Source organism: Mesoplodon bidens, assembly GCF_964165515.1.
Source record: "Mesoplodon bidens genome assembly, chromosome: 7".
Lineage (NCBI taxonomy): Eukaryota > Metazoa > Chordata > Mammalia > Artiodactyla > Ziphiidae > Mesoplodon > Mesoplodon bidens.
This window is the reverse complement of record NC_138164.1, coordinates 82,662,565-82,734,653: the sequence shown is the minus strand read 5'-3', so window position 1 is coordinate 82,734,653 and position 72,089 is coordinate 82,662,565.

The window sequence follows — 72,089 nt, the reverse complement described above, 5'->3', positions numbered from 1 at the left end:
AAGAATAAAATGTAGGCCCTACTTTTCCTGGAATCATCCACTTAATAAAAAAGGAGGGGCTATGCTAGGATCTTCCTAGAGTCCAGGAAGAATGTTAAGTATTTTTCTTTTTTTTTTTCAAGTGGACAAACAGATCATGTGAAGCACAAAACACATGAATTCTGCCCCATATAAAGTGATCTCCTCTGAGAATTTTTTCAGTTATTGAGACTTTCAATGAGTTAATATCTTTTGCAAGAATCAGAAGCATATGATTTATTCTTTCCTGTATCACCTAAGAAACTTTTCCCACTCTAGTGCAATTTGTTGCCCCTAACTTCTTCAGTGATGTTCAATTCTCTGCATATTGAACATGAGCTTTTTTCTACCCAACCATGCTTCTGATTAAATTTAACTTTCATGGTTGAAATAGTGTATTAATTTCATATTTAACTACAAATATTTTCCATTAATGGACTCTGTGATAAAGCAAATAATAATTATTGAAAATATATTTGTTATGGCCATATTTATGATTATTAGTCCATAGTTTTGTTTTGCTTCACAACTGGCTACTCCTGCATACAAACTCAATTTTTATTTTCAATATATCTGACCGACATTGTTCTTAAAAGCTTAATTCCTGTTTTACATATTTAATTGCTTTATATAACAACCTTAGATGCAAAACTATGAGATCAGAATAGCAACTAAAAAGATTTGACATATTGATGGCATTAAAAATAGATATAAAGTCCATAAACTAACATTTATTGAATGTCTGCTAGGATCAAGATATTGCTATAAGCACTTTATAGGATCCATTTTATGTACTCCCTAGGTTCCAGTCACTTATTTCTTTTCTATAATATACTCAAGGTGATAGTGATTACTGCAAAACCATTTCAAAAAGTGAACATGTTGATTTTCACTTGTTATTCACTTTTTAGAAACAACCATGGGGCTACTTTTCCATATTATGAAACTAGTACTGTATTTTTGTTAATGTGGCCAAAATTTATTTTATCTACTATGAGAGTCTATGCTTAAATAGCAAACAACACTGAAGTCATAGAGGCTAACATAACCAAAGTTTATGTCTTAAAGTCATTTTGTCTAATATTAATATAGTCACACCCATTTCATTTGGGGAATGGTTTACATGATAAATATCTTTTTCTACAGTTAACTTTCAGCTTATTTGTGTTTTTTAACTAAAATGTATTTCTTATATACAGATCTGAAAGTTGGATTCCCCCACCCCCCATTCTCCCAATCTCTACCTTTGATTTCAGTGTGTAATCTACTTACATACAGTAGAGTTACTGATAAGGTAGGGTTTTCTTCTGTCATTTTGCTATTTCTTTTCTACTGTCATATCTTTTTTGTTCCTTTATTTCTTCATTGCTGCCTTATTTTGTGTTAAACAGAAATTTCCTTTTCCACCATTTTAATTTCCTTAGGGTTTTTTTTGGCTATATTTTTAACATTATTTTCTTTATGGTTGCCCTAGGATTACAGTTTACTTCTTAAAACTATCTAGATTGAATTAATACTAACTTAATCTTAATAGCATACTGACAATTCTCAGATAGCTCCAATTCCTCCCCAATCCTTTGTGCTATTGTTGAGTTAGAAACTGCATGTTTAGACATCATAAACCCATTCAAAATGTTTCATAATTATTGATTTATGCAGTTGTCTTTTAAATCAAATAAGAAAATAGTTTCAAGCAAAAGTATACTTACACTGTTTTTACATTTGCCTGTGTGGTTACCTTTAACCAGTGCTCTTTATTTCTTTATGTGGATTTAAGTTACCATCTACTGTCCTTCCACTTCACCATTTAGTATCTTTTGTAGGGAAGGTATTCTAGTGGCAAATGTCCTCAGATGTTATCTGAAAATGTCTTAATTTCTTCTACTTATTTAAAGATCTTTCTGCTGCATATAAAATTCTTGACTGGCCGTCTTTTTTTCTTTCATGACTTTGAAAATTCCATCCCACTGGCTCCTGGCCCCCATGATTTCTGATGGGAAGTTGGTTATTATTTTAAAGGAGGATCCTTTGTATGTATTGAGTTACCTCTCTCTTACTATATGCAAGAATTTTTATCTTTGTCTTTTGAAAGTTAGACTATGATGTCTTTACATGTGGATCTATTTGAGTTTAACAAACTTGAAATTCATTGAGTTTATTCTATGTGAAGAATGATGTTTTTCATCTAACTTGAGAAGTTTTCAGCCATTATTTATTCATCATTTATTCATATATATGTCTTTTTTGGTGGTGGGGGGGTACATTTCACTCTTCTCCTTCTAGGACTCCCATTATTCTTGAAATTCTTGTTGGTGTTGCACATTTCTCTGAGTCACTAATCATTAATATTTATTCTCTATAAGTTGTGTTCCTCAGACTGCATATCTCAATTCACCTATCTGCAAGTTTGCTGATTCTTCTGCCAGTTTGCATCTGCTGTTAAACCTCACTGGTGAGTTTTTCATTTATGTTACTTTTCAAGTCCAAAATTTCTATTTGATTCTTTTTTAAAAAAATAGTTTCTTTCTCTTTATTGATATGCTCTCTTTGGTGGAACATTACTTTCATATTTTTCTTTAATTCTTTAGGCAGTTTCCTTTAGTTCTTTGAATATATTGATAATAGCAGATTTAAAGTGTATGTATGATAATTCCAACATCTATGCCCTCTAAGGGAGAGCTTCTGTTCACTGTTGTTGTTGTTGTTGTTGTTGTTGTTGTTTTTCTCCTGTGTATGGGCCATAGTGTCCTATTTCTTTGTGTGTCACATTTTTTTGTTTGTTTGTTTTTTGAAAATTGGACACTTTAGATAACGTAATGTGGCAGCTCTAAAAATCAGATCCCCATGATTTGTTGTGTGTGTGTGTGTGTGTGTGTGTGTGTGTTCTGTTTCTTTAAAAACTTTACAGAACTAACTCTGAAAAATCTGTATTCCCTATGGTATGTGGCCACTAAGGTGTCTACTCAGTTTAGTGGTCAGCAAATGATTGGCCAGAGATTTTCTTAAATTTGAACTAGTAAGTTTTCCACCCATTGCTGAGGGAGTCTGTGTGTATGTTGGCACAAGCCTTCAACACTTAGGCAGTTCTTCTATCTTAGCCTTCAGTTTCTCCCTGCACAGGATATAAAAATCAGGCAAAGACAACAGATTAGGGCACTCCCAAATATTCCTTGGATCCTCAGGAATATGTCAGAACTTTTCAAAACCCCCTATGGGCATCTCCTATTCTAGATCTTCCTTTTAATATTTTGTCTGGGGTCTTGTTTGGCCCAACTGATATTTCAGCCTTAAGCAACTGTGCTCTTAAACAACTTTGGCTGATTGCAGCGTGGGGATAAAGATTTTCTTGGGGAAGGAATTTTAAATCAGGTTAAATAACAATAATCTGTGAATAGGGCTTTTTCTGGGAGTTGCAAGACAGGTCAAATAGTAACCATGTTCTTGGAATAGAACTTTCTGAAGAGCTCCAAACCCAGTTTGCCTCCTTTAGTGGCTAAAAGGCTGTTGTTTTTCTCTCTACTATGAGGCTGCTGGTTTTCATGGCTATTGTGGAGCTGGAGAGAGAGTAATGGGATTAGTCCAAGTTAAAACACCACCAATCCTACTCTTTATACTAAGATTCACTCATTTTTTTCCTGAGGAAATTTTCCTTAGACTTTATAAGCCTTTGGTTAATATCCAGAATTCTGAAATGGTTTATCCTATCAATTTTGCCAATATTTCCACTTTTTTATGGGAAAGTGGATTTATGGCACTTATCACTCTGCCGTTTTAGGAGTCCTACTAAAAGTTTACTTCTTGCTCATGCTACATGTGGATTGGCCAAATGTAGGCTGATAGAAGTCCATCTTAATCTGTGCTTCAACAATCACTAAGGAAGGGAGGAAAGAATGCAGCAAATCATGATACAACTCTTAAAGGTTCGATGTAGAACTGACATACATCAATTATGCCAGTATTTCCATATTCATTGACCTAGGTGAATAACATGGCCCCGCCTAACTTCAAAGGTAAAAAAGCATAGGCAATGCCTGTGTGTACCCTGTATGTTGAGAGTTGGAAATATATGATAAATGGCAACATTGGCTACCACATTTATAAGACTTTTTTTATCAATAATTGAACTTTATAACTTAATATTTTCCAGGACCTAAACACATTCAGTTATTTATAACTATCTAAGTTTCCTATCCCAGCTGTAATATATTACTACAAACTTAGTGGCTCAAAAAATACAAAGTTATTACTTTAAAATTCTGGAAATCATAAGTCTAAAATCGCTTTCACTTGGGCTACAATTAAAGTGTCAGCAGATCTGCATTTCTTCTGGAAGTTCAAGGTGAGAATCCATTCCCTTGTCTTTTTTGGCTTATAATTACTTTTGTTCCCACTTGAATAATTAAAGATAAACTCTCCATCTCAAGATCTTTACATTAATCATGACTGCAGAATTTCTTTTGTTATGTAAGATAACATATTCACAAATTTCAAGGATTAGGAGGTGGACATATTTGGGGAACCATTTTTCTGGTTACCAAAACAACCATATCTGAGCTAATACTATCTCCCCAAATGGCTCAAAAGTTTTATATCTAAGTTTGTTTTGCAAATAATTTTATGATAGACGAGAGAAAATATCTCACTGGAAAATTAAGTGATGGACTGAAATCTCAATATTTTCATTAACCATGTCAATATTACTAGGCTTAGATCAATTTCTGTAAAATTGGATAATACTAACTCTTCAAGTCATTCATATGTATCTATCATTGAATTTTATTACTCAAAATATTTTACTAAGTCATAAATATTTTAACAGATGCAAAATCTTTCATATTAGTCCCAACTTCTAATATACTAACATAAGAGCACTGGTTTATATTCTAACTTACCATTGTACAGTCTTCTATCACAAACACGAACATATGTTACAAAGATATAATCTCACAAAAATTAATTTTATATTTATTTCTATATAAATGTTACACTTAAATATTTTATGAGTGACATAAATTTAATGGCTGAATAATGCATCTTCTACATGATTATATAGTAATTTATTGGAACATTCTCTTGAAAGTTTTGTGCATAAATTTGATAAATAGAACTATAATAAATACCCTCTAGTATATGCTTTCTACCTTTATCTGACTAATTCCTTAAGATAAGTCCCTAAGAATGGATCACTGCAAAATTTGAAGATAACCATGGTTCTGAAGCAAAGATTATGTTTTATCCAATTCTATGCATCCTATTTTCATTAATAACTGATTCTTGATATAACTGAATGAATGAATGTACTGGAAAAAGTATATTTATAGCTCTTGAAATTGGTTTTCAAAAGTTATTTTTAAAAATATTGAATGTATTATTATCATTTCTGTTCATTTGATCACATTCAGGACTTTCTAGTAAAATTTTCAGGGGGAATGAGGGAAACTCAATCTTTAAAACAAACAGCTATCCAAAACTTATTATCTCGCTTTTTACAGGCATGAATAATTTTCAGGTTTAACATGATAGTTTAATAATCTTAATGGCCCTTTTCAATAAGCTAAAACATTTCTTAGAAGTGAAAAAGTATAATTTTTCAGTTTTTTCACCCATTCATTCATTTCATAAACATTTTGGGACATTTCCTACATCCCAGATACTATCACAGATATTGGACATACAACAGCAAATGGCTTAGTATGTTATTCTATCATAAAGCTCATATTATTGGAAATGAGATAACAAAGGAGAGCATTTCAATATTTACCATCAAGTCCAGAGTTGGAGGACAGAGGTGGAAAGGCATCTCAGACTGAACGAATAATGAGTGCAGGTGCATGCAATTGTGAAAGTGCAAGTGGCTCCTTGGAGTTTCTTATGATCCATAATGTCTAGAGCATGGGGTGCATGTGAATTGAGAGAGTGGAATTTAGAAAGCTCCAATGACTCTGGCTCTGCCTTCAACTTCCCTATTTAAATTTGGGCACTAAGTTTTTGCCCTCTTTACTTTTTTTTCATAAGTTGTTAGTAGGAATTATTAGTTGACTTCTTAAATGCTCAACTCTCATTATCATAATTAATTGTTAAGGAGGCCCAGGAAGCCCAAGACTTGCCAAGGTGAAAATTGGAGACCTCAAATATCATCCCAGAATTTATGGGTTTCAGATCAGTCAAACCTGGCGTTTTCAGACCTATACTCTGCAGTGCTCATCCTTATTCATTCAATAATTTAATAGGATTTAATGAATGTCTTTTATTCAAATATTGAAGTAGTTGTTGGAAATTCAAAAGACACAATCTCTCCTAACATGTTTGTAGTCAATTAAATTTTTATTTAATTAATATCATAATAAATATTACCAAGGAGAATTTATGAAATGCTCTGAAAGTGAATTTTAAGGAGAAGCTGAATTAATTAGGGAAAATTAATTACTCCTTAACTGAGTAAAGGATGGAGAGCGACAGAAAGTTGTCCACAATAAACACATTTCAACTGAAAACTGAAAGATAACTGTGGGAAAAGAAGAGAGGGAAGATGAGGAAAGTGTTTTCCACACATAAAAGCCCCTCGGGTGAGGCCCTGAAGAAAAGAGTGGGCCTGGGACACAGTAAACTAGAGAAAGCTTCACACTAACCTACCCAGTTACTAAAGCAATGCCGTTCTCTTTCCCAGAAGCAAATTCACATGCTCTCTGAAGGACAGTTCAAATTATCTCTGTCATAATAACGTGTTCTTATTCTTTGTAACCCACATGTTTTAGTTCTTCCTTGAATTTCTATAGCTATTTTTCTATCACTCATTCTGAAATACTCATATACACAGCCTCATATTTTTATTTTTACTTACCTGATTGTCAACTACATCTACTTTCCCACTCAAACTGTCCCCAGAGTGTTTTGAACATGCCTTTAATACACTGCCTTTAGCATCTGGCACACACTGCACTTGTAAACACTGCATTTTCAACTAATGCTGCTGAAATTTGTGACTGGCATAAAGGAATGAGCCTAGGATATACATATGATTCATTTTATTAGTCTTTCAATGAGTATTTATTGAGCACTCTCTCTGTGTTAGGCATTACGATAAGCACTGGGGATGCAGTGATGAATTCTGCACTCATCAAGCAAAAGTTCAGCAGCATAAGTAATCAATAAAAGGAATGGTAAATATATTTACCTGACTTCAAAAAGGAGAGAGCAGACATTGCCCGTGCCCTCCCCGAGCCAGCGATCCTCCATGCACCCTGCATCCAGTGAGATGCACTGCGCACCGACGGAGTGGACATGGGCAGAGCAAGGGCGGCCAGGCTCGGACTGGGGCTGCTCCTACTGGCACTGCTCTTACCTATGCAGATTTATTCAAATCAAACAACTGTTATGGGCTTCCCTGGTGGCGCAGTGGTTGAGAATCTGCCTGCCAATGCAGGGGACATGCGTTCGAGCCCTGGTCTGGGAAGATCCCACATGCCGCGGAGCAACTAGGCCCGTGAGCCACAACTACTGAGCCTGCGCGTCTGGAGCTTGTGCTCTGCAACAAGAGAGGCCGCGACATTGAGAGGCCTGCATACTGTGATGAAGGGTGGCCCCTGCTCGCCGCAACTAGAGAAAGCCCTCGCACAGAAACGAAGACCCAACACAGCCAAAAAAAATACATAAATAAAAACAAAAAACAAAAAAACAACTGTTGTAAAACCTTCAAGTAACTACTCCCAGCATACTTCAGCTGCCCCAATCCAGCGAATGCTTCATTGAATGAATCTGCTAGTTCCACACCTTATTTTATTGATAGAAATTGTTGAGGATCCCAAATTTGATTGGTTTGAAAAGCATGTGAAGGGTTTGACTAGATGATGAATACCAATATTAAGTCTGCTGGAGTTTTGCTTAAGAAGTATGGACACATAAACTCTACCCTGAGAGTGAGAATAGATTTTATCTTACTTAGAGATAAAGAATGGGATGTGGAACAGAGATTCAGGTTTCATTCGGTTCATTAAATTTACAAGGCTATAAAACAATGAGGTAAAACAGAAAGTTTCTGTGATTCTATTTATATGTACATTAGAAGGAACTTCCCGGTGTTACTGTAAATCCTCAATGTGTTGTCTCAGCAGTACTAATTTAATGCTGATGTACTCTAGAGAATATTTTATGTTAAGCTATCACTCTTCTCCTGGGAACGGGGATCACCTAAAACCTGCAAATTAAACACAAACATTCTATCCAATTTTTCTCCTGATAATCCTATTTAAAACCTTATATATTTGTTCCAAATCTCTGTATTTTATGAAGCCTTAAGATGCAAGAAGTATTTTTCCCTCAGATTCTCCACAAATAAGGTTCTCAAAGATGAGGCCCAATACCCATCTAAAACAGGTGAGGTTGCCTAGCAACCATCTCCCTCCACCACCCAGGAACTGCTGATTGCATCAGTTCCAAGAGCAACTAACTCACAGATCAATAATTAAGATAGGAAATGAAGACAAAAGGAGGAAATGTTAGTGCAGCACTCCAAGAGGTAAAATAGAATCCGGATATTAAAAGGCAAAATTATCACAAAAGCCCTCTCCTCATTTCCTTTTCTTTGCTGAAACACACAAATACAGAGACCTTAAAAGAGAAAACTTCATCATTAGCAACCTCACAAATGTTTTTGGGCTAACAATGAGGACTCATGACCCAGGAGAGGCCATGTGTTGATACAGAACTGAAGAGAGCAGTCTAGCCCTCCCCACTCCCATTTTGCATGGAATGTAAAATAGGAATGTAGAATAAATAATGCAACACAGGAAACAAAGTATTTTAGAAAACAGAAAGTTAGAGATAGTGACTTATCTAATGCGACAGAGTTAGGAGCCTAGTTGTATTAGAACCTTCACCTCTGGATGAGAACATTACACTCAAGTGGTATCCTACAGTAGAAAGAACACACCGTTTGAAGGAGGGTAAACTGAGTGGGTTTTCTAGTCCTGCCACTTCCTACGTGATCTTGGACAATATGCTTGTTGATTTTGAGGTTTTATTTCCTCATCAATTAAATGTGGATAATTCCTTAAGCAGTTGTAGTTAACATGAACTAATCTGTGTAAATAAAATTATCTAACTCCTCCTGGCACATGCTAAATACAGATATTTGTCTTTTTTAACATTAAGAATTGAGATCTCCATTAGATAATTGTTGCTTTTTTTGCAGCCATTAAAATCCCTTGAGAGGATTCTAGGTAAATACTCCCTAGGGCAATACAAAATAGTCAGTGTATCATGTATTAGGCACCAGTTACAATTTTGGGAATTCCAGCTCAATGCATAGAATAATTTGAGCATGATACAATATAATATGTAATGAAATGTCAAATTCCATGAGATTGAATATATTTCTCATGGAAATTAAGGAACAAAGATACCTTGTTAAAAATAATATTACAGCTTTCATTTATTACTTAATTAAAATGCACATCAAATACATTTAAAGAACATATTTAACCTGGTAATGACACATTAGAAAGATATCTTTAGGGACATAATTAGCAATATGATTTTAATGAGAAAACTGCATAAAATATCTTACAAATTTACATTGAGTAAACCAAAAAGTTTCATTTGCATATATTCTGTAAACATACTTTAACTTCGACTCATATTTGCATACTGTTTGCAAAAGAAACAATTTGGACAGATTCAAACCCAAAATCTATTTAAAATCCAGCCATTCATATTTTTCATTCCTTATGAGAGTCAAACTCCTTCCAAAGTAACAAAGATAAGCAGGGCTTAAGATTCTGCACATTTGCAATAGCTAAATACAAATTTAAGTATGAAACTTCTTAATTGCAAATCAAAATAAAAAACATGGGAGAAACCATATAGGGTCTTTAGAGAAAGCAAACAAGGTTATGTTCCAGCACTTAGAGGTAAAAGGAATGTTTAATCTTGAGCTTCACCTGGAGTAATGATTTTTAGAAACTTTCTTTTTGTCAGGCATTTTTGAGATTAGCTTATCCCTTGAGTATAGTAATAATAATCATAATTGCAAACATTTAATAGGGCCTTACTATAATCAGGTCCTGTGTTAAGAATGTTACTAACTTCTTTAACCCTCATGACTGATCTATGAGGTAGATAATATTATTATTGCCATTTAATGATGATTGAACAGAGGCACAGAGGTAAAGTAAATTGACTATAGTCACTTAGCTTAATGAGTAGGGTTGACCTGATTTTCAACTGACCTATTCGTGAATTTGAAAAATGATCACTAATAGTAAAAGTAAAATATAATACTTAAAAAATATATTCACAGGTAATCTCTAACTTGTTTGCTTGCTACTTCCAATCTTCTCAGGGCAAAAACTTTTTCCCCTTAATCATATAATAAAGCAGCTAAGAAACTGTTTCAGTTACCTAGGGCTGAATAATAAAACATCTCTAAATGTAGTGGGTTAAAACAACTACAATTTAATATTTTTCAGAACTCTGTGTGCTGGTTAAGCTTTGCCAAGAGGTTCTTTGGCTTCACATGTCACTGCCTGGAGGTACTCACTCATGGCAGGAGTGGCCTGGAAATTCTAAGAAGGTATCACTGACCATGTTCATGTATGTGATCTCTCCACATTAGATGCTAGGCATCTTTACAACATGGTGGCCAGTCATTCATTTTCTTATATAGTGACTGGCTGGCTTTAAGAGGAAGGAAGCGAAAGCTGCCAGTCATCTTCAGACCTGGACTCAGGAGGTCTGAGACCAGTCATCATTCAGACCAGTCATCTTCTGATCTGTCCACTCCCACCATATTCTGTTAGTCAAAGCAAGTTACAAAGCCAGTCCAGATTTAAGGAAAAGGAAAATAAATTCACTCTTTGAATAAGTTGGAACAACCAGTACATACAGGGAGGGAAAACACTGTTGATAATCATTTTCTGAGACCCTATGTCACAGACACTAGTCTATATATTTTTTTCATTTCCCTTTATCTGACTACTATCTTTAAAGTAATGTTTAAAATAATTAAAACAGACATCAGAGGAAAGAATGGAGAAATAAAGGACTAAGGGAGTCTAAATAACACAGACATTAATATTTTAATGAAGAATTTAAATGAAATTTGTAAAACCCATTTTTTTATGCTTATATGGGAGGGAGCAAGGGAATATTCTATGTAATGGAAGAGTTTGGGCAAAGTCCTGCAGGAAAGAAATGACAATGGAGTTTGGAGGACTGCTTGCAAGTCAGTAAGACTGAAAAACAAGATGCAAAGAAGAGTCTATTCAGAATAAGAATGAAAAGATATGAAGAGGACAAAATATGGATGTCTTTGAATGACAGCTTGAGCAGTTAAAGTTGACATTTTTGCCTGGAGTCATCCTGGTCTCACTTTTTTAAGCACAATAGAATAGCATAACCAAGGGAGAATTGGGAAGAAGGTGCTTTTGACTCAGTCGGAGATGCCCAGTTCTTGTCAAATGTTTGATCTGTTTTTGAACATACATTTCCATGGTCTTGAAATGTGATGACAGAGTTTTGGACAAGCACGTCTGTGATACTGCCAAACTTGAATTCCTCTAGTGCAAGATGCCTTAGAAAAGTGTCACGCATAGAGAAAGGTTTTAAAACCTTCTTCAGAGAATAAAAATGTGCAATGTAATTCTAAAAAGAATCCTACTCCCAGTTTTATAACATAAAAGTCTACCCAAGCAAAATTAAATGTGGATGCCAATTATCTAACAAATGTTGTTAGGTCAATCAACTAATATAAATAATGAATGGCCTACTTCTTTACTGAAGTGATGACAAGATGCACCACTGTACCCCACTCCCGCCCGGTACATCACATGCTCTCCACAACTGCATGAATTAATGGTAGCTGTGCACGTATCACCAAACACAGAAACTTTGATAGAAAATAGATTGATTCTATGGTTTGACCCAATTCTATAGTTCTTACTGCTTGAAGAATGAAGTCAGTGATCTGAAACAATGGAAAATAAAGAAAAAAACCTGAAGCTCTTGAAATATAACTTAGATTGCGGTTTATTTATATAACATATATATATGTATTGCTTGTTCTGTGTCTGATACAATTCTAAATTATGTTTATAAATATAAAGAGCAACCCTCTGAGGAAGGTACTATTATTATCACCATTATTCCCGTTATACAAGTGAGGAAACTGAGGAACAGAGAGTTTGAGGAATTTGTGCCAAGTCACACATAGTTAATAGCAGGAACAGGTTTCAAACCCACAAATCTGGGCTCCCAAGCCCACGCTCCTATCTGCTACACTACTCATTTTTCAAAGTTTCTTCTTAGTTTCCTTTCAAAAAAAGCATCAAATATGATATCTTTCACTTATCCAACAAAATGTATTGAGTGCTTACATTATGCCAGGCACTTTTCTGAGTGGCAGAGACACAGTGGCAAGCAAACTAAAGGCAGTCAAAAATCACTGCTCTCGGGCTTCCCTGGTGGCGCAGTGGTTGAGAGTCCACCTGCCGATGCAGGGGACATGGTCCGGGAAGATCCCACATGCCGCGGAGCAGCTAGGCCCGTGAGCCATGGCCACTGAGCCTGCGCGTCCGGAGCCTGTGCTCCGCAACGGGAAAGGCCACAACAGTGAGAGGTCCGCGTACCGCAAAACAAACAAACAAAAATCACTGCTCTCTTAGAACATGTGTTCTAGTTGGATAAGACAAGGAATAAATAAATAATCCTGTCATATGCAGACATATGGATGAATCTTGTGGACATCTGCTAAGTGAAATAAGCCAGTCAAAGAAGGACAAATACAGCATGGTACCACTTAGATGAGGTATATAAAATAGTCAAATACACTGAAGCAGAGAGTTGAATGGTGGTTTCCAGGGACCAGGGCAAGAGGAAATGGGGGGTGGGTAGCAATTAACTAGGTATAAAGTTTCAGAAATGCTGATTAAGCTCTAGAGTTCTGTTTTACAACATTGTACCTATAGTTAATAATACTGCCCTGTACACCTAAAAATTTAAGGGGGTAGATCTCATGTTAAGTGTTCCTAACACACACACACACACAGTGTCATCAATACAAAGAAAAAGTAAATAATTAATTAATTAATTAATAAGCCAGATCATTTAACAGCAGCATGAGCTCCGTGAAGGACTTAAAACAAGGTCATGTATTATGGGGGTGGACCCTTCATATTAATTGGCCAGGAAAAGTCTTTCTGAAGAGATGACAGTTTAGTTGAGACCTAAGTAATGAGGAAAAGCCAAACAGTTGAAAAGTCAGGGAGGAAGGTTCCAGGCAGAGGGAATAGCAGGTGCAAAGAGCCTTAGATGGAATGGACCTGGTCTGTTCAGGAAAAAAAAAGAAGTGTAGTTAGAATGTAGAAGGTGAAGGGGATGGAGACAGAAGCAGGCAATAGACCATGTTAAACACTATAAGCAATGTTAAGGGAGATTGGATCTTATTCTAAGAACACGGGCAAACCATGAGGAGGGTTTTAAGTAGGTGAACCATTTGAGGAAATTTGTTATTATTTTTACCTGCCTGGTGATTAGTGTTAAAAGTCAAGAAGTCAGAAAGTTTATCAAAGTTAAGGGCATGCCATTCAACTCTCTCCACTGTTAACTTTTAAGATATTATTTAAAGTATTTTATATATATGTATATACATATATATATGTGTGTATATATAGATACATATATACATATATATGATATATATATATATGTATATATATGTATATATGTATATATATATATACCTCCATCCTGGCAATGCCTTAAGGACTATTTTGTTTTTCAAAAACATGGCTATCTGTTATTCAAAAACTACGAGCCACTTTCCACACGGGATAGATGAGGTGCTGCTACACTGAATTTTTTTTCTCAGTTTTACAACCTCTTTATTTAATTGTTGTTTTTGGAATATAATACTATAGCTTCAATATTTTGCTAAATCAGGTTTCAACTATGTTTGCCATGTTTTTCTAGAGCAAATGGGCAACTCACAAGATATGCTAATTCAGAATTTTTTTAAAATTTTTTGAGGTTACTTACTATACTTTATTCAAGACAAACATACTCCAAAATCCTCAACTCTAAATATAAAATAGGTAACATATTCATCAACTAATTTAATCAAGAATATGTTAAAAATAACATAACTCCAGATGCATGTAAATGAAGTAATTAAAATGCAAAATAAAAATGAAGAAGCAATTCTGAAATTATGCTACCGTTCACATGTTTATACATTGCTTTCTGAAATCTATGTATGTTTTTGCTTCCTCCTCTCCTATTTATACCTTTTTTAAAAGAAGCTTTAGTAGTATTTTTCAAACAACTTACAAAAATGCATTACCTAACCAGTGAACACACAAAAAATATATTAGGAAAGAAACAGACAGCATGATTTTCTCTTTCAATAGACTTGGTTTCTCTGTGTCTGAAAAGTATCTGCAATTGTATCATTGCAATTTAAGAAAGATGCAGTTGAGATTGGAATGGTGAATAGAAGGCTAACAAATGATCAGAGGATGAATCTAATTTTATACAAAAAGAGAGGAAAAAAACGTAGACTAAATACTTGGGCTTTTTAGTACTGAATAGAACCAGATGAAGATCTAAGGGATTATTAGGGCTGACTGTAAAAGAAATGAATACTATTAGCTAATATTTCTATATTACTTTGAAATTTACAGAGTAGTTTCATGACCTTATGTCAATCTATTCACATAATTATAGCAAGTTGATATTATTCTGCCAGTTTTATAAGTTAGACAACTAGAGCTTGAGATAAGTGAATTTAGTAGGAAAGACAACATGGTTAGTGATGGGGCATGGGTATGAACTGAAAACTTGTATTTTAAAACCGAAATTCCATCAATTATATTGTTAGCAAATAAGAAAATATGCACTCTTCTTAATCTAAGATCCTGTTTCTGTAGTTTCTACTTTTGCTATTACATTTTCTACAGGGAAATAGAAAACTTTCTAAGATTTCTTTATGATTAATTTACCTTTATGAAGGTAAACTGTACATACCAAAGAATTCTTGCAATTTTACATGTCTGAATAACTGACAAGACTGACGTCTATCTTTTTCTCCTATTATTTTTATATTTATTGATTTTCATATTTTACATCTCTTTTATAGGTTATTTTTAAATCAAAATCATTATTTATATATGTATTATATAACATATATGTATGTTTATATAGACTGTCTTTTTTGGTCCATTCATCTATAGATGGACACTTAGGATGTTTCCATATCTTGACTAAGGGGTAATGCTGCAACGAACATAGGAGTTTACCAAATGCAAGATGTTGGTCAAAAGTTACAAACTTCCAGTTCTAAGATGAATACATTTCAGAATTTAATATGCAGTATGGGGATTACAGTTAATAACAGTATATTATATACTTGAAATTTGCTAAGAAAGTAGGTCTAAATGTTCTCACCACAAAAATGAAATGGTAATTATGTGAGGTGATGATGGAGATGTTAACTAACCCTACTGTTAGCTGGGTTTTGCAATATATACATTTTGCAATATATAAGTGTATCAAATAATCACATTGTATACCTTAAAATTACACAATGCTATATGTCAATTATATTTCAATAAACATTGAGATATAATGTTTATTATTATAGGGATAAAACATTCCTAGCACACATTTGGTGCTCCATAAATATTTCTTGAATAAGGGAATATGTAGAATAAAGGAACAGTTCTTTGTGTGCAAAGAATTGTGTTCTACATTATTCATGTTATAAATGAGGAAACTACAGCTTAAGAAGTTGAGTAATTTCCCCAACATCATATATTCAATAAATTGATGCTGGAGCCAGGAATCACCTCCCCGCCACAAAAAAAATCATTTACTATTTTTAAAGTTAAATATCACCTGCATTATCAAAAATTTTTAAAAAGGGCAAGTCAGAAAAAGAGAAGATCCTTTAGATAAATAGAGGGTACGAGTAACAAACATACTGGGAAAACTGAAAGAAGGAATTCAGAGACAACTCAGAGCCTGACAATTGCAGGAGGCTGCTGTAACCACTGGGGCTAGAGGAACAAAGGAAGAGGATTATGTTACCCTGTGCTGGAAGCTGAGGCTGTTCTGGGAGCAGGAGCCATGTTGGCTGATCATCCATGAAGTACAAATAAGGATATAGAAGAAAAGTAAGTGGTGGAAGAAACTTTAAGCAATTGTGTGTAATATTTGATTTTTAAGTAGTTAAATTGTTTATTTAGTCAACTTTTTTTTGAAATTGCCTAAATATTCATTAAAGTGTTAAATAAGCTTTTAGGTGTTTGAAATATTCAATCTGCATTTCTACTCATTATAAATTATTAAAATATAAGAGTAAGTATCCAATTTAAGCATTCCTATAAATGGAGAAGAGGCATTTAATTTTAAATATCTCTAAGCCCATTATTTTAACATTCTTTTATTAAAAAACTACACATCAAACAACCAACATCTGTAGATTTGACAAGTGTTGAGTGCAGAAGCTGACAAACAGGTACAATTCTGGAAAGCAGAGCAATGTGTTACCTGTTATACTGAACTAAAATTAAGCAAAAATGGATGAACCCTACTGGTTGCTGGATAGCAAAAGAATATGGAGAGGGCAGACAGCAGAAGCAGGAAGAACTACAAACCTGCAGCCTGTGAAACAAAAACTACATTCACAGAAAGACAGACAAGATGAAAAGGCAGAGGGCTATGTACCAGATGAAGAAACAAGATAAAACCCCAGAAAAAACAACTAAATGAAGTGGAGATAGGCAACCTTCCAGAAAAAGAATTCAGAATAACGATAGTGAAGATGATCCAAGACCTGGGAAAAAGAATGGAGACAAAGATTGAGAATATGCAAGAAATGCTCAACAAAGATCTAGAAGAATTAAAGAACAAACAAACAGAGATGAACAATACAATAACTGAAATGAAAACTTCACTAGAAGAAATCCATAGCAGAATAACTGAGGCAGAAGAACGGATAAGTGACCTGGAAGATAGAATGGTGGAATTCACTGCTGCAGAACAGAATAAAGACAAAACAATGAAAAGAAATGAAGATGGCCTAAGAGACCGCTGGGACAACAATAAACATAACAACATTTGCATTATAGGGGTCCCAGAAGGAGAAGAGAGAGAGAAAGGATAGGAGAAAATATTTGAAGAGATTATAGTTGAAAACTTCCCTAACATGGGAAAGGAAATAGCCACCCAAGTCTAGGAAGTGCAGTGAGTCCCATACAGGATAAACCCAAGGAGAAACCTGCTGAGACACATAGTAATCTAATTTGCAAAAATTAAAGACAAAGAAAAATTATTGAAAGCAGCAAGGGGAAAATGACAAATAACATACAAGGGAATTCCCATAAGGTTAACAGCTGATTTCACCGCAGAAACTCTACAAGCCAGAATGGAGTGTGGCATGATATACTTAAACTGATGAAAGGGAAGAACCTACAACCAAGATTACTCTACACCGCAAGGATCTCATTCAGATTCCATGAAGAAATCAAAAGCTTTACAGACAAGCAAAAGCTAAGAGAATTCAGCACCACCAAACCAGTTCTACAACAAATGCTAAAGGAATGGCTCTAGGTGGGAAACACAGGAGAAGAAAAGGACCTACCAAAACAAACCCAAAACAATTAAGAAAATGGTCATAGGAACATACATATCGGTAATTACCTTAAACGTGATGGATTAAATGCTCCAACCAAAAGACACAGGCTTGCTGAATGGATACAAAAACAAGACCCATATATATGCTGTCTAAAAGAGACCCACTTCAGACCTAGGGACACATACAGACTGAAAGTGAGGGGATGGAAAAAGATATTCCATGCAAATGGAAATCAAAAGAAAGCTGGAGTAGTAATACTCATATCAGATAAAATAGACTTTAAAATAAAGAATGTTACAAGAGACAAGGAAGGACACTACATAATGATCAAGGGATCAATCCAGGAAGAAGATATAACAATTATAATATATATGCATCCAACATAAGAGCACCTCAATACATAAGGCAACTGCTAACAGCTATAAAAGAGGAAATCGACAGTAACACAATAATAGTGGGGGACTTTAACACCTCATTTACACCAATGGACAGATCATCTAAAATGAAAATAAATAAGGAAACAGAAGTTTTAAATGCCACAATAGACCAGATAGATTTAACTGACATTTATAGGACATTCCATCCAAAAACAGCAGATTACACTTTCTTCTCAAGTGTGCATGGAACATTCTCCAGGATAGATCACATCTTCGGTCACAAATCAAGCCTCAGTAAATTTAAGAAAAATGAAATCATGTCAAGCATCTTTTCTGACCACAAAGCTATGAGATTAGAAACGAATAACAGGGAAAAAAATGAAAAAAACCCACAAACACATGGAGGCTAAACAATACGTTATTAAATAGCCAAGAGATCACTGAAGAAATCAAAGAGGAAATCAAAAAATAACTAGAGACAAATGACAATGAAAACACGACGATCCAAAACCTATGGGATACAGCAAAGGCAGTTCTAAGAGGGAAGTATACAGCTATAGAAGCCTACCTCAAGAAATAAGAAAAATCTCAAATAAACAATCTAATCTTACACCTAAAGGAACTAGAGAAAGAAGAACAAACAAAACGCAAGGTTAGCAGAAGGAAAGAAATCATGAAGATCAGAGCAGAAATAAATGAAATAGAAACAAAGAAAACAACAGCAAAAATCAATAAAACTAAAAGCTGTTTCTCTGAGAAGATAAAGAAAACTGATAAACCATTAGCCGGAATCATCAAGAAAAAGAGGGAGAGGACTCAAATCAATAAAATTAGAAATGAAAAAGGAAAGGTTACAACAGACACCGCAGAAGTACAAAGCATCCTACGAGACTACTACAAGCAACTCTATGCCAATAAAATGGAGAACCTGGAAGACGTGGACAAATTCTTAGGAAGGTATAACCTTCCAAGACTGAACCAGGAAGAAATAGAAAATATGAACAGACAAATCACAAGTAATGAAATTGAAACTGTGATTAAAAATCTTCCAACAAACAAAAGTCCAGGACCATATGGTTTCTCAGGTGAATTCTATCAAACATTTAGAGAAGAGCTAACACCCATCCTTCTAAAACTCTTCCAAAAAATTGCAAAGGAACACTCCCAAACTCAGTCTATGAGGCCACCATCACCCTGATAGCAAAACCAGACAAAGATACTACAAAAAAAATAAAATTACAGACCAATATCACTGATGAATATAGATGCAAAAATCCTCAACAAAATACTAGCAAACAGAATTCAACAACACATTAAAAGGATCATACACCATGATCAAGTGGCATTTATCCCAGGGATGCAAGGATTCTTCAATGTATGCAAATCAATCAATGTGATACACCATACTAACAAATTAAAGAAGAAAAACCATATGATCATCTCAAAGGATGCAGAAAAAGCTTTTGACAAAATTCAACACCAATTTATGATAAAAACTCCCCAGAAAGTGGGCATAGAGGGAACCTACCTCAACATAATAAAGGCCATATACAGCAAACCCACAGCAAACATCATTCTCAATGGAGAAAAACTGAAAGCATTTCATCTAAGATCAAGAAAAAGACAAGGATATCCACTCTCACCACTATTATTCAACATAGTTTTGGAAGTACTAGCCACGGCAATCAGAGAAGAAAAAGAAATACAAATTGGAAAAGAAGAAGTAAAACTGTCACTGCAGATGACATGATACTCTACATAGAGAATCCTAAAAATGCCACCAGAAAACTACAGGAGCTAATCAATAAATTTGGTAAAGTTGCAGGATACAAAATTAATGCATAGAAATCTCTTGCATTCCTATACTCTAATGATGAAATTCTGAAAGAGAAATTAAGGAAACACTCCCATTTACCATTGCAACAAAAAGATTAAAATATCTAAAAATAAACCTACCTAGGGAGACAAAAGACCTGTATGCAGAAAACCATAAGATACTGATGAAAGAAATTAAAGATGATACAAACAGATGGAGAGATATACCATGTTCTTGGATTGGAAGAATCAATATTGTGACAATAACTATACTACCCAAAGCAATCTACAGATTCAATGCAATCCATATCAAATTACCAATGGCATTTTTTACGGAACTAGAACAAAAAATCTTAAAATTTGTATGGAGACGCAAAAGTCCCCAAATAGCCAAAGCAGTCCTGAGGGAAAAAAATGGAGCAGGAGGAATGAGACTCCCTGACTTCAGACTATACTACAAAGCTACAGTAATCAAGACAGTATGGTACTGGCACAAAAACAGAAATGTAGATCAATGGAACAAGATAGAAACTCCAGAGATAAACCCATGCACCTATGGTCAACTGATCTATGACAAAGGAGACAAGGATATAGAACAGAGAAAAGGTGGTCTCTTCAATAAGTGGTGCTAGGAAAACTGGACAGCCTATGTAAAAGAATGAAATTAGAACATTCCCTAACACCATACACAAAAAGAAACTCAAAATGGATTAGAGACCTAAATGTAAGACTGGACACTATAAAACTCTTAGAGGAAAACATAGGAAGAACACTCTTTGACATAAATCACAGAAAGATCTTTTTTGATCCACCTCCTAGAGTAATGGAAATAAAACAAAAATAAACAAATGGGATGTAATGAAACTTAAAAGCTTTTGTACAGCAAAGGAAACCATAAACAAGTCAAAAAGACAACCCTCAGAATGGGAGAAAATGTTTGCAAACGAATCAACGGACAAAGGATTAATCTCCAAAATATACAAGCAGCTCATGCAGCTCAATATTAAAGAAACAAGCAACCCAATCTAAAAATGGGCAGAAGACCTAAATAGACATTTCTCCAAAGAAGACATACAGATGACCAAGAAGCACATGAAACGCTGCTCAACATCACTAATTATTAGAGAAATGCAAATCAGAACTACAATGAGGTATCACCTCACACCAGTTAGAACGTGCATCATCAGAAAATCTACAAACAACAAATGCTGGAGAGGATGTGGCGAAAAGGAAACCCTCTCATACTGTTGGTGGGAATGTAAATTAATACAGCCACTATGGAGAACAGTATGGAGGTTCCCTAAAAAACTAAAAATTGAATTACCATATGATCCAGCAATCCCACTACTGGGCATATACCCAGAGAAAACCATAATTCAAAAAGACACATGCGGGCTTCCCTGGTGGCACAGTGGTTGGGAGTGTGCCTGCCGATGCAGGCGACGTGGGTTCATGCCCTGGTCTGGGAGGATCCCACATGCCACGGAGTGGCTGGGCCCGTGAGCCATGGCCGCTGGGCCTGCGCATCCGGAGCCTGTGCTCTGCAGCGGGAGAGGCCACAGCAGTGAGAGGCCTGCATACTGCAAAAAAAAAAAAAAATAGATACATGCACCCCAATGTTCATTGCAGCACTCTTTACAACATCCAGGTCATGGAAGCAACCTAAATGCCCACTGACAGACAAATGGATAAAGAAGTTGTGGTACATACGTACAATGGAATATTACTCAGCCATAAAAAGGAATGGAATTGGGTCATTTGTTGATACATGGATGGATCTAGAGACTGTCATACAGGGTGAAGTAAGTCAGAAAGAGAAAAACAAATATCGTATATTAACTCATGTATGTGGAACCTAGAAAAATGGTACAGATGAACTGGTTTGCAGGGCAGAAGTTGAGACACAGATGTAGAGAACAGACGTATGGACACCAAGGGGCAAAAGCCGTGTCGGGGTGGGGATGATGGTGTGCTGCATTGGGCGATTGGGTTTGTGATGTATACAGTGATGTGTATAAAATTGATGACTAATAAGAACCTGCTGTATAAAAAAATAAATGAAATAAAATTTAAAAATTAAAAAAAAGAATATGAATTTGTCATTTCAATGATGCATGGCTTCACCTAAGTATAAGAAGTAAGAGTCTTAGCTATTTTTAAGTGGTAGAGATGATTTAGCAAGTGCTGGGAAATTGTTACTAGAATTCAAAGTGAAACATTGAATAACCCCCCTTTAGTGACAAATGAGAAATTAATTTAGCCTTGCAAAGAACTGTGCAAAACTGTTAAGCCATCAGATTTCTTTCCAGCATAGATTTGGATTGAATAGACTCATAATTAATTCTATCACTGCTTTCTCCTCTTGTTTACTTCATGATCAATAATAATATCTACTTATAACAAATATATAGGAAATCCATGAAGAAGCAAACAATGAACAAAGAAAAGGATACAGAAATTTTCACTTTGTACTTGTTTTCTCACTTGTATAATATAATAAAGGGTGGGGAACCCTGATGTTACCTCTCTCACAGGTCTATTGAGAAGACTATATTTATTTATATATGCCAATCTGAACAGAGGATCTCACATAGTATAAGCACTGTGTAATTGTTACTTAGCATTGAACACTTCATCAGGATTTCTTCTTTTAAACTTTTGAGTCATAACAGCCTCTTGAGTATTATTTCCAATACAAATTCATAAGTAAGTACCAAGATATAGGACTCAAAAGTGTGTTCAGCTCAAGATATAACCTGGGAGATTATTTTTGTTTGCTTTGGCCAAATGTTTAATTCAAGTTTATCATCCAATGATTTCTTCTTTCTCCTACTTGTGGAGTATTCTCTACTCCATCACATTCATCCCATCAATACTAATGAACAAAATTTTGTTATTGGAGACTTTGATTGTGTAGGATATGGTTAATGGTGTTTTTAAGAGTATTTCATCTTTCTGTTTTTTCTTCTCTTTCTTAATAGGGTTCTTTTAATCATCAAGTCTAATTTAAATAATTTTGTGATTTTTATATTTTTTCTTAGAGTAATCAACCTAACATATTTTTCCTGGGGCAGAGATCATTCAACAGTAATTTGGTTTCTAAAATAATATGATTTGATCTTGTTTCTTACCAAAGACAGTTATAGACAGTATACAGTCAAGATAGATGGATTAAGTTGCATGATATCTCTCATGGAGATTTCTCTTCCTCTGAATTCATAGTCCTATTGTCTGTTCATTTTTGTTAACAATTAAAAATGTCATGTCTTACCTTGTAGCTTGCAGTTTCAAAACCTTGCTAGTTAAATTATAATGTTTATATATTGGTTATTCTCAATTAGATAACAGATAACAGTCTTTTATGCTTTTGTATTATAGAGAGTACCTAGAATAGTGCTTAGGAGAAGTGTTAACATAATGCTTCAATTGGATTTTCACATTTTTCCAATCTATTTTTAATTCATTCATTTTTAAGATCTAATCCAAGTAAAATCTCCACTTCTCAAGTTGTTTCAAAATAACTATGTGTTATTGACATTATTTTCTGAGTGAGAACAAATTTTTTTAAGTAAATCAGAGATTTTCAACTCTTCTGTATAACTCATATCTTCAAGCTATTCCCATAGGAGGAGTGTTGATTGCAAGCTCAGTTGCTAATGAAATTCAAAAATCTTGTCTTTTTTGGAGATGCAATCTTATTTCATTACTTATTTTAAAATAAACCACAAGTAATTTATTCTCTCTTTATCATGTGCTTTTAAATTATTTCTACATTGTAAATGTAATCTCTATTCCACCTTTATTACTTTTGCCACTTAAAGCAAACAATTTGTGTAACTGTAAATAGGAGTTAATTGATTTACAAAGCTTGAATTATTGTAATCCCTAATAGAGATAAGGCCCTATTTCTAGCAATGCCTGCATTTCTCTGCATAAAGTCTTTAGTTTCACAAAAAATTATAAAAATCCCTAAATATTTTATACAAAAATTATAGTCATAAAACATAAAAGAGAATGCACAGATAGGTAGTGATGAAATGCTCATGCTTATAATATATCATATAGGGTTTTATCATAGAAAGAAAAAGAAGGAATAGGAAAAGACTCATTAAAGTTATAGCTGCCACTCATTTTGGACTAGACTCCTGCCAATATGAAGGCAAGCACAACTAGAACAAAGAAGCAATCGATGGAGGAAAGACCTACCTGAACACATTAGAATACATAGTTAAGTCCCTAATTTCAAGTAATAAAAGGAGAATGGAGTTAGATGAGTGAGGGTAAGGTGACGAAGAATGGAAGCAGATTACATCACCCTCTGCTTAAGCCATAAAACCTCTTAAAGTATTGATAAAAGAGGACACATGTACAAATGTTATTATTGCCTCTTCATAAACACATATTGTGGCACTTCACTTGGACTCATGCATCCAATGACTTGATGTTTCAGAAAAGCCATAACCAACACGAGAATAAATGATCTGACAAAATGTGGCATGCACATTTCAGAGTCTGCAGATGGTGAATATTGATTTAATTCCAGTTCTGCATTAAAAATAAGCTATGGACATGTAGTTACTGGGTCAGAAGGGCAGCCAGGTATGAAAGTCTTTCATATTAGAACTGTAACCAACAGTTAACTAAAGGGACCATCTTATCTATAGATGATCAGTGTCATAAGATATTTTTAGTGATCCTCCAGGATAAACTGGCAATGAGTCAGGGCAGAATATTGACTTTAGTCCCACTCTGCAAGATTAACAGTCAGAGTTGAGAGTAGCACCAGAGCCTCCACTGGTATGAGAAAGAAACAGGGTTCAAGCCCTGTAGTTGGCCAGGATAGATCACCTTGGGCATTGATCTGTGGTCTGTTACTATGGAGCACTGTAGAAGACCAAGCCCTTTTCTGAGATGCCAGATTTCAAGGAATTAGACTTTTAAGAAATTAAACTTACCTCTCAACTCATGAATATCTCTAGCAAAGATCATGGCAAAGATTTTACCTGTTTTTAGTATTTTGAACACTTTTGTTATGGAGTTAAAAATAGGAGCTACGATTAGTATAAAACAATATTTGACAATTTTAATGAAGCGACTGATAGATGCAAGTGTTAAGATCCATTCCTAATGATGTCAAACTACAACCTATATGTCAGAAGACAAGGAGGGTGTTTCCTTATTTGCTCCATTATCCTTGCAGCAGACCTTCCTTATAACTAATGCTGCACTCACACTCGGGACCACAATCAGATGTTCTATATCCCACCTTTTCCTCACTTACAAAACAGGGATGATGAGACCTACCTCTTGGGTTTGCTGTGAGGATTACATAATGTATGAAGTTTCTGTTAATTTCCCAACCCTGTGCCTGACAGTGCCTGTAAAAGATATTGAGAAAAATTTTAAATGTTTTATCCCCAAAGCATACAATATAAAGATTTAGTCGTTTTTCTGATGAACATAGGAATAGAAACACTCTAGAAATTCCATTAAACCACCGAGAATTTTCACTTTAGACTTGCCAAGAGTGTCTTCCTTTTCTAATCAGACTGCAGCAAATAATAATGTATATGTGATGTTTCCATAAAACCAAAGTACTGAAAGTACTATACTTAAAATATTTTATCTGAAACCAATTCCAAACATATTAAAATAAAAATATTCAAGACCAAAATTTATATTTATTATATATAACTTTTTATATAAAATGTTCTAAATTTGAGTTTTTCAAGAGCAGAGTCTGTGCCACATTCATCTTTGTTCCCTAAGTATATCTTATGGGGAGAATAAATCATAGCACATCAAAGTTGTCACTGACTTTTATGGTTAGAAATAGTGTTAGAGATAAAATGTTCATGATCTCTAGTCTCTGTTGTTGACATTTTCAAAAACACTTCTTCATCTTTTTTTCTTCTTTAGCATAAATAATCCCAGCCCCCTTGAAACTTAGTTTTCTACTATCTGATCGATTTTGAACCTTTGGACTGTTTGTGCCACTGACAAGTTCAAAGAGCATGCCATTGAATAAAATATTCAAGAAAGATATGATTTTGAATTACCCTATCCTTTTTTTGACTCATTCATGTTAATACTCTCAGTTGGGATGTTGAAACTGATTTTTCTCAGTTTCTTCTTTTTTTTTTAAAGCAGGAAGGCAGAAGCAACAAGTTATGTGCAAAGAAACTCCTGTAAGACTATCAGCTAACTTTTCAGAAGAAATTCTGCAGGCCAGGAGGCAGTGGCCAGATATATTTAAAGTGATGAAAAGAAAAAATCTACAAGCAGGAATACTCTATCTAACGAGACTTTCACTCAGATTTGAAGGAGACATCAAAAGTTTTATAGACAAGCAAAAGCTAAAAGAGTTCAGCACTACCAAACCAGCTTTACATGAAATGTTAAAGGGACTTCTCTAAGCGAAAAGGCCAAAACTAGAAATACGAAAATTACAAAAGGAAAAATCTCATTGGTAAAGGCAAATATACAGTAAAGGCAGTAGATCGACCACTTATAAAGCTAGTAAGAAGGTTAAAAGACAAAAGTGAATTGCCATTAAAAAGAGGGGAACCATCATATTTAGTTGGTACCTGTTCTGTCAATGTGAAAAAAACATTATAATTAAAAAAATTTTTTTAAATGAAAAAAAATTATTCTCATGCAAGCCTTTGAAATGAGGTATAAATCATTATTTTTTTCATGTAGGAAAAACCTGAAGGAAAAAATGTTAAGCGTTAATGCATATTAGTAAGTAATGGAACTGGAATTCAAACTGAGTGTTATGGGCTACATTGCATGCCCTCTAAAATTCATAAGCTAAAGAATAGAACTTTATTTGGAAATAGGGTCATTGCAGATGTAATTAGTTAAGATGATGTTATACTGGAGCAAAGTGGGTCCCTAAGTCAATATGACTATTATCTTTATACAAAGAAGAGATTTGGACACAGAGACCGAAGAAACGTGCATGCAGAAAAGATGATGTGAAGGGATACAGAATGCCATTTAAACATGAAGGCAGACATTGGGTTAATGTGCCTACATGCCAAAGGATGCCAACGATTTCTAGCAAGCCACCAGAAGCCAGGAGAGACACACAGAACAGGTTCCCCCTATGAGCTTTAGAGGGAACTAATCCTGCCAACATCTTGATCTTGGTGTTCTAACCTCCAGAACTGTGAAAAAATAAATTTCTGTTGTTTAAGCCTCCCAGTCTGTAATACTTTGTTACAGCAGCCCTCGCAAACTATCACACCCAGGTCTCTAAAGTTCACAGTTTCCACATGTCTAATTATTTTCTCTCAAATCACTTCCCTTTTAAACTTTGTTTGTAGCATAAACATTTTCATAGAATAGAACTCAATAGACAGTGTGATTGTGTCCTGAACATATCTAGTTTCACAGAAAATGAGTCAGTAAATACTTATTATTGAAATAATTCTAGAAAAGAGAAGTTTGTAGCAAAGGTACCTAAAAAATCCTTGTCCTTAATACCAAGGAAGGGAGCTCTCTCATCTTTTCTGCACTCTTGATCATTATTATCCTTTTAGAGTTGTCCTTTGTGTAAAGCGTCTAGAAACACTGGAGTTAGATTTTCCAGAATTCACTGATGCATGATTCCAGTTTAGAATTCACCAGTAACAGGCACTCTCAGAACATTTGGAAAGCTGACAGGAAAGCAGGAGCTTCCTTGCTATAGAAATGGCAGACTGCAATAGATTTTACCAGACCTGGCATTTTGCATTAGCTTCCGGGTCCTCCCCGTGAATCTCATCTTCTTCAGATCTGGAGGACACTCTGAAATACCCTTTCATTACTTGTTTGGCAGCAGCAACATTTAGATCCTATTACTGAGACTAACAGCTACTGGTGCTCATTCTGACTATTCCACCAGCCCTTTAAAGCTGTTCCTGTGCTAAATCTCTTCTTACTTGAACATTCTAGAGTGGTTTCCATTTTCTTGACTAAATCCTGACTGTTAAGGTGACAAGTGATGTGTAGAATAGATTTTTTTTTTCCTGGTGAGCTTCTACTTTGCGAATCTTATCACTATGCACCCAAAAATAAGATGCAATTTCAAGAGATGGAAATACATATTTTTCTTACACTTAGTGGGCATTTTAACTGAGAAAGATTCCACTTTGACACCCAAAGGTGAGCCTCAACCTCACTTCCTACTTGAGGAAATTAAAAAAGAAAAAATAACTCCAACTACGATGACTTCATGGAAGCACGTGTGTCCAGCCAATCCATTTTAGACTCTGTATCAGCTCCTTACATATAATGCCTGGCTCTTTTTTCCTTATGGTGGCAAATGTACTTTGCTTGAACTCACATTAGCTCTCTTCAGGCTTCCTTGCAAATATATACACTTGTGTTTTTTACATTCTCATCCTTTTTCTCTTCCCAATCTCAAATTCCCTGTTGTCAATTAATTCTAGACACTTTCCCAATCAATATGATAAAGCACGTTTTCAAAGGGGAGGGAAAAGATCCATTAAATACCCAGCTGAAAATCTCAACTTAGTTACCACATTAAAGTGAATAAAAGAAGAAGGAACCCATTTTGTCTCCAATATTCAAATAGGACAGTTTCATTTACTAGGGTGTGACCTATGCAGACTTCTGAAGTGAATCATTTCTTCTTTATGGATATTCTAAAATAAAAATAGACCTTTAACTGTCCTAATAGATAATGTACAGATTTCAAGCATTATTTTAAAAGAACAGTGTTTGGCATAGCAACTGTTGTTGTTGTCTTTGAAAGGAGCTGGTGTTATTTACCTGCAGTTAAAGAGATTACCATGGTTTACTTTTAATCTCAAAAAAAAGAACAAACTTTTATAGTATAATGTACTTTATTTCATGATTTATGGAAATCTAATTCATTAGATCATTTTCTGTCTATGAAATAGTTCATTTAAATTCTGACTTAATAAGTCTGATTTATTCTCTTTTCCCTTCACCTTCTTGAAAAAAAGGTCTGGAATTGAAAAAGTAAAATATAGTCACCTCTATAACTTCAAAAATAAAACCATTTTGCTTAGAAGGATTTTGATAGATTTTCCTCTGGATTCAAATAAGCTCTGACAGTTAATGAAACTAATTTAATAGTGAACAGATCAGGGAAATGACATAGAAAATTTGAAATATTGGTAGTATGGAGGTGAACATCTAAAATTAATTTTACTTCACATAAGGAAATGGCAATTTAAAAAATATTTCCTTTAAGTCTTAAAAAAAAAAGTGTTTGATCTAAGCAGAGCAAATGCATAATCTACATGAATTCTCTTTATACATTACAATACCCAGGTGTCTAGGGTTCACTTCTTTGTATAAGCTCAACATAAGAAATACCATCATAGGTGTAAGGAAATCAGTGAATTTCTCTGATTTAAATTTTATTTATTTACTAAATATATTATCTTCTTTAAATATCTTTGTTCATCAGGTTATACACTTTTAAAATGACAGAAAATGTACTCTAAGCCCACACTTTTGACTTGCCAACTTCAATAAGTTATTAATTGAAACAAAACTTCTTCCCTTACCCTACTTTTCTACCTTACCTATGAAGATTGAGGTTACAAAATATTAGAGCAGGAATTTGAGTTAATTCCAGGAAATATACATTGTAATTATTCTCAAGAAACACAAAGTAATATAATGAAATGGAATTTTGTTTAAAGAAATACAGAACTAATTTTCTATTCACAGAAATAAAAATTTAAATGATTTTTCTGATGTCACTATGAAAATAAGTATTGATGTAGTAAATGTGGTCCTTTGCTTTTAGATGCCTTAGTATTTTTCTATCTATTGTACCCATAACCTTCCGAAGAGAAAACTTCTTGTCACCACGTTGAAGTATAGTTAAATAAGACCTGATTCGTAGGAAATATAAGACAAAAAGAAATAACTTGACCTGTGAAAATTACTGATCAATTACAACCCTAAACTAAATACGATTCCTTTTCTAATTCAAAACCTTTAAAAATATTATTATCTAATTCCTGAGTTAGTATTTTTGTACTTGAGTAGTACTTGAGTGAATGAATAAAAATGTAATTGCAGTCTGAATTCAAATAAAGAGTTTGTTAATGGTTATGGTTAATTAAATAATGGTTATTTAAAAGAAATGGTTATATGGTTAATTAAAATAATGGTTAATTAAAAGAAATATCTAGTCAGAGAAGCCTGGTTTTATATCCTGGTTTCTCCATTTACTTAACTGTATAATGTTGGAAAAGTTATTTAATTTCTCTGAGACTTAGTTTCTTTGCCATTAAAATGGGATAATTAAACATATGAGAGGTAAGTTTAAAAAATAAATGAGGTAAATGGAAAGGTCTCAGCTTGGGGCTTGGCACATATAAGTGTTCCATAAAAGGAAACAAAATAAATTGCAAGATTACCTATTGCACAGCTGGGTCTATATTCTCTTTAATCTTATTTAAAGTGATGTTTCAAATAAGTTTACTTTGTATAACATGTTAGATTTAACACCTAAGTGTTCTTACTCTTTGTAAACTTGCTTTCAAAGTGATTATCCAGGATTCCTTAATTAAATGTATCTTTCTTCTTCCTTTCCTCCCTTCCTTTTTTCCCTTCCCCTTCCTTCCTTCCTTTCTTTCTTTCCTTCCCTCCTCCCTCCCTCCCTCCCTTCTTTCCTTCCTTCCTTCCCTCCCTCTCTCCCTTCCTTCCTTCCTTTCTTTCTTTCCTTCCCTCCTCCCTCCCTCCCTCCCTTCTTTCCTTCCTTCCTTCCCTCCCTCTCTCCCTTCCTTCCTTCTTCCCTTCCTTCCTTCCCTCCCTCCCTCCCACCCTTCCTTCCTTCCTTCCTTCCTTTCTCTATATCTTTCATATATGTATGTGTAGATATATATATTATATATAGTGAGTCCCTTGCCACAGAAGCCATCCCAGCCAGCAGTGGCAAGTAATGCTGCCAGAACACCATAGTGATGAATGAGTTGACAGATTGAGCTAGAGCAATGATTCTCAATCTTGCAACACATTAGGCTTACCTAGTGAACTTTAAGAAATTCGCATAACTTGGCCCAACTTACACCTAATAAATTCAAATGTGTAGTGAGCGTAATACATGAATATGGATTATTAAAAATTCCCCTGTGTGATTCTGATCTATTTGGTCTGTAAACAACATTTCAGCACAACTGGACTAGATAGGTTTTTATTAGTTACATATTCTGTATTGCTAAAAATTAACACGGAAAATCAGTTTTTTTGCTCCCATCTGACTTCTTACTGACCAAAAAGGCAATTAGATTCTAGCCCGCAGCCAAAACAAACTCTTTATTTGAATTCAGACTGCAATTACATTTTTATTCATTCACTCAAGTATATAATAGGTCCCAGGCACTTTCCCTTCAACTCCCTGACATCCTAGATTAATTGCTTTTCAAATTCTTTCTCATACTCCAAGAAGGTCCAAAGTTCTTGTGTGTTCATAAAAAAACAGAATACTTCAAATGATTCCTTCAACTCCTAAATTTTATTTTCAATGATATAACAAATGTGAGTGAGGAGGACAACCTACTCACAAGCTGGAGCCTTGCCTCTCCTGGGACATCTCTAAGCATGACAGATGGCTTGGGCCCTGCCCGAATTACCACACACTGCCTCTCTTCTGGACCACACAGCAGAAGGCAACACGAAGACAGTAGCTATTCTCATCCCTGGCTCAGTACTGCATCTAGCTCACCTAAATATATCTTTGAAAATCATTTCTAGGTTGTTTCAGTTAAGAATATTCATGAGGAAAATTCAGAAGCACACGAACTCAGAAATGCTAAATGAAATGGAGAACATTTGCCAAAAGCAGTGTAAATTCTGAGAGGGAAACGTTTTAGTCTCAGGGATGAGGTTTAATGTAACATAACAGATAACTCAGTAAATAAAATAAGTACTTGATTATTCAGCCATCTGTGTCTCAACTGCCCTAGTATAAATCATTAACAAATGGACTTTATAAAGAACTAGTCTCACAGGGGTGGTATTTATGCTGCTGTATCTGTCTGAGGGTTCCATCTATTATTTAATCAGCTAGCAAACAACTTGAAAAACAGCAAAATCAAGAGTCAAAATACTTTGTTACGGAATTCCTTGCCTCAATAATTTTAGAAAGAAGCTCTCTGCTTCCCCAACACTCTTTCCAAAACACCTGTAATAAGAACCTTCCACCAATGGTAAATAGACTTCACTTCACATGCCAACATCAAGTAATTGATAGCAAGTATTTGGAGTACAGTGCTGTGAAGAACAGTGAAGTCATGGTCAGACTTTTTAGTAATGAGTGCCCAGATAGGATGGTGATGTCTGCTGTGAGCCAGCGACAGGGCTGGACTTAGGTCAGCCTTGCCCAGGAGTCAGAATTATTGTGTTACATTATAATGATGTTTATATGCCTGTCACCCTTATGGATATATACGATTTCAGGAGAGGGATTATATTTTATTTATCTTTGTACCATCAATAGCCAACACAGTAGAGTTACTTAATGGCTATTTGATTAATGACTGAAAGGCAAGAAATCAAGTGGTAATGTGGGTAGATTGCTGTTCTTTTCAAAGGTAAAATCAAGTATCTCTATATGTGATGACTTGACTACAACTCACACCCTCTCCACTATTTCACTCAAACTAGCCTTCTACCTCAAAGGAACACTATTCACTCAACTGTAATTTTTTTGAAAATGACCTTTTGTGATTTCTACTCAAGTACTTATTATATTTCCAGTCCTTTGGCTCCTCAAGTTTACTATTATCCTATAAATACTTCGTTCTACCTTTATCTTATTTTTTTAATTTTAACAACATCCTCCAAGGTCAAGGTGCCAATCATTTAAAGACAACACACATACACATACTCAGACATATACATTTTTAAAAGCAAATGATCAAGATATCTTAGTTTTAAAAAATAACATTTATTTCCAATATATGTATTTATCATATAATTTTAGAATTCAAATAATTCAAATAATTTACAGATGACTGCACTTCTGGTAGATAAATCGGCATTATCTTCTCTTGCTTCTTCCAACAACGGCACATTTTTTTCACTAATGTCACTACTAAGAAGAAAAAAAAAAGTAGATCCTACTTACTACTTATTTTCAGCTTGCTAACAATTCCAGAAAAAGGAGTTAAAATTGAGTATAATGAAGATGTAAGATTCTTTGGAGGTTTCTTAAAGTCACGCTTATCACCATGGCTGTGAGTAATTACAACTTGGTATTTTTCAGTGAGATTGAAATAATTAGATAATAACACAGAGGCCACCTGGTCCCTGGACAATCACACGAAAACTGAATGAGTCTTTTTTTTTCTTTTTCCAAGCAGTTATTCATTGATCAAGCATTTACTTATTACCTGTTATAAGAGAAGCATTGGGGAGATATATAAGTATATGCTATAGCCTGTCTTCATAAGGAATTTCCAGTCCATCTGTGGAAAGGGTATTCACACAGAGAAAAGGAAAAAAATATGGAAGTGTAAAATAAGAGCCACCATCTAATAACCTTGAAGTCATCTTTGGCATTGTCCTCTCTTTTGTGTGCCCTGAGGCCCATTCAATCACTGACCAAATCTTGTTGAGTCTTCCTGCAAAATATTTCTCTAATCAATCCACTTCTGTCCAGGTTGGCTGTCACCTATCTTATTCAAAACAGTTATCTCTAGTAAGGTATCTCAAGATCCCTTCCTGCTCAGTCTCTGCTCCCTCTAATTCGTTTTCACAGTATGGGTTATGCTCTTTAAAAACCCACTTGAACCTGTTGCCAAAATCCCATCAACAGCCTTCTATTTCTCTTGAAAAACAAAAAGTAAAATCCCTTTTCCATCTAGCCCTAGCCTCCCCATGAGCCTCAACCTTGTTAACTCTCACGTTCATTCCCTGAGATTCAGTTACCCTATCTTTGTCGTTTTTATAACTATATTGTTTTGAGGGCAGGGAGATTGTTACTTTTTTCTTACATCCCTCATAGAAGTTAAACAATATCTAGTGCATGGTGGTTGTTGGAGAAATACTTACTAAACATTAAAAAATAGTCAGGAAGACAGTGGAAGGCTTGAAACTAAAACTACAGGAGTAGAAGAAATATACATTTTTGCCCAATTGTATCCCAGGTATTATACATGCATTATCTCAGTTAACCTTACTATTAGTTCCTCAGAGACAGGCAATTTTGTAGATGATGAAACTGCTTTTATAAAGTTTTATTAACTTGTCCAAGATCACAAAATAGTACTGAGTCATAGAGCTGGGATTCAAACCCAGGTTTCTATGACTTGCTCTGCAATAATATTATATATGAGTTATTTTCATTTTAGCCCAAAGGAAATGGGGAGCCAGATGTTTGAACCAGGGAATAAGAGGTTTAAGGATTTGCATATTTAGTGAAATTGTATTGAAACAGGAATAACAGTTAGCATTTCAAATATGTAGTGATAATTGTCCCTCAAAGAGTAATTTTACAATAGAAAACAAGAGAATGTAAGAAGATTTTTGTAAAACAAATAGCAGAGTTAATGCTAACATAAGCTTTGTTCTCCAAACACTCCAAAATTCTAGCATTCAAATTTCATCATGTCATCTAGGACCTGACTAATAAGATTCATTTCCTTTCTTCATGCATTACATTTAAGTCTGTGAAATCTAGGTTGTAAAATGTGTTGCATCTCAAAAGGAAATAACCTTGTGTTTTTCTTATTAAACATTTTAAAACGTTTCCTTGAAAGCTAAAACTTCCAAGATAGGAGTGTTTTTCAGGCCCATTTAATACACTTATGTGCTTTAAACACTGGTATACTACTTTGATCTTCTACCTCACTCCACTCACTGTGACTTGACTAACCTCAAAGAAAAGAGGCCTGTACATATTACTAAAATATCCCATTAACAATTCACTTCCGAGGCCAAATGTAAATGTCAGTACTTGGCATTACATGACTTTTCTGATGGTCACTTTCTCTTAAATACACGTGTTAAAAAAAAAAAAGGATAGAAAACTTTCTACATATATATGCTTTCTTCGTATAAAAATTATATATAATATTTATTGAGTGTTTACACTTTGCTAAATATTTCGCATGCATCATCTTGTTTAACATTCATACTAACCTTACAAGCTAGACATTATTACTATCTGTGTTTTGTAGGTAATTTGAGATGCAGAGAGGTTGAGGAACAAATTTAGTAAATCTGTCTATGAGGGAGTGTGTACTTAACCCTTAAGCTACTGCTTTCCATAACAATGTATAAAGGAAGGGCACTTCATGGATGCCTGACTCTTCATTAAATTGAAATTCTAGAACGGCTAAGGACTCCTTTACTCAAGAGACTCCATTTTTTTAATGGAAAATAAGAAATGAATTTTATTTTATAATTCTAACCACAGCCTCCTCTCCCCAGCTCATTTCTCCAAGAACAATTAAGATTTATCCTATCTATATTTCCTGAATGCCTAATATCTGCAGATTATCTAGTGTTAGGGAACTATGGATCCCATGATTAACAGAATTAAGAGGTATCGTGAAGAAGTTCTGAGCAAGACATGACTTCCCTGAACTTACTTGCAAAAGTTTGACTATATAAAGATACATGTGCTTTTCTGAATCTGGAGTTCATCGCTTTCATCACCTTTTCCATGGCTCAGAGATAGCCCAAAGAGTTAACCATTACTATCCTGGAGGAAATAGACCAAAGCAGTCTACTCTTTAGGATTCCCAGGTTAGGCAAGTCCTCTGTCCATATATACCCCAAAGAACTCATTAAAACTTAGGGTTTCCCTAAAAATCCCAAAAGGTCAAAGTCCCAAGAAGTTACAAATCCCAACATTTATTTGTGATGCTCTGCTTATGTGTAAGTGGTAGAAGCACGTTTATAATCCACAAGTTCTTAGAGCAAATACAGCATCCCCTTTTACATGCATCTCCATCACATTAAAAATGTTCTTTGTTCAGTTCAAAAAAAAAAAAACTTAGGGTTTCCATGTGGGTGGGAAGTTCAAACTCTATCATGTTGAAAAGTGCAAGTTTTCCTAGAGTCCATGCTGTATAAATGAGGACACCAGAATTTGGGTCCAGCTATTCTTATAACTTTTTCCACCATGCACCATGTAGACCCAACTAACTCAACATCCACATTTTCTTTTTTTTTTTTATAAATTTTATTTATTTATTTATTTGTTTATTTATTTGGCTGTGTTGGGTCTTCATTTCTGTGTGAGGGCTTTCTCTAGTTTCGGCGAGTGGGGGCCACTCTTCATCGCAGTGCTCGGGCCTCTCACTGTCACGGCCTCTCTTGTTGCGGAGCACAGGCTCCAGATGCGAAGGCTCAGTAGTTGTGGCTCACGGGCCCACTTGCTCCACGGCATATGGGATCTTCCCAGACCAGGGCTCGAACCCGTGTCCCCTGCATTGGCAGGCAGATTCTCAACCACTGTGCCACCAGGGAAGCCCAACATCCACATTTTCTAGGAATGATATGAGTGACAGGAAAACCTCTGGTATCAGCAGAGACAGGATTTTTTTTTTGGTCGCACTGTGCGGCATGCAGGATTTTAGTTCCCTGACCAGGGACTGAACCCAGTCTCCCTGTGGTGGAAGAACGGAGTCCTAAGCACTGGACTGCCAGGGAATTCCCCTTTATTTCAGAGATCAATTCAGGGTCAAATTGTTCCTTGCTTGGAAGATCAATGTTAAAGAAAACTTGAAGGTATTAGCCTGTAATGTGTGCTCTTTAAAACAAGGTTTTTTTTTTTCAATCCTTAGGGACAGAGATAACAGGCACAATGTTTTTAAAATTTTGCTACATTAGAATTATTATTTCATTCATCAGTATTCTTATATTTATTTAGTACATTGGTCACCATGTAAGTGGATAATTTTTCCGAGGTGAATTGCCTGGGAAGTGGTGCATAGTCTCAACCTGCATCCTTAAGGGATAAATGAGGAGCAATGGGTGATGCTGTTTTAAACCAGGTTACCTAGATTCCACTTTCAGATCTACGTCCATTAAGCTCTCTGCCTCTCTCCTTCCTCCTGCCTCTTTATGTCAAAGTAAACAGAGAATGTCATGAGCAGGAGTATGAAACGTATTATAGAAATATGCAAATCTCTTTCGAAGTACACCTATTACTCTCACTGTTAGGGTGTCTCATCAGAAGGATTAAATCTGCAGCTTGGAAGCATTATTGGGGTACTTGAAGTAAGTGGAGCATTACCCATGAAAAATGGTCATGGACATATTTTTAGTAGCTTGCCAATTCTAGTTATTACCTATCATGAGGCACTTTAATACACGAGGCCTTTTAAAGAGATTTGATGTTATGCAATATTGCTTCTCCTTGAAAGGAAAAGTATTCCTATCTATTTCTTCCCCAAATTTATAGCTATGTAAAAAGTAAAACTGCATATAAAAATCTATTTAAAGGTCTTTGATAGCTCTCTTTAGTCAGCATGAAGGTACCCAAACAGTAAAATTAGCATATAAGGCCCTAGTTTTTACACTTTAGAAGTTTTCATAATGTCTCTACTATGGTGGGCATACCATTACCCAAGGAAAGAGGAGATTGTGTGGTCAAGGGGAGGGGGCCACCTTGCACCCTTCTAGATCATCCCAGAATCCCTGGATTCATCTAATTTTCTGGCCAGATGACCCTGAACCTTCTTCCAAGAACTACAATGTCCTTTTCCCAATCTTCCTTCTTTCCAGAGTGAACTGTGTCACTGATGAGTATATCTCTATCTCTAGTCTTTTTTTTTTTTCTTTTCTTTTTTTTTTTGCGGTATGCGGGCCTCTCACTGTTGTGGCCTCTCCCGTTGCGGAGCACAGGCTCCGGACACGCAGCCTCAGCGGCCATGGCTCACGGGCCCAGCCGCTCCGCGGCATGTGGGATCTTCGCAGACCGGGACATGAACCTGTGTCCCCTGCATCGGCAGGCAGACTCTCAACCACTGTGCCACCAGGGAAGCCCTCTATCTCTAGTCTTAATGAATGTCCAAGATGTTCCAGTTTGTGGGGACGTGGCAGAGCTGTGGGCTGGGGTCTCCACACACATGAGCAACAGGCCCCTTCTGGTGCAAGGTGAAACCAGGTACGGAAAGAAAAGAAGGGTAAACTGTGGACCAGCTCTCTTTTTGTTGGGTCATTCTGTTGAAATCCACTAAATCTAGTATTTCTAGATTACAGCCTGATCTGCCAGGTCAGTATGAAATTATATATATCATGTCAGAAGATACATGTTTCATTTAACAGTTAGTTTGACTTAGAATTTCTAAAATTTTAACCACATGATATATGGGTCTCTGTGTGTACTTTTCCCTGGGTCCCATTTAAGAGCAGGCCTACTTTCTGATCAAACCCTGATTTCCTACCTAATGCCACCTTTTTTCAACACTATCACTTCTATTAGAATGTGAACTTGAAACATACTTAAGTACAATTTCTCCAACACAGTATTCTGTTTTCATGGTGTTCTACAAGATGCATTTGCCTTAGTGAGTGGTATTCACTGTCTTTTCCATGTCCCCAAACTCCAATCCACCCTGTCAAATAGGCAAGTACTTCTTTCAAGAGCAGATCTAATATACCTCCTTAATGAATCTTTTCTCTCAACCCTCCTGATTTCACTATCTGAGGTGTACTTAGGTACTTCTTCCTCTATGTTGATAACTGCTCAATAGCTTCATCTGGTAAACTCATTTGTAGTTGTTAGTCATTAAAGACAACTACATGTTTTGAGATATTCTTCTAATATGAAAATCTATCTAAAATATCTTCTCATTGAATGGCTCCATAAAAGGGTCCAGAAACAAATAAGATTCACAAGGTAGGTCTTCACTGGGGAAGAGAGTGTCAGGGGTTATATGGAGATAGTGCTGATAGCCCATCAGCCTAAAACACAGACAGTAATTCAATGAGGTGAAACACAAGTAAAATAAGTACATATATCTTATGGGTTTTTGAATATTAAATTTATTCATTCTCTTGTTTTTATATTCCTAGGTTTATGAGCACTTAGACTTCTAAGTATCAAACATAATTCATACTCATCAGTAAATCTTACCACAGACAAAATTGCATTACTCACACCCAGAGTGGAGACAAGGGCAGTATTCAATCAAGGTAAGATATATCTATATATTAATATCTATCTATCATCTATCTATTTAATATTATGTTAGTCCTTCATTTCTCCCATTTTTAACACACAAAATTGAATGATTTTTTTTATTTTATAAAATCACAAATTTCAGAAGGCTTTATTGGTAAGACTTGCACAGTGCCCTTGAGAAAATTCTTGTTGAAGTGTTGGCATACTTAGTGGCTGTATGAAATAGGAATATGTCTGTTTTGCTGCCTTTCCTCACATTCTATCAATTTATATTTTACAAATGAGAAAATAAAGGCTTGAATAAATTAGGTAACTTGCTTCGGCCCCATCACCTAGGAAATGGTAAACCAGGTTTTGAACCCTGGCCAGCTGATTATAGAACTTGTACTTTGAACCTCCATCTTCACATGGCCTTCTTCCCTAGGTGTCTCACTTCATGTCCTCTTGTCTTACACAGATGACAGTCACTGGATTTAGGGACCAACTGAAATCTGGATGATTTTATTCCAAATTCTTTAATTAATTACATCTGCAAAGACCCTATTTCCAAATAAGATAAATTCTGGGATTCTAAGCAGCAGATTGTATTTCAGCCAAAGTCTTTGGGAAGGGATCAAAGTTCAGAGTTAATAAATATTGTGTCCCACTTATTCAGTTACTTCCCTCATCCATAAAATGAGGATGATAATAGCACAATCCTCTAGGGATATTATGAGGACAAAAGAATTAATTCATTAATTCCGTATTTCATTTACATAGAGTCTATTTCATAGTAAACAATTAATACCTAAAGTTAATTTTTTTTAAGTGTGGAGGCTGAATTGAGACTTTTCAGGCAGCACAGTGCAGCAAAAGGATTAGAGAAGCCCTGAGAAGTGTCCATGTTCTGTCTCTACTGCCTGCTCTTCAATGTCAAAGACTCTGTGATCTTCAGCTTCCTTACCTGAAAAATGGCCATAATAAAATCTGCCTCATCCTTGTTACATAAGTTTCAGCTGTTACAACAGTATCAATTTCAGAATTAATGTAACAGCAAGTGAAATTAGATGTGAAATAATTATAAACTATAAAGCATAATATGAATCTAAAGTAGGCTTTTTCAGTAATAAATATGCCAAATGAGTCTTAATCTTCATAGTCATGATCTTGACCAGCTTCTCAAATTCCTGAAACATATTTAAAGTTCTCATGAAATTGTCTTCAAAGTCAATTTACCATCCATGCTTGGAACTCACTATCACTCTTTTAAATAACAAGACATGTTAGAAGAATAAAAAGCAGAAGCTAATATACATTTGAATACTTAATAGTCATCTATTATCAAAAAGTTAATTATATATATAACACAATCCCTAAAATAACCTATGAGATTGGTGCTATGATTATACCTATTTAAAGATGAGACTATTAAGTGAGGTGAGTGAGGTTAAGTTACTTTAGCAAGGTGTCAGAGCTAATAAGTGATAATGTTAGAGTTTTACCCCAGCTTTTTTCTGACTTCAAAATTCATATTCCTAACCACAACTCTAGGCAAATTTCTCTTCTTCTAGACCAGTCTTCCTGCTCTCTAGCTTCTTTGTTTGTCATATCAATGGAAGCTCTGCCAGTATTAATGTGGGTTGGGTAAATGATGGGCTACAGGAGATAATTGGAGGTTGGGACATAGCTTGAAGTCTGAGCCCCATGGAATACATTCTAAACAGATTAAATTCATATATTTAACTTCAACACATTTTTCAAGAGCTAAAATTCACAGGCTCTAATGAATGATAAATTTCTTTGAAGTTCTTTGCCTTCTTCCTTCTCCCTCTCTTTCTTCTCCTTCTTCCTTCTCTCTCCTACTCATCACTCTCTCACCTATCTCCCTCTCATACAAATTTTTTAAAACTACTCCACAATATTTACTTTTTATAAAAAATAGAATTTTATATAACATAGCACTGATTGAAATTTGCACTATGGTGCAAATGGTGTCCTGTGGCTTTGAGTACCCCTGCACATTGCCATGCATCTTTGAGTATGTTCTGAACACAGGTTGAAAAGCACGGCATTTAGATAGTCTAAAGTTTGTCTGTGGAACAGTCTAACCCTCAGAAAGTTACAGTACAAATGTGTTGCTTCAGATTTTAATAAAATTGCTTTAACTGAACTAGCTGAACTATCCTGTCAAAAGAAATTACTGTAGAACATTCATTGAAATATTTATTGCATTTACTGAGGATATATTCCACTACAGTAGATGATGTCCCTTTATAAGACATCCTAAGAAAAATTTTCTTTGGACCTTAACACCAGGAAAGTTTCTAATCTAATCTTATACTAAAGTCATAAGTAAAAAGCAGCACATCTTCTGGCATGTGTCTGATATGTAGGCCTTACATGGATGTCAAGTTTTTTTTTTACATAAAATGTCTCATTGTTTTACTTTGATTATGTTAGAGAATATATACCTCCATAAACCATTTCAAATAATTTTCCAAATGAAGCAAGATATTTATAAAAATGAAATAAAGAAATGCTCTCAGCCTGACCTAACCTATTCTACATACTAGTTATTCACTTATGTACTCTAAAACATTGTAAAATCCCTGAGACCAAAATCTGTGTCCATTTCATATGGTATTCAACCCATTGTCTTTGACAGTGTTATTTTACATAGTGGTTGCTCAACAGACATTTTCAAAATAGGTGTGTTGGTTACAAATGAAAAATACAAATAACAGTACCCATACAAGTGAAAGTCTGCAGGGGAAATATTACAACAATAGAAAAGAATGTATGCATGTGCCAACTTATTAATATTGGTCACTATATTCTTCAGATGCCAATAGAGCTTTGAAAGGGGACATATGAACAAAGATATTCTGTCAATTTAAATCTAATGAGAAGTATTTCTCTAAATGTCATGTCAAATTTTTATAATCAGGTTTCATCTGCTTGTACTTTTCTGACACCCTGAAATGGATTTAATATATTTTGTTTCTATATCTGTTTTGTTTTTGTTGTTTGAAGTAGTTATGGAACATCTACTTCAAAAAGTCACTGCATCTGAGAACACTGTGTATTATTTCAGAAGCTAGCAACAATTTTAAAAAATCCATTAGGCATCCTTTCTCCTCTCAGACCATTAAGCTTGGCTGGTTTGCCCACCAGTTCATAAGAATGAGCTGTGCATGACCCCAGAATTATTTTAAATCATTTCCCTACTCCACAACCAACAATCACCAGGAAGTATACTTTAGCTCTGTGTGCTACATTCACAACTCTGATTTTTTTCATTTGTTAAACTGAGTTACAGTAAATCTTAAAATACCTATTATAACTCCAAAACTAAAGAACGAAAAAGGAAAAGGGAAAAGCTGTAACAGTAATCTGTAGTAGGTATGTTTTGTTTTTACTATAGTGGCTTTTCTGCTGTTACTTGGAGTCTGAAAAACCAAGGTTTGGCTGCCAAAAACACATCTATCTGAAAAAGACAGGAGCTTATGTTACCTCTACATACAAGAAAGGCTCTCAAGGGTTCACCACACATTTTCATCTTTCATTTAAAAGTAGAGATGATAGTTATTTTTATGCTGCAAAATCATTTTAAATTGTTGATTTTCTTTTAACCTCCATAAAAGAATTTTTCTTTATCAAAATCAAATGTTATTCATCTTCTTTCTAATTATCAGTTCCTTTTTCTAAAGTCAAATCATGGTAAATACAAATTATCAGCTTCCTGACATACTCAGATCTTTTTCTAAAAGTTTAAATGTAAACCTTGTATAATAAAGGACAAATCAATATCAAATGTTTGCCATTCAAAATCCTCCCTGATGTTTATACTCATATAAAAATATAAAAGAGGGCTTCCCTGGAGGCGCAGTGGTTGAGAATCTGCCTGCGCAGTGGTTGAGAATCTGCCTGCTAATGCAGGGGACACGGGTTCGAGCCCTGGTCTGGGAAGATCCCACATGCCGCGGAGCAACTAGGCCCAAGAGCCACAACTACTGAGCCTGCGCGTCTGGAGCCTGTGCTCCGCAACAAGAGAGGCCGCGATAGTGAGAGGCCCACGCACCGCGATGAAGAGTGGCCCACACTTGCTACAAGTAGAGAAAGCCCTCGCACAGAAACGAAGACCCAACACAGCCAAAAGTAAATAAATAAAAATTAAAAAAATATATATATATATATATAAAAGAAAGAAAATGTTGTGGAAAACCTACAGCAAAGTAGTATTTCTATGGAAAATATTAACTAGGAGAGTTTATTCTCATTTCTTTTTCAGCTCTGAGCTAGCAGCAATGGCCTATTCCTTAAATGACTTGTTCTCCCCTTTTGCTTGAAAATGATGTGGAGGTTACTCCTCCTCATGAAAGCTTAAATCCCAACTCCGCTACTGACCCATTAGGACAAAAACTTAAATCAGAACATAACCCAGCCAGGGACATACTGGGTCTGACAGGGAAAAAAAAGGGACTGTACTCTTACCAGAGTTGTATGACTTAGCAGGGAGAGCATACAGGTATTGGACTTACTTCTGAGGGTGTGAGATCAAGGGGAGTGAAATATTAAATTGACTATGGGAAGTCTATCTATTTGGAGAGCACTCTCCCATTTACCATCCTGGCAAGACAAGGGAGGGGTTGCAAGCATGCTAGTAGGATGGTGCCTAAAAGGAAGGAGACTCTGATGGTCCATACTATGGGAGATAGAAATGCTGGAATTGTGATGACAGATGGTATCAACAGAAGAAGGGATTAAAGCCTCAGAGAAGTGGGTATGCTAGGGGGAATCCATGATGCAATTCTTATACCACCACTAGCTCAAGTGTCTTTCAGATTATTCCCACTGCATTCCTATAACACAGGTGCAGACTTGCATCACTCCACACCATCGCTCATCACATCATACTGTTATTGTTGGTTTATTTTTATAAAATAAAATTGATTTATCCACTAGATGGATGAATCCTTGAGGCTATGAAATCTGCTTTATGCTCATCTATCTTCAATACAGAAAAATGCCTGACATATGATAAGAAGCTAGAATGAGAATAAGACAGATTTATATTAATAGAACACTTACTATTTGTCCACTGCTATGGACTGAATGTTTGTGTTTCCCCAAATTTGTATGTTGAATTCTTAACCCTCAGTGAGATGGTATTAAAAGATGAGGTCTTTGGGAAGTAATTAGGTCACAGGGTGGAGCCCTCATAAATGGGATTAGTGTCTTTATAAGAAGAGATAAAATAGAGCTTACTTTCTCTCTCTCTCCTTTCAGCCATCTGAGGACACAGCAACAAATTAGGCATCTGCACACCAGGCAGTGGACTCTGTCAACACCTTGATCTTGGACTTCCCAGCCTCTAGAACTGTAAGAAATAAATGTTTGCTGTTTAATCACTCAGTCTAACTTATATTTGTTACACCAGCCCAAACTAAGACACCAACCATTGGGCTAAATGCTGGAAGACAATATAATTTAGTCCTTAAATCCCTGATAAGTATGTATTATGTTATTTCCAGTTTACAGATGAAGAAATTGAGACTTAAAGGGGAAAATCCATTTGCCCATGGTTACATTGCTCCTAAATTGTAGAACAGGTATTTGAACTCAGGTGATGCGACTTCAAAAAGAGGTGTGTTCCAGTCAGAATGGCCATCATCAAAAAATCTAGAAACAATAAATGCTGGAGAGGGTGTGGAGAAAAGGGAACACTCTTGCACTGCTGGTGGGAATGTGAATTGGTACAGCCACTATGGAGAACAGTATGGAGGTTCCTTAAAAAACTACAAATAGAACTACCATATGACCCAGCAATCCCACTACTGGGCATATACCCTGAGAAAACCATAATTTAAAAAGAGCCATGTACCAAAATGTTCATTGCAGCTCTATTTACAATAGCCTGGAGATGGAAACAACCTAATTGTCCATCATCAGATGAATGGATAAAGAAGATGTGGCACATATATACAATGGAATATTACTCAGCCATAAAAAGAAACGAAATTGAGCTATTTGTCATGAGGTGGATAGACCTAGAGCCTGTCATACAGAGTGAACTAAGTCAGAAAGAGAAAGACAAATACCATATGCTAACACATATATATGGAATTTAAGGAAAAAAATGTCATGAAGAACCTAGGGGTAAAACAGGAATAAAGACACAGACCTACTTGAGAATGGACTTGAGGATATGGGGAGGGGGAAGGGTAAGCTGTGACAAAGCGAGAGAGAGGCACGGACATATATACACTACCAAACGTAAGGTAGATAGCTAGTGGGAAGTAGCCGCATAGCACAAGGAGGTCAGCTTGGTGCTTTGTGACCGCCTGGAGGGGTGGGATAGGGAGGGTGGGAGGGAGGGAGATGCAAGAGGGAAGGGATATGGGAACAGATGCATATGTATAACTGATTCACTTTGTTATAAAGCAGAAACTAATACACCATTGTGAAGCAATTATACTCCAATAAAGTTGTAAAAAAAAAAAAGAGGTGTGTTGCCTTCTCAGTTAATAGGTATTCAATTCACTGTTCAGTGAATTAAATAGTTTACATAAAATATTAACTTTAAATATGGAAATAAAATTCCTGTGAGCAAAATAAGAATCTCTTTATTGGAAGAAGACAGCCATCTCTAAGCAATCTATAGATGCATAATTTTTTTTTAATGAACGTATTGTAGTTTAGATTTAAATAATTAAAAACATGAAGATACAGTGGTTATAACGAAAGGCTGTGATTTTACAATTATAATATATTGTAATGTATTACATGTGTTATAAATATTATAATTCTATAATTAACCAAAATATTTTGAGAAAGAGAGATGAGACAGACACACAGACAAAACCTAAAACACCAAAAAGAAGTAGATGTAGATTTATTGGAAACAAGAGGCTATTACATGGTGAGTGGACTTGGTATTAACATTTTACTGAGCACTACAGTAGGTTTAAGTGATTGAAACTATTATATTTAATTCTTAAAATATACTTTGTGATAATATTTTTACTCCAAATGTGTAAATAAAAACAGTGATACTTAGCATATTGTCTATGCTTGATAAAAATATGATGCCACATTTTTTCTAAATTCTATTTTATTCATAGTATTTCTGAACATGTCTAAAATTTGAGTTGTTTTAAAATTCCAAGATGGCTAAAATGTTTAAACTTAAAAGTATACATTCATGCTTTTAATAAATTTAACTGAAAGGTTAGCCTTTTCATAAAGTATCAGATTAAGATTCAAGTCAATAGAAACTAGAAACAAACTCTCTGTCTCAAATTTATTTTTACCACAATTAGAATACTTCATATCTTTAAATGTTGCATGTTCACCTTTTGACTGATGACTGTCAAAAGAAGTTGGAGATTCAAAGCAAATCTATATATGTTTTCTAGTTTGGGCACAACAGTCGGCATGAAGACCATTAAACTATGAATAACTAAAATCACTTAATGTTTAAAGGCAAGCACATCTTTATATATATGTAAAATTAATATGTTACAACAACCTTACTAACAATTTACACTGTTGAATCATTTAAACATTCAGCAACCATCATCCAAGGTAAATTCTGTTTCAAAATTAGGCTTTTCCTCCCCAAATAGCCATAAATGACTGTATAACATTTTATCTCTAGTGAATTATGAATAAATTTTAATCTTAGAGTGTCAGTAATCTGAATACCATATTTTGAAGACTATGTACAGCTTTAGAGACCATTTTGTGAATGTTCCCACTCATTTCAGTGTAAATGAACAATTATAGAAACTTTAAGGAGACACTGTCATCTTCCATTATCTAAATTCAAGGATCACATCTACTGTTTCTTGGCTTTGAGTAGTGTTAAAAACTTTCCTTTCTTTTTTTAAGAAATAAAGAAATATTGGAGAAAAGAAAATTGTCATCTCTTATTTTCACACCCAAAGCAATTTCCAAAAAGAATACAGTGGATGTGTATGTTAACTTACCATTTTAACCTCTGTACACATTTTATTGTGAAGATAAAATTAACTCATCATGTATTGGTCATTCTGGGTAGAAGATTGTTTTAGAGAAAAACAAAGTGAGTGCATGCTTTTGACTGATGATATCTTACTAGTCCCAGTGTTAACTATGAAGTTAAGTGCTCAGTACTTTTGTACAATTAGGGCATATAACAAACATTTATCAACTACAAGAATGGATTAATTTACAATGGCAAATATGAAGTGATACTTCCCAGTCTCTTGGATTAATAGTTATGAAAAACAATGTAAATTTATTAAACTGGAATATTTATGCCTTCAAACTTACAAAGCCAAGACAAACACAGCAACACTCACCATCAAAGAAAAAAAAATGTAATAAAGAACAATAAAAATGCAAAAAGCCTCTAATTTTTAATCTTATGATGTATATTTCTAGAGCTATATATTTTTTACTTCTTTATACTCTATTATTTAACAATCTGCTACCCTTATTTTGTGCCAAGTATTGGAATAACACTTTTGCACATTATCTTACTGATTTTTTCAACTCCTTATGATAAAGACATTATTAAAATTCCCATTTTACAACTAAGAAAACTATTTTAGTTCTTTAACAATTAGCTATCAAGTATTGTCTGTGTGCCAGGAGCTCTTTTAAGCACTTCATAAATATCAACTCAATTCTCAAAGCAATCCTTTTAGTTAGAGATTGTTATTACCCACATTTGCAGATGAGGAAACAGAGAAAGAGAGATTATATAACATTCCCAATTTCACAACTGTTTAGCCATGAAGCGGATACTCAAGCGCAGGCACTCTGGCTCTAAACTAAAGAACACACAACTGATAACTGAGAAGAAGAAAGATTTAAAGGTTAAGTCTACCTACAATACCAAGCTGGGAACTAGGCCAGTGTGACTCCTGATCTGGAGCTTGCGCTTCGGAGGAACTTTGCCTTCTCCTGACATGCACTGCTCCATGGGCCACAAGGTCATGAGGCCGAGAGATGAACACTCCCAGAAATTCAGCTCCCCTCAACCATGTACACACTTCCAATGTGGGCAACCCTAAACCTGAAGAGTGATCAAGAGCAGCTTTGCAGGGATGCACAGGCTGAGATAGTCACTTAGATTTCCTTGCTACAGGATGGAGAAGAGACTTAGCAAAGGTAAGCGGACTGCAGCCTGGGGGCCAAGGTCTAGAGGCCAGTGGCCTAGACTCTCTGTGATGTCCTATTTTTATTCAGAACTCTACATTGATTGAATATTTAAAATAAAAACCTGAGCTTCCAGGTAATCAAGAAGGCACATTTTTCAAAATAGAAGCAAAAGAAATATTGTATTTAATAATTTATAACTCATTATAGTTTTAAATTTTATAACTTTTAAACATCTAGACATAGCTTATTAGTACCGCCGTTGGTACTACTTATCTAGAACCCTATGAATATAAGGAGTAGAATTGTCTATCTAATTCCAAAAAATGCACATTCCTATGCCTTATGCTCTACTATTTTTTTTGAAGGGATGAAAAATGTGTGGCCCAAAATGGCAGAGCATATGATTGTAGTGTCCATGAGGTGGAAGGGAGAAGTATTTCCCCTCAACTGCATTTTACTTGTTTTTTATTTTGCAGGTCTTTATTAATTGTAGCTGCACAATAGATGTTTATAGAATTGATGAAATGCAGAGGAATCCTAAAGATTCAGAATGGGATCCAAGAATTATATACAAAGAAACATTAGGCAATTATGATACCAATACCTGGCAGTGCATCTAAAAGTGGTAACTTAGGAATTCACTTCAGCCTGTACAGTCTTTCTTCTGCTTCCATCACTTTTTTAACCATTTATGATTAAGGGTAAAGAAACTACATAAAACACAATTGGTACTGAATTTCAAGTTACCTGACTGATTTCAAGTGTTGATGTAAAATTTTGACAGCTGAATTGCCCTTCCAACCCATTTTTCTGTTACTACAGTGTAATGACAGGGATCATAAGTTTTCCTAGATATTCTATCATGTTAACAATTCATCTCATTCAATGTCTCACAGGTAAAAATGAGTACATCATTTGATCTGAAAAATGTTTCTAATTTCTAACAAAACATAACTTCAGGAGAAAATCAATATTACATTAGCTTTGAGGTTAATAGCAACATATAAAGAATAGAAGACAAACATAGCAAGAATAGCCAGAAAAAATGAGGAAGAAAACAATCTTACAAGGTCAAAATTTCTTGCCAAAATAGAACGCCCAAACCAGAAAGAATTAATCTTTTTTATTAAATGTTAATATATCTCTGTTTGGAAAAATGAGCTTTGAAAGGCCTACTCACACATGACTAAAAATGATGATCTATTGTACATAGCAAAACTAGTAGATGAAAGCACTAATCTTTAGGACAGGAAAAGCTAATACATAAAAAGTCAAACTTTTAATATCCCATTGAAAGTTTTCTATTTGGTCATTTTTAATAGCTTTTCTAGTAGAAGAACATTATTTTATGAAGGTGAAATGGAAATACTGAACATATCTTGCTCTCTTAAAACTTTCTCAGTTTTACGTAGGGAGAAGCCAACTGGAATGCATAATCAGATTTCAGCTTTTTCTGTCCTTAATGTCTATTTTATTAGCATGCCAACATTACATGCAATGTTCAGCTATCTAGTTAGAGAACTTTTTATGGATAGGAAGTATGCATATCTTCTTAAGTTTCAGTCTTTTGCAATTCATAGTTCTGTGATAAGTCAGAGGTATTTTTTTAAGAATAACTGTGACACAGAAACCCAAGGGGAGAAGATAATCAACAAAGCTGCCCACACAACAACAACAACAAAACCCATCTTCTTGGGAAAGGAGAAAATGCAATCTAGTAGTTGAATGGTTTTCTATACTATCCCCATAATGCTGAAGTTTAGATAGATATTACATAGCCTGCATTTTCAGGTGGATATTATGTAAATACAGACCAACGCCAGAAGAAAACCACAGGTGTATGCAATAAGAAAACAGCACTCTGCTTCTCAAACATTTAGGAAAATGTTTGATGGTGGTAAAATTGCAACATAGATCTCTAAAAGAACGATTTTCTTACTGTAGTATGTTGTAATCTCTGATTATAAAATGTTAGAATTGGCTGAAATGTGAGGAAAATAACTTTTTTGCTGTAACTCTAAAATATTTTAGCTAACATTTTTTCCAATTGAATCAACAGATTTCATAACTATTTAGTATTAACACAACAATTCAAACTATTGGTAGATGTTGTAATCAAAGGTCTATTTGAGAAACATTGTGTTTCAACCCAAACTTATCAATAATCACATTAAATATAAGTGGTGTGCCCAGTCCAGCTAAGTCAGAGATTGACAAACTGGATACAAAAAAAATCAAGGCTCAACTCGATGATGTCTATAGGAACCCTCCTTTTTTTAATATTAAAGATTCAACATTTATTTTATCACAAAAGTCCAGCAAATAAAAGTATATACAAGATCCATGCAATGAATCTGGTTTCACACAAGACACATTTAAAACCTGGTTAAATACAAAGATTCATATAGGCTAATGAAAAAGGATGGGAAAAGGTACACAACATAATTATAATTCATATAACAGTGGGTAAAAAACTATTATTATATAACCATAGGATATTTGATAGTTTAACGTGAAGAACAATGTTAGCAATGTTTCCTTCCACTGGTGAAAACTCTTTTAACTTAAATATAACCTAAAAAATATATAATTTAAGAATATTAAAAAGAATACTAAGTGGACAAATAAGGATTATAAGTAGCTATATGCCATTTAAGGTTTGTTTTTGCCTCCAAAAAGGTTTAAAGTCAACTAGCCTTTAATTCTGCCAAGAATTTCTATGGGTCTTAAAATTATGCAATTAAAATCATGCCTCAAAATTATCCATCTGAATATGAGGAGTCCATATATCCACTGATTCCCATCCTTAATTTGTCAACTGTTGCAGCATGAGGTTCCTCACAATTTCAGGTTCCTCGCAATTGGGCAGGAGTCAGATGTCCCATATCCAGCATCAGAGAACCCCGGAAGTAAGAATTCATGGTATATCTGAGGTGAGAGCCTACCAGGTAATCCCTACATGAAGCTGGTTGTCATATCAATGCTTGAAGTAAAAGAGGGGCCAACAGGATATGAGATGGGGCTCTAGATCTGTGCAAATCAAATGCCTAATAGACATCTCAATCTTAACATGTCTAAAATCTGTACTATTATTTTTCTCCACATCAATACAAATTCTTCCTACAGTTCTATCTTCATAAACAGCAACTCCATCCTAATATTTGCTCAAGATAAAATGGCAATAACTTTAATTAAAGTAGGCATATTATGTGAGCCAGGCTGTTGAGTAGAAAAAACTGAGGAAATGTGATATTACTGCATATAAACCAGGTCATATTTATACCCGTGTCAAAATAATTCCCTATGAGAAACTATGACAAAAAACATAATTGCTTTCTATCCCTCCATATGCTGAGGTGCATATTCACTCTTTAGTATTTAGAGATCATTGGAGAGTATCTCTTTCAGGACATTACTGGATTTGGAGAATGAATTAGAAAACTAAATAGTAATTAAACACTCATAGAAGTTCTGTGTGGTAGACCTCTAGAGATAGTGTCGAAGTAAGAATGAGAATAACAAGTAACCTACAAACAAATATATAAACTTGATATAATTTTCACAGCATAGACTTTTCATCATTTCCTGCAAATAATATGAAAATATATGATGAAAATATAAAATATTAAAATAATATTTACTAATGAAAGTTGGTGTTTCATGTATTTCAGACAATTTAGTATTATTTGATTCAAAACCTGTTAAAAGTTGTCTCAAATCTCTCTTACAATCAAATTTCATTTATTTTCTAGTATTTGCACCACTAAGCTATGCAATTACAACTAAATACGGGTGAGTGATACATTCATTATTCAATGATTTCAGGACAAAGCCTTTATTAATATTTAAGTCCCCTTCTCAACAATGACCTCCTGTTTTTTTTTTTTTTTTGCTGTACGTGGGCCTCTCACTGTTGTGGCCTCTCCTGTTGCAGAGCACAGGCTCCGGACGTGCAGGCTCAGTGGCCATGGCTCACGGGCCCAGCCACTCCGCGGCATGTGGGATCTTCCTGGACCGGGGCACGAACCCGTGTCCCCTGCATTGGCAGGCGGACTCTCAATCACTGTGCCACCAGGGAAGCCCTGACCTCCTTTTAAGTTACTGGAATTTTAAAAATTTATGTTTTCCAAAGAAGTTTTATGTAATGCATTATTAAATTAAAAGGCAAACTACATATTTATATAATTAATATTTAACTTCAAATCACATATATTTAAGTAAAGTAGAAAATTTACTTAATTAGCTTAATTAACTATTATTAAGTTTATAAAATAAAACTATTCTCAACGTTTAGCATTCAATGTTTATTTTGTGGCCAATGTAAAAAATTTATATCTTGTTTCTTGTATATTTCATCTAACCCTGCAAATATACAGATTTAAGAGTAATATGAATTAATTAACATTGCAAAATGTTCCCTATATAGTCAAGTGCAAGTGTTCAGAATAACATAAATTTGTGAATAACTCTGGAAACACAAACTGGAGGATGGAGAGAAACAAGAAGTGCTCAGCACTTCTTGCAAATAGTTTTTAATTATGCAGGAATTGATTGCATTCATGCCACCGGAAAGAACAGATTTGACAAGTTAACTTTTCTTTTCTCTGTGTAAGCATTAATGTCTCTCAAGTACTCCCTGCACTCCTTCTAGCAGTGACACTTCCCAGAAATCTTCACAACATTCACATATAATCATCCTTTGTTTTGAAGACATTAGACAAGTGTTTTCCTGGTGCCTGATCAAAGGAAACGTTTAGGGTTATAAAAGCTGTGTGGATACAGAGTAAAAGAGGCACCCCTAAATTCTTAAATTTGTTTTTTGTGCTTGTGATATATGAGCAGGACTCCTCCTGTCCAGTTCTTAGGATGTTTTCATTGTGGGCACTGGAGATTTCTGTAGACATGGGAGATTTCTTTGTTACACAGAACTACCCTTTGCATTTCAGCCTTCTAGAATTTCTAATCCCTACCTACCTAATTGGGTGACACCTACCAATCCTTGTGTGAACCAGATAGTCTTTTACACATTTCCTAAATGTCTCCTAGGTGATGATATTTCTTCCATTGTTCTACACTGCCCCATAGTCAGACAAGTGAGTGGTGAGAACTGGCACAATTTAAATGGAGGTAGGTCTGACTTCACTTGGACCTATAGGCTTGTGAGATCTAGATCTAGCAGCATTTGGTTCATAGCCCTATAAATGAGAATATTTGGACAGCAAAGTTCTGCTGCATAGCCTGGTAGGCTTGATTTTTTCTTTTTTACTAAGTAATAATTTATTCAGAGAATTACACACTATAAGTAGCTCATTCACCTTTCTTCATATTTCTGCACCAGCTGATCTACATTGACCAATAGGAAGGATTAGTATAAAAACATCCAAGTCCTGGAATGTGGCAAGTATACCCCCACCGCATTCCAGTGACATATGAGACAAATCATTCAATCTCAGCATTTCAGCACTTTTTCCTTCTGAACAAGATGGGTCTTCTCTGTCCTTCTCAACCACACAACTAGTTGAGCTGACTTGGTTCATAAGATAAAATCTATTTGCCTTCCTCAGTGCATATAAAGGTTAGTAAACTATTAATGAGGCCAAAATTTAATTACATGTTGTGGATAGCCTCATTTTTATAATCTTCAAAATTTCCACAAATGGTAAAATATAATTCTAGACACTCTTGAATCACTACAATGTGGATAAAGAACAGCAACAACAAAGCCTTTACTGCCTAGCAATAAAAATGCCTCGATTGATCTCACAGGTATACATTTAGTTAGCCAGCCTCCTATAAAAATGCCTTTCTGGGGCTTCCCTGGTGGCGCAGTGGTTGAGAGTCTGCCTGCCGATGCAGGGGACATGGGTTCGTGCCCCGGTCTGGGAAGATCCTACATGCCGCAGAGCGGCTGCCCGTGAGCCATGGCCACTGAGCCTGCGCGTCTGGAGCCTGTGCTCCGCAATGGGAGAGGCCACAGCAGTGAGAGGCCCACGTACCGGAAAAAAAAATAAAAATTAAAAATTAAAATGCCTTTCTGAAAGATTATTTATAGCAAAATTGTTGATAGGATAAAGAATATTCAGGATAGGATAAAGGGTTAGATGCACACTTTGCTAAAAGCATATTTTTTTTCTTCCTAAGCTTGTGAATCTCTTCACATATAAAACAAGTAGAAACAAGAATTTGATAAACTTCTTCAAAAACCTCTAAAACTTGATTTTTTTGATTCCTTATTTAATGATGAAGTACATATTTAATAAAGAAAATAAAAATTGGGAGATGGATATTCTAAGTCAAAGAAAAATTTAGGGACTTTCACATATACTGACATTGAGCCAGACTCTCACATTACATCTGCAAACAATAATATTTTTTATATACTGTAGACACATCCAAAATCATACAATTTTAACATTTTAAAATATGTATACATATTTTAAGGAAAAATTGCTAAAATAGCACAGCAATAGTGACATACAGATTTATAGTTGTTGGTCCTGTAACTCTACTATGACAAATTCATCATAGAGAAATAATTGAACAGAAACTACACACACTCAAGTGTGCACACACAGACACACACACACACACATATATACATGTGGAAGACCATATAATAAGATATTCTATACTATAAAAATATAAAGATCATAGATAGCAGATGGATAGGAAACAACACAAATTTTTAAAAGAGGGGATGGCTTAGTAAATTATGGAATAGCAGCAGAGAATTAGGTTGGAATTCATGATTATAGACTCTCTCAAGAGGAGAAATGTTTATTATATTATTTCAAAAGCAGAAAAGCCTTGTGCATAGTGACTACAATTCTATAAAATGTGTATGCATGTGGATAGTAAACAGAAGTTCATATGTGACAATAAAAATAATTTTATTTGGATGGAAAATGTAATCTGCTTCTTGTCTCTATATATCTATAATTTATTATATGTCTTCTTAATAATAAATTTAACTACTTGTTTGTACAAATCTTAAAAACTAGTATGTCAATTAAAAGCATGTATAAAAAGAGAAAGAAAGACTATACACTACTGTCAAAGTAGCACACTTCAGGTTATTTCTATGTTGGTGTCATTATCTTCTTGGTAACAGTTTACAATTAAATAAATATTCAGAGTGCCTTAATTGGAGACCAGTATGCAAAACATAGCCTTGTTAATAAAGTAAATATATTGGAATGATAAGATTTACAAAAATTTGACTTAAAAAAAAAGATTTGCTTATAATGTCATGCAGCCAATAGTATGACAGCAAAACAAAGTACACCATAAAATATTAGCTAAAGATATGAAAAACAACCTTAGCTACTTTTATCCACTCTGTCCCAGCATTCTATAAACTGAGAGAATATTAAGCAATAAACTTTCCACAGAACTTTGTGAAACAGCCTTTATCTGTGCAAAAGTGGAGTGTGATGTTCAGAAATCACTCTAGCTCTGTGAAATAAAAATATTAAAATTCAGAGAAGGGGAAAATGCAATTAAATATTTGTACAACTGCATGAAGAGAGAATCTGAGAACTCAATAAAAGCTCAAAATCCTCTCTAATTATCTAGCTATACTCAATCATTTTCTCCCCCTTGCTGTTTCTGCAGTTGCTGAAGAAACAGCTTATCATCATGGTGCTAGTGACTATGTCTTAATCATTTGTAATCCGTGTGGTTGCACAAAATCGAGTCATATAAACTGAGAAATTCTGGATTGCTGAAAGAAAGTAGGTCACAGATAGAGGCAGATCTATAGTCTAGATCACATAGCCTAAAGCCCCAAATTAGATGAGGAATACAAAGGAAGATAAATATTGTTCTATTTTCCATTTATGTCAAATTTAACCCCATCGCAAAAGAGAATGGAAATTAGTATTGAGCATTCACTGGAGTCCTGAATTTCTACCTCATTTTTCTTGCATTTCATAGGCAGAAAACTGAGCTCAGTTGTTTAACTTGTCAAGGTTGGTTTTGCTCTGAGTAGACAGAATTGTCCATCTCTTTCCTAATTATGTTTCTCTCCCTCTCACTTCCTCTTCCTTCTTTTTTATCACCTTTAACTAAAAAATGCAAGGATAAGAGTATATAAAATCAATTAAATTAATAGAATAAGACTACTGACTAATCTTTAATTATTATGAGACCCAATACTAATAAATAAATCTCCTGCATCCCTGAGATTTAGTGGACAAAGCCAAAAAGTTAGCAACTCCTTAATATTTTATTAGCAAACAATAGGGACCAATGGCATGAGACATAGGATATATGCTGCAACATGTTCTTGGCAAAGCATATTCTAACTGTGTAATGTAGTTATGTATGCAGATAGGAAGCAAAATAAAAGACATAAAATATTCTTAAATCACAGAGGATCATTTGTCTCTTCATATATCTATTTATTCCAAGCAGATGAATATAGCAGCTGAGTCCAGAGTATATCTCAGATGCATATATTTGATAAATCCTTGCCAGATGCAACATGGTTATACATTACCTTAATCATTAATAATTTAATCTGGAGGAGATAATGGGTTTTTCTTTCATTGTAGAAATGGGGAGAATGACATGATTAATTATGTATATTCACATCTATTCCATTAGAATCATAATGCTGGAATAACTCTATATGTCAATTAGTTCAACTCTTTTCTCTATAAATAAGAAAACAGAAGCCCCAAACATTTTGCCCACCATCCAGTCACAAAGTATTAAATATCTACATTAACTATCTTTGTGGTTGAGACACTAAAAAGGGTTGTTATATGCAAATATTTTCTAGGAAGCATAATGTGTGCATAATTAAAACTAATTTGAGCTAATACCTTAGCTTAAAGGTAAGCATAATTTAAGCTAATATCTTTGCTTAAATTAATCAGATGAGTTACAGTCAACCAGACAATTAATGGAGACAATATGGAATACAAGCATTCTAAGGAGAAAAGCAAAGGGAACATCACTATCTGAAATATACATAACTGACAAGAAGATTTGCCTAAGAAGCTTATACTCATGTATGTTGCTTGCTATAGCAGAAAGACTCCATGCACAAAGAAAAGAACATCACCCAGAAGGAAAAATAAAGATCAGAATGGTCAGTGAAGATAAACTTTGCAATTTTTATGGGGGAATAAGGTTAAGGCACCTTTAAACTTATATAAAAATTTTTGGTAAAGACATTTCCCTACTGTTAGTGTCTTTTAGACTCTTGAGAACCCTCCTGTTTTCCATTAAGTTTGTATATCAACCACAGGAGTTTAAGGACTCTGCATGAGTCTGAATCCAAAAGACATTTCCAGTTGTATGTTTGTTTGTTTTTAGTATTGGTCATCATTAAACTTGTAAGGACCTTGAGTCAAAATTCAATTTATGACTTCTGGTCCTCTGAAGATGGTGCAGACCCATATCTCCCAGCTTTTCCTCTTTATAACTATAAAACATGCAAATAATAAGAGAGAACCAAAGGAGAAATCTGAAAGGGATAAGGAGAAGTTGAACTGGATGAACAGGATTGAACAACTCAGTGGCAGGGCACCTTATAGCTCTCTATACAACAGAAGACCCACGTCAGTGTTTCCTGATCCCCAACCTAGCAGCAAAAGGAAACTCAAGTAGGTTCATTGCTCCCCCAAAACAAAACAGGGAAATCACCAATAAAAAGAAAGCAGGGCAAGTGTTCATCTGTACTGGGCCTGAGAATCCCCACACCACCAAGAGCTACAAGAGTGATGGTAGAATCAAGCAGAGGGAATTGGTCAAAGCATAGAAAAACTAAAGAATTTTTCACTAACAAACCTACTCTAAAGGATTGATAGAATGAATTTTAAGTAGAAAAGAAATGATTTAAAAAAAGAATCCTGAAGCATCAGGAAATAGGAAGAAACAATAGAGCAAACATAGGAGTAGAAGCAATAAACTATGCTTTCCCTTTATGAGTTTTATAAATCATATTTCATAGTTGAAACAAAATTTAATACTCAAGACAATGGCATTTAAAAATGGAGGAAGATAAAAAGCTCCAAATGAAAGTGAAGTTTTCACATTTCACTTAAGTGATAAAATGTTAGCACCAGTACACTGTTATAAGTCACAAATACATATTGTAATAGCCAGAGCAACCACTGTGAAAAGTATACAAAGAGATGTACTCAAAAACATTATAACTAAATAAAGATGGAATCTGAATAAACTTTCAAGTAGCCTGCAGAAATACAAGAAAGGAAACAGAATAAGAAGAGCTAGAAGAAACAAAACAAAAAAAATTAAATGGTAGAATTAATAACTATCATGGTATATCAATAACTACCTTAAATGCAAATGATTTAAGTACATCAATCAAAAGACAAACATTGCAGAGTGGATAAATCACACACAGACACACACACACACAGACACACACACATATACACACAACCCTACTACATGCTACTCACAAGAAACTCACTTGAAATACAACGCAGGTAAGTTGAAATAAAATGATAGAAAAACAAAACAAAACAAACAAACAAACGAAATAGAAGAATGGAAAAAGACCATGCAAAGATGAATTAAAATTTTAAAAATTGGCTGTATTAATAGCATATAAAGAGGACGTCAGAGCAAAGAAAATGATTAGATATAAAGAGAGAGTTTAAATAATGATAAAATAATCTATCAGAAAGACATAATGGTTCTAAATATATACACAGCAAAGAGCAGAGCCTCAAAATACACAAGGCAAAAACTGATAGAACTTGTGGTATTTGAACAACTGCTCCCCAAAATATCCATGTCCCAATCCCAGAACCTCTGAATATGTCACTTAACATAGTAAAAGTGAGTTTATAGATATGATTAAATTAAAGATCTAAGATGTGACATAGAGAAATTATTGCATATTACCCATGAGAGCTTAATCTAACAATTGTCCTTATAAAGAGAGGGGTGAAATGGTGAAAGACTGAATGGTCTTTGCCTAGTAATTAGAATAAAACAAGAGTGTCTATTTCCGTTACTCTTATTCAACATAATACTGGGAGCTCTAGCCACTATAATAAGGCAGAAGAAAAATATAAAAGGCATACAGAATTGTAAGTAAGATATAGAATTGTCTCAGCCACGGATAACATCATACTCAGTAGTGAAAAGCTGAAAGCTTTTCTTCTAAGATTAGGAGCAAAACAAGATGCCCACTCTCATCACTTTTATTCAACATTGTACTGGGAATTCTAGCCAGACCAATTAAGTGAAAAAAGAGATAAAAGTCATCCAAATTAGAAAAGAAGAGGTAAAATTGGATTAATATCTAGAATATATAATGAACCCTTAAAATTCAACAGTAAAACAAATATTAATGGACAAAAACATGAACAGGCATTTCATCAAAGAAGACATACAGATGGCAAATAAGCACATGAAAGACAGTCAATATAATTTGCCATTGGGGAAATGTAAATTAAAAGCACAATGAGATATCGCTATTCACCGACCAGAATGGCTGAAAGTAAAAAAATGATGGCAAATATTGGCAAGGATGTGGAGAAGCTCTATCATCATACGTTGCTGGTGGGAATGTAGAAATCAAACAGCTACTCTGGAAAAAAGGATAGCACTTTATTACAAAAGAAACATACAATTACCATATTACAACAATTGTATTATGGGGCATTCATCCCAGAGAAACAAAATATTATGTTCACAATAATAATATGATGACAGTAATCATAATAATAACTGATGTTTATTGAGCAACTTTCATGTACAAGGTATTATTGGAGTGTTTTAAAGGCATTAATTAATTTCATCTTCACAACAATCATATGAGGTGGGTTCTATTATCCCCATTTTATAGATGAGGAAAATTTGAGAAAGGCTACATAGCTAATAAGCCAGAATTTGAACTGAGGCAGATGAGGATCAGAGCTCACATAGACAATGCTCTATATTGTCTTCCTTTAATTGTTTCAAAATATTTCTATTTCTCCCTGGGGTTGAGAATAAACGTTCCCATCACTCATTTCAGTACTATCTAGACAAGTATACGGGCTGTGAGTAAAAGAACTAAACGAATTGCTCCTAAAGGGGCAAACCATGGTGAGAAATTCAAAGAGTAACACACCTGTAGAATATTCCAGTATAGGGACATGAGCACAGGCTGTGCAGTTAAGCAGGCCTGAGTTCAAATTTGAGCTTCATTCTTAGTAGTTGTAGAATCTGCATTATTCAGGACTATTTCAGTGGCAGTTATTAGAAAATCAACTTTTTAATAAAGAAAATTGAACGGAAAGATATTGATGCTTCACAGAAAGTAGGAGACAAAGATACTAGGTCTGACTCAGGAATCTCAGGGACTGAAATAGGGGATTTGATACTATTGGAATGGTCGTTTCTCTCCATCTTTTATTCTTTTGCCTCTCTTTATCTCGCATCCCACAACATGGAATGGACAGAGGAAATAGTGGTTCTGAGCCTTGGAATTCATGGCCAAAAGGTAAATGTGAGCCATTCCTTATTCTCCAACAAAAATATTCAGTGAAATGATTCCAAATACCCCATTCTTTTCTATCCAATCAATTACTGTGGGCCAAAGGTATACCTCTACTTTCAGAGAAGGGGAACCCGTCTCCAGAAGGATGGGAATAGAGCGAATTGGCCAAGTAGGCAAACACAATAGCTACCATGTGGTTAATTTTTTTTAAATTTGAAGTCATATAATTGTATACCCCACAAATTAAATTACATATAAAGTAACTAGCATACTAAGATGCTGAACAGATATGTTTCTTTATGTCCCTCCTTCCTTTCCCAGAAATACTAGGCAGCTGTTCATAAAGGACGAGGAATCTCTAGATGAGAAAGAGGAGACAGATGGAACTGTGTGTCTTTTCTTCTGCTCTTCTAGGGCTTTACATAAGCACCTTGTACCAAGAGTGCTACTGGAAGTAGACCATGAAACCTCGTTTTCTGGAGCTTTTCTCCAAGCCTTCTGTCTGTATTCCCATATCAGTTTATACAAGGACAATTAGAGTGCCATCATACTGATTATAGTTATTGACTTGCATGTCTTTCCCCCTTGATAGAAAGTGAACTTCTGGAAGGTAGAAACGCTCTGACTGGCATCTGAGAAGTGTTCCATAAAACAAATGAATGAATGAGTTCAGGAGTCATGAGTTTATGGCCATGGTTCAGTTCTTATTGAATTAAATATAGATTGAAATCATACTGAGACTTATTATGTGTCAGGCATGGTCCTAAGTGCACTGTGTCTATCATCTTATTGGATCCCTACAATTCTGTAAGTTTTTTAAGTATTTTTATTCCTCTCCTCCCACCTTTGTGTTTTGTAGATGCAGAAATTGAGGGTTAGAGGGTCAAGTGATACTTTCCCCAAACCATCCATTTAGAGCCAGGATCCTGGTCCTTTATTCAGCATGACTTTTGTATGGATGTCACATACTTCTCACAGAGAAGTGTATATATAGATAGGAAGCAGTGAATTCAGCCAGGGACTTTGTCGTTAAATACCATCTGTAGTTTACTGACCTAGGAGCATCTGTCAGGATTAGGTGACTTTTTTTTTTTCTGCCTGGCAGGAGGCTGCTAGATATCCGAGGGCTGTGAGGTAGCTGTCATGCTATTACTATATCTATCACTTGTTAGCTGGTGATTTTTACTGAAATACATGTCTGTATGAAAGCAGTTTTTTTCCTGATCCTATTATCTTCTTCCTAAGGAACAGGTCTAAACTTGTGTTATGGAGCCTGTCTTGTAGCATTTTGTTCTGGGTCCTTACAACTCAGCATTCAGCTCCTGACCTCAGCTGAGGAAGAGGAAATGTCAGACTTGAACACAGAATCTGCTGATCACAGTGAAATAAAACCCGAAAGAGTCTCTCCCGCCCAGAGGCTAGGAGGTTCTTATTCCTCCAGAGATCTTCTATCTCCTAGTAGCTGACTTGCACAAACTCTCAGAAGTGAGAAACAGATAAACCTGGACTCCACAGTTTTATATTTGTAATGCGAAATATGCCTCTCTAACAATGGGCATGTCTTAGTCCCTGAACCAGGATACCCCTTTCCAGGAGGAAAATATCTAGATAAGCAGAATTTTCTTCAGAAGATTACTTGGTAAATCCAGAATCAGAATGGATTATAGGTAATATTTCCCTAAGTTCAAAAAGCACTGGTCGACTCCTCCTAGACTTTCACAGACAACAACACTCTAGAGAATGTTCTTGGATTTTGTTTTGTTACCTTGTTTTTTTCCCCAGTGTATTCTCCCTTTTGCAGTACTAAACAGACTTATTGACAAAATTTCTTCTCCACACTCTATTTTTCTAAGAAGCCCACTCCGCTTCTGTTCACTGGTTCCTTCTTAAAACAGGCGATGGCATGAAAATGCTACATTCTATTTTAGAGTGGACTTCACATTACCTTTCAAAAGACCCAGTGACCATGGCCCACAGTAAGATATAATTTAATATCATGACCCAGTTTCATATATATGTGTCCGTGTATATGTGTATGTGTATCTTTATATAAATATTAATCTTTACCTATATGCGTATAAATTGATTTCATGATCCATGATAGTCATGACCCTCAGTTTGAAAACAACTCTCTAGAGGAAAAGCCTTGGATTACCTCCCAATGTGCTAATTTTGTTAGATTTATCAAATTTTAAGGACGCCCTTTTGTGGCAGATCAAGTTAGAGTCTGTCAGCCTAACGTTGTCGAATTCCAAAATACAACTGAATGGTAAAGGCAGTAGAAACAGCTGGTAACTTTGAGACATTCTCCCCATTGTCAACTAGAAAAAAAAATGCTCAGTGTAAGAGTTGTGGGTTGAGTTTTATTTAGCATCTTACTCAGGACTACAGCCTGGAAGACAGCCTCTCAGATAGCTCTGAGGAACTACTCCAAAGAGGTAGGTGGAGAGGCCAGTATATATGTGGTTTTGGCTACGGAAGCCGTGCATTCAAGCATACATCGCAGTAAAAGGCTACTACTGGTCATGAGGATCAGATATCGCAGCTAATGATTTTAATCCTTCCTATGAATGGGAAGATGCAAGAATCTGGATTCACTGAAAGTTTTCCTCAAATATATCCAACTAGCTAAGGGCTGGTTTTGCTTGTTTTCCCATAGCGCAGAGTGCCTTATCCTGTTCTTTGTCCTGAATTCCTTTCAGGGCATACTGTAGGTCAGTGACTGCAGTGGCTAATGACTTGATCCTTGTAGAACTGGAATGGCGGGCAACGTTTTTTTGTTTTCATCATGCTCCTCTATCAACTACATGTTAATAACAACTCCCCACCCACCAACACATTGCTTACCAAAAATGTCTTCAGACATTGCCAAAAGTCCCCTGAGGGGCAAAATCGCCAGGTAAATGCCTTTTGCCACATTGCAAGCCCACAGATTCCTAGCATTTCTCTTTTCCTTTTATTTCTGTTTGTAGCAAGTTAATCCTTTCCTGAGTTCATCATTTTCTTGTAGTACTTCACCATTTGCAACTAATACCAAATCCCATACTCTGATTTCCAATTTACACACTAGAGCTATAAGTTCATCAGACATGCAGCCTAGTTTCTGTTTTACAGAATGTGAGACTCATTCTCATTATAGCCCTGGCTTATAATAAATCCTCACCTATGCAATACTCAATGACAATGTTTGGACATCTAATACAAGAGTTACTAACATCATAAGAGCCAGGTAGCAGTGACCAAAGTAGAATCAATCTGAGTATGGATCAGATGTGGTGTGAATTGCCAGCTGAATTCTGTATGATAGACCACATTTGATGTATTTATTTTTAAATGAACCACATTTTACTGAATGAAAGCTCTCTGTGCAACTGTTGCAGAAGCAAGTTGCTCCCTGCTTGAAGCAACTGTGGAGAAGGAAGACATTTTCCTCTACCTTCCTAGGTTCTTCTGGTTGGTCTAAGAATTAAATCTACATGAGACAGAGTAACAGAAAATCAAACAAGTTTAATAACATATATACAAGGCAAAGACCCAGGAAAACTGAGTAACTTGCCAAAATGGCTGGAGTCCTTACCTTAAATATCATCTTCAGCTAAAGACAAAGAGAATGTTGAGGTTAGTGGTTTGGGACTTCAAAGGGGAGGAAGGCAATTCACATGGAGATGGAAAAGCACATGTTTGGTAAGCAAATGTTTGCTAGGCCATGCAGAGAGGATGGGACACAGAGTAGACCCTGATCTCTAGGCCCTGAGGAGGTTGCCCTACCACACCTAGCCCAGATTTTCTGCAGATATCTCTGGTGACAGCTCTATTCCAGGCACAGGCCCTGTATGTAAATTCTTTTAGGCAGTAAGGGGGAAAGTCAAAAATCCTTCCTGAATCTTTTAGGCCTTGATTGCTTTCAGCTCAAAGTAATCTGCATGGCAAAGAGACTCATTCTGGGAGGGCAAATTTTGCTCCCCACACAGCATAAGCAGATCTCTGTATCTTAATCCCCAAACTAAGATGTAAACTAATAAAACAGTTTCAAGTGTTGGGGCCCAGAGTAGGTCACCCCAAAACGTGCCTCAATGATATACTGACTATTTTGAATTACTTTGATACTTAACAAATGGCCAAGGCGAGAGGGGTCCTCTAACCCTCTTTTCTGTCTCCCTGAAAGCAGGAAATAAATCTCTCATGTGAAAGATGTACTCCCTACATCTGGAGGTAAAAGGAGACCCTTATTGCAAAGATAGGGAATTTGGCCAAGAAGTCTAAGTAAACAAAGAAAAACAAAAAGTGTTGCTCACCACTCAGTTCTACAAGGATTAAGTCTTTAGCCACTGGGTTTGCTGACTGACAGAGCACTCTGAGGGAATTCAGGATGAAAAACAAGATGAGGCACCCCCTGCTTTGGAAAAACACTCCCCATAGATAGTTAGATGTATATCTCAGGAAGAATTTTTTTTTAACGTCTTTATTGGAGTATAATTGCTTTACAATGGTGTGTTACTTTCTGCTTTATAACAAAGTGAATCAGCTATACATATACATATATCCCCGTGTCTCTTCCCTCTTGTGTCTCCCTCCCTCCCACCCTCCCTATCCCACCCCTCTAGGTGGTCACAAAGCACCGAACTGATCTCACTGTGCTAAGCGGCTGCTTCCCACTAGCTATCTATTTTACGTTTGGTAGTGTATATATGTCCATGCCACTCTCTCACTTCATCCCAGCTTACCCTTCCCATGTCCTCAAGTCCATTCTTTACGTCTGCATCTTTATTCCTGTCCTGCTCCTAGCTTCTTCAGAACCACTTTTTTTTTTGATTCCATATATATATATATGTTAGCATATGGTATTTGTTTTTCTCTTTCTGACTTGCTTCGCTCTGTATGACAGACTCTAGGTCCATCTACATTACTACAAATAACTCAATTTCGTTTCTTTTTATGGCTGAGTAATATTCCATTGTATATATGTGCCGCATCTTGTTTATCCATTCATCTGTCGATGGACACTTAGGTTGCTTCTCTTGGGAAGAATTTTAATGAAAATGAACCCAGATTCTTGCATCTTCCCATACCTAGAAAAGCACTAAAATCATTAACTTGAGATACCTGTTCTTTGTGACTAGCAGTAATCTTTTACCAAGGTGTATGCTTGACTGTACATATTTCCTAGCCAAAAGTCATATATAAGCTGGCTTCTCCCCTACATCTTCAGAGCAGTTCCTCAGAGCTAAAGAGAGGCTGTCTCCTAAACTATAGTCTTCAATAAAGTATACATTTAAACTCACAACTCTTCTTTAAGTTGACACCTATATAAACAAACCAATATTATCCTCAGCACCAACTGTTTAGATTCTTCACTAACTGGGCAACTAAGTTTCTTTGTCCTTCCTTCCAATTCCTCTGAAATTTATTGTTTCTTTGTCTAAAAATTAGAGCACATCTTACATCCCATTTCTATGAGACAGCCATGTGCATGAATTAAAATCTGTTTCTTTTTCTCCTGTTCATCTGTCTTGTGTCAATTTTATTATTAGCCCAGCCCCAAGAACTCAGGAGAAGTAGAGGAGGAAAATTCTCTCTCCCCAAGTGTTTCTTAGTATAAGAGGAAATTTGAGAGAGATGTTTTGAAAGTCTGGATTATGGAATTTCTGGGCTACATTAATGATGAATGGGAACAAAAGGACATAATAGAAAAGGTGGTGGGATAATAGAAATTTGAACCATATAACTGTAGTAACTCTAAGAAAAATTTCAAGAAGTGAAATGGCAACATTCCATCTTATAAGTTGAGAGTTATTCTATAGAATTTTGAAGAAAAAATATTGATTGTAATTTTAAAAATCACATGGGGATTTAGTTATCAATAAACACAAAATACTGTTCCAATACCAACATCACCAACTAACTTTTGAGGATTGCCTTATCAGTGTCTGGAGGGATACTACCGTATACTGTATGGGATGGACAGAGGGACATGGGCTTGGTCTGGTCACAATGAGAAGCCATTGAACCTTCATGAGTAGAACAAAACAGCACAGATGTGGTCTCCTGACTTTTATCTCCCATCAAAGTTTAGACCTAAAGGCTTTATCTCCTTTGGGATAACTCTGGGACAGAAGGGGCTCCAAAAAAATTTCATCAGTGTGCTCTACACACTAAGGTGTAATTAAACTTAATTGTTATAAATTTACATTTCTAACATTTGCATTTGCATTTCAAGATGTATCAGGCACATTTGCATTTCAATATGTATCAGAATCTCTAGTCAATGATTTTTAGAGAGGCAAACAAGTTGCACACGTGTGCACGCACAAACACACCAAGGAATGTTCAGAGTGTGTTTTCAGAAAGGAAATTCTTTAAAAACTGTAAACTAGCAGGTTACCCCGGATGTATGATGCCCCTCTTCATTCACTTGGTTGCCTCACCCCTCCCTGTCCGATCCAGTGTTGCCACAACTAAATGGGTGAAAAGAAATACCTAATTCAGATAGGAAAATTAGGCAAAAAGAGGGAATGAGAGAGAGAGAGAGGAAGGAAGAAAGAAGAGTGAATGTGGCATGAGGATCAAATACTGGGAATAGAAGAGCTCGTATCAAAAGTCAGCCCAAAGAAACATAATGGCTGGTGTGGGGCTGAGGTCCCTTCAAAAATGACTTAGTGTGCCAAAATGTGATTGGCAAATTCATATATGTATGTATATATATATATATATATATATATATATATATATATATATACATACTATATATATACATACATATATATATATTCTGTGTATCACTACTAGATTTTACATCTCTTTGTAGACTGGATTCTTGAAAGTCTGATGCAGCTGAATTTTCACAATCTTAATATTTTGAATCTGATGTGATGAATCTGATATTTTGAAATTGTCGTGTCACCCTTCCTTCCATGCCCCCTGCCCCCTGTAGGTGTTGATGTCTTTAGGGGAAGCTCAGCCATTCTGTCTTTTACGTTGGCTCCTTTTAACCTTTTGAAAGGTGACTTATGGCCTTAACTGTCTATTTCACTTGATCATTTTGTCCAGTACAGCATGGCATTCTTGGCTTTCCTTCTAAATAGGAGTAAGTATGCATTTGACTGGCCTCAATCGATCATTTTGTCATGAATTCAAACAACCAAACTGAGCTTTGGGTTGTAATTTGCAGGCTGGCAAATATCTTGAGAGGAGGCTGCTTTCACCTGAGTTTAGTGAGAATGACTGGCAGGAAGTAGGGCTCCTGTATAACTCTGCTCCTTAAAATCAGGGCAGAAAGAGCAGTTGGGAATTTTATCACCACCTTCAACAACTAATTTGAAAAAAAAAAAAAAAAAAGCTGCTACTTATCAAGTGTACCACTACAAAGAATCAAAAGGAAAAAAATCAATAAAAGATACACTCTTAAATAAATTCAATTAAATAACATCCATCATCTTCATATAATGAAAACTCTGCGACTGTGAATTAGACAGTACTTTAAGATGCCTTTGTAAACAAGAATAACTACTTTTTTCCTTAAGCCAAGAAATAATAACATACCATTATCAGTAGCAAGTAACAGAATAGAAATTTGCAAGTGCACAGACAAGACAGATTTTAGATTTAGTTAGATTCAACATCCATCTTACATCAGCAAGGACCTAGTTTGTTTCTTTCTGCTCTGTATTCATCAGTGTCAAATTATACTAAGCTTTGCTCTTTAGGTTCCATGATGATTACCTTTAGCTTCTGAAGCAACATACTTCATTGTCCATATCCCAAGAGACTGCAAGATTCCCTTCTATATCCATTGAACAGAAATCTCTGGCTTTACCTTGTTGGGCCCCAGTACATCAATGACATACTGATTATTTTGAATTAAAGGTACTTAAGAAACGGAGGATGCAAGAGGGATACTTTGACCCTCCTCTCTCCCTCCCTTAAAGCAAGAAATAAATCTTCCTGTGAAAGGTGCCCTCTCTGTACCAGGAGGTACAAGGACATTCTTATCTCCAGAGACAGGGAATTCAGAGCCAAGAAGCCTATGTAAACAAATTTTGCTACTTCTTTACTAATTTATTACCCAAGCTCAAACTTTGCTTCAATTCCTTACTAATTAACCATCCAAACTTAAGTTTCTTTGTCCTGTCAATTCCTCTCAAATATATTGTTTCTTTGTCTGAAAATATGTAAAAGCTGCCTTCTTTGGCCACTTCTTAGCCCCCGTTTCTATGAGACCTCTGTGTTCACAAATTAAAATGTTTCTTTGCCTCCCATTAATCTGTTTTGTGCTAATTTTATGATTAGTCCAGCCACAAGAACTCAAGAGAGGTAGTGGGGGCAATTTACCCCCCTCCCTGACAACCTGATTGGTAGACTTAAGTGGCCACTCCTGAGCCTCCACAATTGTGGCTGGTGATTGCCAGGCACTGATTTACATAAGCCTAGGTTGTTAAGGTTTCCCTGAAACACTAGCAAGGGCAAGGCAGAAGGGACCTTGCTAATTGGATAGGCTCATCAGGGCCCAATCCACGGATATACAGGCAGAATCAGTCCTACCTATTATTAGATTGCTACAAAATACAAGAGAGTAAGGTGGGTAAAGCTTATCACATATTAGGAATGTGCAGACATGCCCTGATTTTTATCAGGTGACTACACTGATTACTTAAATTGAAAGCAGTTTCATTTCCGCCACTACGTAGCATTATCGGCAAAAAATTTCATAAATGAACTTTTATTTTCTTATCTCTGAAGTGAAATATTGCCTTCCTTAAAGCATTATGGTGAGTATCACAGGAGACAATATATCCGAGAAACCTTCATCAATGGAAAAAGAGATGCTTTTAGGAGCCTGATTTTTAAAAGTATATAGGCACCATTTTGTAAGGTTATTTTCAATATGTTGTATCTTTAAATTTTATTAAAATTGAAACATTTCCATAACAAATAGTCTCACTTTTAATGACAAAATTTTAAAATCGGAACGACTGGAAACTAGTGCAGTGTAAGAGGACATAATATTTAAATTAGATTTGAAAGGAAATTTTCTTCCCAAGTGCTGTGTGAAAAAAAATTTAAGAAATCGCATTAAAATTTTATTTTCAGTTAGAAATGGATACTTCTGGAGAAGCACAGGATGATTAAATAAATGACTGCATTAGAAACACATTTGGAAAAACTTGTAGATTATGGGTTCCATCTATTTTTTACAAGTGTCCTACTATATTTTTGTATGTTGATTAAAGATTGGAAAATCCAAAACAAAATATTTCCAAAAGAAAAAGTTGTCTTAGAGGATAGATTTGTCACCATTGTAATTGTAAGTTTATACTTATTAGTTCCAAAAATGAGTCATATCTTTAAAAAAAAATAAGTGAGAAGGTATTAACTTCCAAATCCCTCCACACACACTATAGTCTTGTTAAACTATGTGTGTGTGTACATATATATGTATATATAAATAAAACTATGTGTGTGTATATATATATGTATACAGACACATGCCTATATATAAATTTTAGCTAAACAGTTCATTTATACTTATACTTTATAGAGTAAATAATCCTTTAATATTACTATTTATTAACGACACATTTGCCATATCTGCCCTTTTAAAAAATACTAGCATTATTCTGGTCTTCCAATCAATAAGAATGAAATTGTAATACTTATTATTCATGATATGCCAGAACAATCTGAAACTTTATTAGGATGTTTATCCATAAAAAATCTAAACAGATTACTTTTTATAGAGCAAAATATTTATACCCTGTGTTGAATATGTAATTGGTAAATGCATGCACACTTCCATCTTTCATAATTAGACTTCCATCTTAATTTCACAGCAACTGATTGCTAACGATTCTGGGAATGAACTTAGTAAGAGCAGGCAGTTCTAGGGACAGAGGGCTTGATTAATTTGAGGACGTAGAACAGTTTTATCTTTGAGATGTTTGTGATTGATATAATAGCCTTGGATATAGCAAGAAAACATGCTTTAAAAGTCTAGAAAACAGCAACTCATTAAGCTTCCTATAATTACATGGCAAATGTACAATGGTTCATAATCTGGGAAGCTAATATTGGCCTTATCAGAATTGAAAGTACTTTAAAATGGCATAGATAAAATAAAGTAAATATAATTACACTTCATAGACTTTTTTAGGCATGTTGGCTAAAATTTTTAATCATAAAGAATAGGTTTGAATCCCAGCAGTAATTCTTATTAGCTATATGAATTTCAGAATACATAACCTCCCTGAGCTTCTATTTCCTCCACTACAAACAGAAGATAATGAGATCTATTTTATAGCAGTTTAGTGAGAATAAAATAACATAATGTATATCAGCCTCTCAGTGCTTACCCGGAATGTCATAAATGCACAAAGAAATGGCAGTTTCTGTTTTAATTTATTAAATAAATACAAGTACTAAGGAAGACTTTTGGATACAGTCAGAAATAAGACAAAATAGTCATGTGAAATCTGTACTCCAAACTACTTTCTTTTTAATATTAAAAATCATTTAAGTTATACACATACATAAATATGTGTATATAATTATCATATATAACTTTCACACTCTCACATTCTCATTTGGAAGCTACATCTTTACATAAAAACACAAATACAAAATAGAACTACAATATAGGTCCAGAGTTGAGAGAGATCAATTCTAACTGACAGTTTGAATATGGTACATTTTTTTAACAACACAAAATTAGACAGTTGAAAGATTTCAGTGATTGATCCACTCTTGTACTGAAGACTGTTCTATTTATGAAGGGAATCAATATGGGGGGGGGACAGTGTTTTCTTCTAAATAAGAGCTTCAGGGAATCTTACCCTTTAAGTACATTTATTTCAGGACATTTGACTGCATTTGCTGTTCAAAAGTGAAAATAAAAAGCCTTTAAACTAAAAGCTTATATACATAAAGTTTCACCATATAAAAGAGATCATACAGTATTTACAAATCAAAATTGCAGCGAGGTATCATGTCACTCTGGTCAGAATGGTCATAATCAACACTACAAATAAATGCTGGAGAGGGTGTGAAGAAAAAGGAACCCTCCTACACTGTTGATGGGAATGTAAATTGTATAGCCTCTATGGAGAACAGTATGGAGGCTCCTTAAAACACTAAAAATACAGGTACTATATGATCTTGCAATCCCACTCCTGGACATATATCTGGGAAAAACCATAATTCGAAAAGGTACACACACCTCAATGTTCATTGCAGCACTACTTACAATAGCCAAGATATGAAAGCAACCTAAATGTCTATCAACAAATGAATGGATAAAGAAGATGCTGTATATGTATACAATGGAATATTACTCAGCCATAAAAAAGAATGAAATAATGCCATTTGCAGCAACATGGATAGACCTAGAGATTCTCACACTGAGTGAAGTAAGCCAGACAGAGAAAGACAAATATCATATGATATAGCTTATATGTGGAATCTAAAAAAAATAATGCGAATGAACTTATATACAAAACAGAAATAGAGCCACAGACATAGAAAACA